This window comes from Stenella coeruleoalba (genome assembly GCF_951394435.1).
Source record: "Stenella coeruleoalba genome assembly, chromosome: 12".
Taxonomy (NCBI): domain Eukaryota; kingdom Metazoa; phylum Chordata; class Mammalia; order Artiodactyla; family Delphinidae; genus Stenella; species Stenella coeruleoalba.
In genome coordinates, this window is record NC_137158.1 from 79,361,535 (window position 1) to 79,433,623 (window position 72,089).

Here is a 72,089-nt window from a genome sequence, read left to right on the forward strand (position 1 = left end):
GTCACATCCCAGAACACAGGGCTCTCTGCCTGATGACCTCTCACTGTTCTGCCCAGCTCTATGTTTTATATGTAACTGGAGTACTATTTTGTTACTGCAGTGCCTCCTAAGATCAGGGAAAATTGCAACAAACTTTCACTGTAAATTTCTGGAGAAAACAATGCCCATCTGAAGATGCCACAGACCGCTGGGTCCACCTCTAGCCCTGAGCTCCTTCTTCCACTGGATCAGTGTCGTACGTAGAAAAATCACAACCCTGGAATTCAAATTTCCCAAATTTTCCCAGCAAGCTACACACGCTGAGCACTGTGGGGAGGTCTGAGAAGACAAACCAACCAAAAAGAAAAATCTCAAATATAATATGAAATACCATATGAGTTCATTTGTATCATTTTTTTAGATTCCACATATAAGTGATATCATATGATATTTGTCTTTGTCTGACTTACTTCACTTAATACTGTGATCTCTAGGTCCATCCATGTTGTTGCAGATGGCATTATTTCATTCTTTTTTATGGTTAAGTAATATTAATGAACTTATGTACAAAAGAGAAATAGACTCAGACGTAGAAAACAAATTTACGATTCCCAAAGGGGATACCAGGGGTAGGGTGGAGAGATAAATTAGGAGTTCAGGATTAACATAGACACACTACTATATATAAAATGGATAACCAACAAGGACCTACTGTATAGTACAGGGAACTCAATCCAATATCGTGTAATAACCTATAATGGAAAAGAATCTGAAAAAGAATATATAAATATATATATTTCTGTCTGTATAACTAAATCACTTTGCTGTACATCTGAAACTAACACAACATTGCAAATTAATTATACTTCAATAAACATTGTTATACAAAATAATAATAAAGGCAAGTACAATTCTTGGCAAAAAAAATAAAAATAAAAACCATATGAAATACCCTGATTCTTAAAGCTCCTCAGTTTCACTGCCATGTACCTTAACTCCTCTCTCTCCTCTCCAACCAGTTCTCATTTTACAATCTCCTCTGCCCTCTCAGGAGAAAAGAAATGAATTCTGCTTCCTGATTCAGAACAGTTAGGCAGTTTCTACCATCTGCCTCCAAACTGAGCTTCAGTGCTCCCTTTGCATAAAAAGAGTAGTCAAAAGGTTGAGTCATCAGTTGACATCACCCTCAGCATCACCAGGACAGGTGGAATTCTAAAGATGTCCTCCCCAAGATTCCTGTCCTTTGGTTTTCCAATCCAGCATGGATCAAGGTACTGCTTGGAAGAGATATTGCGGATAGTTGAAACTCTCAGTCAGTTGACCTTAAAATACAGAGATGGCCTGGGTGGGCCTGACCCAGTCAGGTGAGCCCTTTAAGAGCAGAGAGTTTTCTCTGGCGAGTAGCAGGAGAAGAAGTCAGAGAGATTCAAAGCACAGGGAGATTTAACACATTGTTGCTGGCGTGAAGATGAAGTCGCTCACTTGAGAAGGAATGTCAGTGGCCTTGAGCTCAGAGAGGCCTCCACCTGACAGCAGGCAAGCAAACAGAGGACCTCTCCCCTTCAACCACAGGGAACTAAATTTGACCAACAACCTGAATGAGCTTGAAAGCAGATTCTTCCCTAGATAATCCAGAAAAGAACTCAGCCCAGCTAATACCTTGATTTCAGCCTGGTGAAACCTTAAGCAGAGACCCCATCTGAGCCAAGCCAGATTTATGACCCACAGAGCTGTGAGCAATAAAAGTGTTTTGCTTTAAGCTGTTACCTTTGCGGTCAGCTGTTACTCAGCAATAGAAAACTAATACCATCCCCGTGATTTTCATCACTTCTTACGTTCCAGGCCTTTTGCTGAGCACTGCACATAATTATCTCACCTAATTCCGGCACCAACCACTGCTTGGACAACACAAATACCCTTCCTTTACAGGCTACAAAGGGCTTGAGAGGGGTGGGGTCTAGACATATGTATAATAAATGGCAGAACCATAATTCAAATCCAGGCAGCCAGGGCTCTTAACCGGCAGGGGTTTCTGCCTCAAATTACTACTTGTCAGGTTCCATGTAGTGACTTCTGCACAAAGCCCTTCCTCCTTCCCGGATCCTAACTGGAGGCATGGTGGGTATTCTTTCTTTTTTCCAATTGCCTAACTGGAGCACGACCTCTTTCAGATGAATTCTTGCCTAGTTGCTCCATCCCCAAGAACTGTGCCAACAACGAACTAGAAAAGAAGTAAAAACTTCTTGGTGAGGGCAACATCTCTTGAGAAGCGATGGACATTTCCATGCATCACTCAAAGGCCAGCTTTCATCTTCTGCTGTCTTGCAGGAGGACCTCATCACAGCAATTTGGACATCCTCGCACATTTCAGCGATAAGCAGATTGCGGGCTCAAATGCCTGAGGAGCCATTAGAAACTTGGCCTTCAAAGTACAGACTGGACCTCAGGATGACTTGCCCACATGATAACCCAGAATACTAGCTCTGGAGAACATGCGTGCATGCATGCATGTGTGTGTGTGTGTTTACACATGCACATGTGTGTTTTAGTAGGCAGATACTATTGCTTTCTAGAGGCTTTCTGCATCTTGGGTTTCACAAATCACACATGCCCTTCATGTTGGTCTTTGAAGTCTCAATCTGAAAGCTAACCAGAAAAGCCAAGTCCAGGGACTGCCCTGGTGGTCCAGTGGTAAAGAATCCGCTTTCCAATGCAGGGGACATGGATTCAATCCCTGGTGGGGACCTAAGATCCCACATTCTGCGGGGCAACTAAGCCCGCAGGCCACAGCTACCGAGCTCTCACGCCTCAACAAGAGAGCCTGCCTGCCACATACTACAGACCGCACATGCTCTGGAGCCTGTGCACCACAACTAAAGAGAGAAAACCCACACACCACAACTAGAGAGAAGCCTGCATGCCACAGTGAAGAGCCCGCGCACTGCAATGACCGATCCCACATGCCTCAACGAAGATCCCGTGTGCCACAACTAAGACCTGACTCAGCAAAAAAATAAACAAATAATTATTTTAAAAAAGACTTTGTGACCATTAAAAAAAAAATAGAAAAGCCAAGTCCAAAGGTGATTTAAAAGGTCCATGTTGCACGGTCCCATGAGAACTTAAGTCCCTCAGCTTTTAGAGTGAGAGACCCAGAGAGGAATGTATTCTATGGAAACTGTGTGAGATCTTAAGACTATAATAGTAGTTTTCACTGAGAAATTTTTAATAGTAAAAATAAAATAGCCTTGTGACTTTAGATGTTTCTCATTCTTCTTTGATTCAAGCAAAGTCAACAAATCACACTGCTTCTTGGAAGCAGGATGACCCTCCAACAGAGGTAGGGCAAATGCAAAAAGATTTGGGTTTGGCGATAATACGGTAAATGGAACTCTAGCCCACCCCTGCCATCATGCTCTCTACCAGGGTAGATCTGGGGTCAATTTCTTCCATAAGCAGTGCTTGTGAAAAGGAAAAAAGTATTTTCCTTTGAATCGTGGTAAAAATACAGCAGAATCTTATTACTTCAGGAACATTCCAGACTTCAGTGAACTTTCTCAACAGGCTCACTGCTCCAAATTTAGATCTGATCCTCAAATCTTATAAATCCTGTAGGTGGGGAGAAAAATGTTTTTCGGAGGGGAAGGAGGGGGCCCATTTCAGTTACACATGATAAAAACTATCCACCAGTGATGGAGACAGTGGTTGACACTGTCAAAGGGAGAGACTCTGGGAAGGGTGCTGGGTCAAGACCATGGAGTGAAAAAGTACAGCACGGAAAGGTCTGTGGCTGAAATCGAGGCACAGGAGACTCACGGAAGACTACGGGTCTCTCTAGCCTGGATTTCCAAACCCAAATTATAGTTGATTCTTTTATGAACTCGAAGGAGTATTGCAAATAGCTTGAATGGTAGATAATTCTTATTCCTCTCAGAACTGAGTACAAGTCACATGGAGGGAAGTACAGCATAATGTTAAAGTGGGACTGTGATATCAGAGTTGGATTCAAATTTTGGCTTCACCCAATAATGTAAATCAGCACCAGTTATTTTAACTTCTATGCATCTGCTTTTCTGTGTCATCAGAATGATAGTGATATGAAACTGAAATGAGGTCACGAATATAATATAATGCTTGGCACGGTGGTTGCACTTAGAAGATACTGAGTAAATGTTGGCTATTATCAAGTAAAAACAGAATGGTCTTTGACAGTAAGAAAGTATTTAGAGAATTAGCAAGTCTTGTATGGATCACACACACGTGGCACACTGAAAGTGAACAAAAAGAATGAAATGGTAACTAGGCTGTGATGAGATGAAGGACCTATGACAGACAGGAAGGGTCAGGGGAATGAGAAAAAGAAGAAAAGAGTCATCTTCAAGATCTTGAAAAAGATCTTCCATTGATGTCCACATTCTCCTTTTCTGATTCCCAAGGAATCAGGAACAGAACCGAAGGTTGCGTAGCCCTGTTTCTATTTACAACCTCCGCTAGTCAGAAGCAGCCATAACTGATGCAGAATAGTAGTAAGTGCTAGGCCGCTGCAGCTCAGTCCCTTTTGCAACCTGACTGCCTCTCCTAACCTCCTCCTATTTTTTTTCCAGGACTAGAACCAAGTAGGAGTCATAGGGAGAACATCCAGAGCCCCCAAGTGTATTTTGGAGACTGTGATGAAATTGGAGACAGGAATCTAGAACAATTTCCGCTCCAGGCAATACTGGTTAGAGAAATGATGGATTAAAACCAAAATGGGCAATAAGAACCAGAAAGATGCAAGCTGAAAGACTAGAAACATAGAAAGATAAAAACTTTTGGTAGACAAAGCTATGAAAAGGCAACTCAAATCACCAGAAGGCTAGGGTAACTTTGACAATCAAAAAGCAGAGATTAACAAAAACCAAAGGTGCAAAGCAAGATCATCTGGATACTCGCAATGTTTAGGAATTATTGTATTTATCTGAAAAAGTAAGTCTGTTTTATCCAGAATTCAAATTTAATTAGGTGTCCTGTATTTTACCGTCAACCCTATGCAGAGAACTTGTGAATTCACTAGCCATTAGGTAGCTTGTGGTGAAACTAGATCAGTATCAATGAAATGTGTGAAAGGGCAGTGGACTGAGAGGGAATTGCAAAGAGAAAGGGGCAGAGTAAGAGCAGTTATGGTTGGAAGCGCCTAGAGCAGGAAGGAGCAGATGTTGGTGTCAGAGCTGTGAACTGAGCAACAATCGAGTGCCAGTGAAGGAACAGAGACAACAGAAAATGCTTATCAGAAAGTGAGAAGCTGTGGTTCAGCCCAAAGCCAGCCAGAAGAGTCTTGCTGTCATGGAATTGTAAAGTTCCAGGGCTTCCTACCCCGATTCTTACTATTTCTCACTTTCCCTCTCCTGCTACCAGGAAATTGACACCTTAATTTCCAATAGAGAGCTCCCCCAACCAGTAAGCTTCTATACATCCCACAGGGCAAGCAGCCTCTCTCTTTTTTTTTTTTTTTTTTTTGCGGTACGCGGGCCTCCCACTCTTGTGGCGTCTCCCGTTGCGGAGCACAGGCTCCAGACGCGCAGGCTCAGCGGCCATGGCTCACGGGCCCAGTCGCTCCGCGGCATGTGGGATCCTCCTGGACCGGGCACGAACCCGTGTCCCCTGCATCGGCAGGCGGACTCTCAACCACTGCGCCACCAGGGAAGCCCGCAGCCTCTCGATGTGGATAGGCTAGGCCACCACTTCTGCATTCATTCAACAAATATTATTGAATGCCTACTACATGTCAGATGCTGTTCTGGGTGCCAGGTAGGTTTATCAAGTGTATTTTAGTCTCAGCCCAACTGAATTAAATTCTCCAGGGTTGCCTCTTAAAATGCAGGTTCTTGGGCCCCACACGAGCTATAAGCACCTCTAAGGGAATCTGGGAATCCGAACTTTCATAAACGCTTGAGGTGATTCCTAAATTTTTGAATCACTGATCTACCAACTGTTTAATACAAATGACTATGTTAATGCCTTTGACTCGTGAGAAATGTTTAGGAGAAAAGCAAAATGCGAATAATGCTATCTGGAAAATTAAATATGATTACTTGGTACTGGGTGAAGTTCAGGAACTTGCCCAAGCCACATGGGTGGGAAGCGTCTGAGGTGGGACTTACATGGAAGTTTTCTATTTCAAAGGGGAGCTCTTGCTTCTCTGTGACCTGCTATATTCTAGACCCTGAGTCTCAAAACAGGAGTTGATCTGTTACACTTTTAGACCGACGTGTCGATGCAGGATAACAATGGGTTGAGACAGGAGAAAGGGGTGGATATTCATCTTTTTGGTTTATTAAGGTCAATTAGTACTTATTCTTTATTCTCCATTTTAAGTTTGCTTCAATGCTGAAATGCACCTTTATTTTTAAGGCTCATGAGACTTGGTTGCCCAGAGAAGGTGCTCTTGATTCACAGAGAGAAGTCCTGCGCTGAAGAGTGAGTGTCAGAGCCTCTCTGTACACCTCTCTGCAATTCACAGAAACAAACCATGTTCCATTCACTAACACCTGCACCTGGGGACTCTCAAAGCTCTTAACAAGCAAGACTTGTTTATTCCCACCGTACCTTTCTGAAATAAAATGGGGGAAGAAGGTTGTATTCCCATTTTACAGGTTGAAAAATTGGAGTCGAGAAACCAATAATAAATTCCTTTCCTAGGCACTGGAGGTAAAAATTAGACAAATCCCCACCTATTGCTTCCTCCAACAGAATACATAGACTCCTTTCCTCATTTCCATCTGTCTCCTTCTGACGTGGAATTCATTGCACCCTCTTTCCTATCTTTCCCACCACAGCTCTCAAACCAAGGATGGCAGAAGAATAGACGCCTACCACGCTAAAAGATTCATAACGAAATTAGAATGAAGAATGTGCTAATATGTACTTAGAGCTCTTCAGCTTTCAATGACCAAGTAGAAACACAAACTATGATTCAACTAATCTCTGCAATTACCTTACAGAAATAGCTCAGAAATAGCTCTCTGGTCCCATCTTATAAAGAAAAATAGAGACTCAGAGGGGTTAGGGATGTGCTTGAGATCCAGTGAGTATAAGGGGCAGGGCCAAGAGGACAAAACCCCCTCTCTGATCCCAGGCCCAGAGCTCCTGCCAGTTCAATGAACTTTACAGGTGGGTCTGCTGACAGTTCAAATTTGCAGGTCTTTGTCTATTTCACTCTCTGTTATACGGATAGGATGCTTCTTTTATAAAAGAGCATCTGCCCCCCATGCCCCTGAAATCTTTGCAGGACCCCACTTTTTCTGTTTAAAATCCCAAATTCACCATATCTGACAGGTACAAAAAAGTAAAAGTACGAGGGTCATAGCTGAAAGGGAAAACGAAAAATAGCATACCAGATAAGCTTCAGATTATTATAAACTTAGACTATTATAGCTTCCTCAGGTTTTTTATAAGTAGAGTCTTTTATAACTCATAAAAATATTCATATATATATATATAGACACACCCTTATAATAAACACAGAAGCACACTGTTCCCAGAATCTTTGGCTTGGCTGAAATATGATGATATTCTTAGTTCTTAGTATGGGGGAAAAAGCCTCTGAACACTCCAGGCTTTTTATAGCTCTGGCTCTGGGGCAGCTTTTGCTGCAGTAGCAACCCTGGATAGCAAAGGAGCCAAATAATGCTAATGGGGCAAACAGAATGTAATTGCTTATGTGTGCTGGTTATATCCTGAAACAAATTGTTTCTTAATGCTGAGGTCAGACAGGGTTTAATTAGGAGAAATACAATTGGTGTAAAATTTTGCAGCAGGCTGCTTGTTTGGTGTCATGCCAAGTCAACATCTAGTCTCTCCAAATGGAAATTTTCATTAGAGGCCATTGGCAGCCCTAGTTAGGCTGAGTTTCAACTTTTCCAAGTCTCCTGGTAATGGAAACCTGAAACTCAGCATATCTCTTGCCTAATAAAGGGCTGTCCCCCTTGCAGTTACAAACACCTGAACACGTGTGCACTATCTTTCTCTGTCTTTCACATACCCAGCTGCCCCAGTTTCCCCACCGGCAAAACACATATTTCCCGTGGAAGCTGGATAAACTAAAGCAGTCTTCCTCTTGTCTTAACCATTTTTCTTCCTTCCATAATTCTCACCTTAAGAATCTTCGATCAGCATACTACTACTTGAAAAATATTTTCATATGCATCAACTTATCTAATCTGACCAATAAACCTGAGAGGTGAGCAGTTTTTATATGTATAGGAAGGAGATGAAAGGAAGGTCACATCCATGATTGGCTAAGAATAGATCTCAGACCTCCTGATTGTGGGTCCACAGAATTCTGCACACACACACAGAATAGAAGATACACTGACGAGTCCAAATTTGTTCATGGAAATGAGGCACGTGCAAAACCATCCCTTTGTTATTTTCTTTTTACTTCCTTTTATATAATATCTATGAAAAATAAGAGTGAAAGGTGTTATAATTCAATGCTGCACAAATTTCTCCAAGATTTTGCAAACACTCTTTATTGCATGTGACCCCTTCTTTTGTTGCCCCTAGTTTTTATACATAGCTTTTCATACACTCAAAGATCTCCATGGATGCCTGAGGCAATAATAACTGCTATTTACATTAATTTTAAGAGCCTAGATCTTCACACCTTCAAGGATAAGGTTGTATCAGTGTTTCTAATATAAATCCTGTGTCTCAAAAGTGCTTAATTTATTTGGAAAATTCTGCTTCTAGGCTGCTATTGTTTCTCTCTCTTCCTTTCTTTTTTCCTTCTAGCTAAAGGCAGTTTTCATTACAGTGACAAAGACCTCACTATGTTAAAGAAAATTGTACAGAAAGACCCCCCAAATCCATCTACCCAACAAAAATCTAAGTCATTTTCCCCTGCAGTATCATATCAGCAGTAACCGTCATGGGTTTAAAGACATATGGGACCAAGTTTTCATTTTTATACATGGTTCTTATTTGCTGAGACTCGGGCTCCTTGTGAGTTGAGCTACATTTCATTTAGGTGTTGGGCCTCTGGGCTTGATCTAATGTGCCTGGCTAGGGTCAAGGTAAAGTTCTGCACAGGTCAAGCAATTACTAAGCAATCCTTACCTTCAGCTCTGCTGGGGCCAGAAGGCCATGGGAGATCCCACTGGGAGGGAGGTTTCTGAGCTGCCCGGGACCCAATCCCAGAGCAGGTTAGAGACTGGGAGTTATTGAAACCCTTCCACCATGTGAGGTCTGGTGCAGATTTCCCAACAAATTTCTTTCCATAAACTGAAGTCCCATTTGACTTTAGACCACGAAGGCCCCTCTTCTGTATCAAGTCTACACCAGAGATGAAAAGCACTCTTACATTTATTTTCTACACAATTTAAAATTCTAGTATGTAAAATTTTTCCTGTGTTAGTATTAGTTCTTCCATAACACTTGTTCTGAAATTGTGTATTTGTTCCAGTGCAATTGATAAACAGATCTACTAGGGAACAATTTGAGCATAACATGAATTTTGTATTTGCTGATGCTTGATTTTGTCCCTGAGAAGCAGAGAACTGCGTCCAGCTGAACTGAGTTGCATGGGAATACACAGGACCACACCTCAAACTGTTACCAAATGCAAGTTCGTGTGCCCAACATACAATGAGGCCAGACAATACCAAAACGTCAGAGCTTGGAGCAGAGAAAGGTTTATTGCAGGGCCATGCAAGGAGACAGGTGGCTCATATGCAAAAAACCCTGAGCCCCCCTAAGGGTTGCAGCAAAGCATTTTTAAAGGCAAGGTGAGGGAGGGGCATGGTTTATTGTTGCAAACTTTTTCGTGTCTGAATCCTTTGTTTGTTCTGCAACTTTTTATCTCTATGTGAATGAAAAAGTGTTATATCCTTAAAGGTCAGAGCCCTGAGAATGGACTATCCTGTATATTTCAGGCTATAGGCAACTTTCTTAACTGGAAGCAAAAGCAACAGAACACAAAGGTTAAAGCAAAAGAAACAGATCCAACATGGAGTCAGATATGTTCTTCCCTATTACAAAACATGTACCAGCCACACTGGTTCACACAGTGTGTTATTCCACAAGGCAATGTTTTGTTACCCTTCTGTATTTTTGAACTTTTCTATTAACACAAAACAAGAGACAAAAACCAAACACACACACACACACACACACGCACACGTACACGAATACACACACATGCACACACAGTAATGAAACATCCCAAACTTGTCTATCTGTCCTGGTTTAAAATGCCAAGTAGTTCATGTAAGAAAATTAAAAAACAACAACAACAACAACAAAAAACTGTCTGTATTCAAAGACTTTCAGTGCAAATCACTAAATCCTGAAGAAGTGGCTCCTTTTGAGGTTAGTAGTGGCTAGTTTAGTGATTTCAAACATTGCTACAGTTTCAACTCCATAAGAGAGTTTCCAGGTTATACAGAAGTTAATTAAAGAAGGATATATACTGCATCAAATTTTCGGTTTTGATGAAACAGGCATCTGCTCTAAATGTACGCCTTGAAGGACCTTCATCTCAAAAAATATGCCCAGAATTTAAGGCTGGGAAAGATCACTTAACTGTGATGTTTAATGCCAATGCTGAACCAAGAACAATAAGCCACACCCATCTCCACTCTGGTACTTTCCATGGCATTTCAGATACTCCACCTTTCACTTCACAATAACTCACATGCTACAACCCTTCTAAAGCCCATTTTCCCAAGTGAACTAGTTTTTTCAGGGCAAAGTGCCGTTTTTTATCTTAGTGTTTATGTATTCCATAAGCATTTAACAGATGTGAAACTGTGCTGTTGTATTTTTTTTTGATGTGTCTCTGAAAATGTTTAATGTTATGCCCCCTCCTTATTTTTCCCCATAAGCCCTATAGTTTTTATTGTGCAATTTTGCATGGCATGATGATTATTTACAGACACATATGTCCATTACAGCAGAACAGACTATATTTGATTAGCATGGGCATGACAAGTGTCTTTAAACATTAGGAATATCACGGGTTAGGGATTTCAAATCTAACACACCCAGAACTAAACTTTGTTTAGGATTGTTTTATAAGGATTGTTGACAATAAGGAGAAACAATAAGGATTGTTTCTCCTTATTCTGTTTTACCCACAGTCACTCTCATCTGAATTAAGAGATGGCTCCGTCCTTTCATTGGCCCAGTCTAAAAACCCAAGGGTTATCCTTGAATCTTCTCTTCATCTTACCCCACATTCTGATGCCATGATCTTCAGAATGTATCACTTGTCAACATCCTCACTGCTTCCAAGTCACTGGGTGACTCTAATAGCCTCTAAATTTATCTCCTTTCTCCACTTTGCCTGACTCACAACCCTCACCCAAGTCTAGTCTAAACCCAAGAGCCAAAGTGCTCCTTTCACAGTCCGATCACATCACTTCTCCGTGACCTCCGGTGGCTTCCCATCTCCCTCTGAGTAGGAGCTAGAGGCACACAGAACCCTAGCTGCACCGCCCACCTGCCCTACTAGCGGAGTTCCCTCCCCAGCATCTTCTCCTACTGCTCTTCCTCCAGCTCATGCTGCCCCAGCTGTACTGCCAGGACAACAGCCATTCCTTCAGGACATGCCAGGTACACCTTCCTCACTGCGCACCCTGCCTGAAATGTGATTCACCCAGGTATGTGGGTGGCCAGCTCATCCATTCACCTATTTCAGTTCCGTGATCAAATGTCACCTTCTCAGCACATTGTTTAAACTGAACCCCGCTCCCTAATACTGCCTCTGCCCTCCCCGTTATTTTTCTCAATGGCATGATCAGATCTATCCACCTACGTAAGTTTCTTGTTTTGCTTCCCATCTCCTTCCACTGGAATATAAGTCCCCTGAACATGGGGACTGGGGTCTGCTTTATACACTGCTCTCTCCCGAGCTCCTAGAATGATGCCTGGCATACAGTGGATGCTCACTAAATCCCTGTTGAATAAATGAAATAAGGGATTGGTCTCTCCCTGTGCAGTAAATAGAGGAACATTATGGACCAGTGGGCGAAAGTTACAAGAAATCTCAATCTCAGAAATTGTATTTCAACGATCCAGTGTGTTTTCGAGACTAGAGAGCCCCCTGTCACCAGAAGTGTCTGTGGGGGCTCTGACGCTCCACAAATGTGCGATGCAACAAGAAGACTGGTGAACATGTGGCACCTGAGAATGAACAATACCTGCGGTCCCTTCCTGTGATGAGTGCCTATGATTCCTGCTATGCGTGTTGGATTTCTTACCATTTGCAGTCATTCCTCAGAAAGGGCTGGTACAAGATCCATTTTCTCATAACTATTTAGTAGTAGAGGATAGAAGCTACGTTATAATGAAAAATGCACTCCACCACATATAAGTTCCTAATAATCGGCTTGTCACCTTGCCTGTCCCACCTTCCTCAAAGGGCTACGGTAATCATCAAATATTTATGGAGGAACTCTGGAAAAATAACGCGTTCAGTAGACATGGCAACAAAAAGGCATCTATATAATGTGCTCAGAGTCTAACATCTTTTGAAATGTACAACTTCTGTACAATAATACCACAGAATGAGCTTTCCACCTTACAAGGTATTAAAGTACAATTATGAATGTTTTCCATACCAAAGCTATGCTGGGAAAGAGAAACTCATTATTTGTTGAAAGAGAAAGCTTGTTGTGTTCCCAGGAATGAGGAAAGTTTGCGATGGTAATCTGTGGCTCTTATCACAAACAATATCTTAGTAGACGTAATGGCCCTCAATATAAGATCAATACCAATAAAATATTAGTATCATTCTCGATAAACTTTATCAAGATTTATAAACTTAACTCCATCCCAAGGAAAAATACACATATTTTCCCCATAGAAATAAACTTTGTGGAGGCATAATAGATAAAATACTGAGAGGCACAGGCAACCAAATCAGGAAGGCGCTGCGCCCCGAGAAAGCCAGAAATTGATTAATTGCCTGCAAGGTAATTAAGGAGAAACCTGCTTTGCAACTTTACATTGTCTTTGCTGTTTTCATGGTCTTTCCTGTCCACTGCCAGCTCTCCCAGGGACTACACCTGGCCCAGGCAGAGGCACAGAAAAAAACCCCAAACCCTTTGGCTACTTCCAAGTGATTTCACAGCGGCGGGTTTCTATCAGGGAAGGGGCACAAAGAACGGAAGTAAATGAAATGGCTACTTGGGACTAGTGGGAATTTTCAACCTCACTTTCCTAAGATACAGACAACCCACCCTATGTTAGTCTGCAAGTTGCTCAATGGTCAGCACGTGGTGGGGGGAGGGGGGTGCTGGCAGCCACACGCACTCTCCTGGAAGAGAAAGTACACTTCCTTCTTAGAGATGGCACTGAGCTAATGAGCTAAGGTGTCATCATGATACTATTCATTATCGTCCAGAATGGACAAGCTAGCTGCCTCTGCACAGTTGAACCTGGAGAAAGGAGGGAGAGGCTTTCTCCTACAAGAAGCAGAAGATGGAGGCCTACAAACGCCCTGGGAGCAGGGCTCTGAGGACAGCTTGGTGGTCACCAGCGGACCAGTGTCTGAGGGATGAGTGCCCTTCAAAAGGCTTCCCCAAAGTGATGGTTTTCCAGGGCCGAGATGGTCCCCAGGAGCCTGAGGGAGCAGGGGGGAGCTCTGAGAGCCCTCCTATTTGCATGCAGTTCAGGGAAGTGAGCTGTTTAAAGGTAAAGATTTTAGCTGCACAGGGAGCTTTGGCCTTTTCAGTGAAGAGGCCCAAGAGACTGCCTGTCAAAACAGAAGTCTCTTGCTAAAACTACCTTAGCCGAGAAAGCACGGGTATTCAGGAGGGGCTGGAGGCAGCAGAGGGGGAGACGGAGGGAGGGTCAGCTCTCCACCACCAGAGTCTGGGTAATGTGCAGAAGGAAGGAAGGGGGCTTAGGGCGCACGGGGAAGGAATAAAAGAAGAGATGAGTGGCTGTGCGTGTCTCCAAATGTATTTCCCCCTGGGCAGCGAGTTGTGGCAATGAATGTTTTAAAAAATTCATTAATTCAGTTTCACAAATAAGAAAGTGGGTTTCTTTGCCTTTCCCCTGCTTACATCTTCCCTGTTCCCTGTTCTACCTGACTCTCTCCATCGTGATTCCCACTGAGAGACTGACATGGGGGCACAGAGCTGAGAAGCAGTACCGTATTCTGCTAGTTCTTTGCTCTCTTTCCTTTTTAAAAATCGTGTCAAAGCCCCTTTCTTCAGTAATCCTTGATATTCCCTCAGGAGCTGAGTTAAGATTTAATTGTGAAATTTGCATAGTAACTCAGCAAATAAATTCTGTCGTCTCTCATAGACCTTTCACTGCAGAGGGCCATTTTGGTTATAAATCACTTATTTCGAGATCTCAACTGCATCAGCATTTTATACCCCCAAGGAAAGTGATAAGGGGGGAAAAAATCCAGTGGCATGCAGAGTTAGTGTTTGGCTTTTATGTCTCTGTGTAGAGCAGGACGGAGGGAGAGGCTGCACTGGGAGTGACAACGAGTGCTCTTTTTACCTACTGCTTCTCCAAGGAAAAGCTTTGTGGCGATAGCCTGGCGCTCGGACCACTCCCAGGAAACCTCACACGCCTCTTCCCCTTTCAGCACATGTGTTAAGAAATCCCAGAAAGTAAGCAGAACCTGAATGTAGGTGTGACGATTCACACGGAAATTCCCAATAACCAGATGCTCATAGTAAAACATGTGGGGAAGGAATCTGGCAAACAATGGTGCAAGGAGAGTTGTATTCCTGTGGAAATATTAAGGACCCAAAAGATGATGTGTCCCCAGCCTAGTTCAAGTCCACCTAGAGGTTTTGGGCTCCATTTGGGACTCATCTCAGAAAAAAAGGTTTGTTTTGTTTTGTTTTCTTCCCTCTTTCCCCAGGCTGAAAACACTTAAATCTAGGCCATCCCAGAATGTTGTAAATATGGTTGTTTGGTTAAACCGAATAAAAACATTTTCACCAGAGCCCAGAGAACTAAGCTTTTTCTATAGTATCTTTACATGTTGTATTTAAGCATCACCACTATCTTCCCCTTTCTAGATTGGGTCCAATATGAGCATGATTTAGACCATAAAGGCAGTCAGCATGTGTTGCATGGCTATGACGACAGAAGAAAGAAAGAAGTATCATCATAGGATACCAAGGAAGAACACAAGAAAGGCTAAAGAAAGGGAGGGAAAAGTATATTTGATTATTTACCCTAGATATCCAATATCTCTGTATCCAATATCTCTGTCTGGAAATACCAAAATGTAAGGAGGCTGTGTTTGACCTACAGAACATCTCCGTCTCTTAAACTTTTCTGGTCTCCAGGAAGGAAACCTTAGTAACCCCTTGAAACAATTCATTTATGTGGCTAACCAGAGGTTAAACTGCTAATGAACCAAGGCTTGAGAATTCGTTTTAAAGAATATTGTCACTCTTTAAGAAAAAATGTACAAAGAACAAACAAGGAATTTTATGCAGATACCTTGCATTCAGCTAAAAATTTGAAGATGGATGATCAAACACAAGCCCTGTAGTCATATTTCTTTCAAACAACTGATTTCAGTTCCTTATTTATTCTGAAGCTGATCAAAACATGGTGCCCTAATTTTCAAGTTATGCTTTTCAGCCCCAGGAGATCAGTGAAAATTTGAATTCCACAGATGAATCAACAAGTCAGCATGTCTCTACCAGATGCTTATCTCCCCACTGATATATGCCAAGTGGTCCTTCAATACAAGAGTTTCCTTTTCTTCTCTTCTCCAAATCTTCCATTTGAGTCAATGTAAGTTTCTAGGATTCAACTTGAGCTGCTTTTTTTCTCCCGACTCTATAACTAAATCAATAGTAATTTTTCCTCAAGAAAATGTTTTCTCAAGAACTCATTATGAGTACAATATAGATACTAGCTAAAAAAACAATACTTGCTTGAAACCAACATTAGGCCTATAAGTGAAGCACTAGTAATAGTTAAATTTAAATCAGGAATAAGAAAATGTGTCTACTCTAATCTACTAGTCATTATTGTTTTGGAAATTCTGGCTAAATTAATGAAACAAACAAACAAAAATACCAAATATGTAGAAGCTAGAATAGTGGGGGATATAATTTATAAGTTATATAATTGTATGCCTAGAAACTCGAAAGATTTTGTCAAAGATCAATAAGGATTAATACCAAATGAGAAAGTGAGACTTTTTTTAAAAGCATTCCATTCACTTTAGTACTAAAAGTAAATTTCTAGGAAAATAAGAAGAAACAGAAGTAGGCTAGAGTAGCAGAGACAGCCTCCTTGCAAAAACCTGGAGAGTCTCAGCATTCCAAATCCCAGGAACAGAAGCTGGGAATCGGACATGATGGCTGAACACAGGAAGATGAGTTGAGAGTCAGAATACCCAACAATGAGTTTTCTTACCCTTCACTCCTATTCTGGCAAGTAGTATGCCTGGTAGCCAGGCATTGAAAGTCACCGCCCCTTTATAAAATTGTGACTCTTTATTAAATTAAGAAAAAAGGAAACACATGCGTGTTGGTTGCAAAGCACAATTCACTCATTTCGATGGTCTCAAAGGTTTATCGTCTCCTCCCTATTTCATGTAAAGCTGCCAGTCCATGTGCAGGACAAGACTTGCAGTAAACTCTGTAGCTGCTCAATATAATACATGAACAGGTAACTTAGGACAGAATGGAGTATTTAAGAGAAAGACAAGATAAGCCCCACAGAACGCAACAGGCAGGAATTTTAACGGAACAATAGCCTCTCATTAATATCCTCAAAGAAATTAAGAAGAACGGATTTTAAAAACAAGAACAGGGTGGCATTACAGAGAAAAAGATAATAGGAAAACAAGAATGATTTCTTGGCAAGAAAAATAGTTTGATCAAACAAAGAATCTCACAGAATATCTAGAAGATAAAACACTTCTCTCACAAAGAAAATTCAAAGAGAAATTAAAAATATATGAAATAAAAGTTAAGTGACAGAGTTGATTACTTCAGGAGGTAAAGTATCTGACTAGAGGAATTTCAGAGGCAGAACACAGAAAGCAGAAGGAAGGATAATAAAGAAATGATATAATAAAGATTTCTCAGAGCTGCAGAAAGTCAAGAGTTGAAAAGATCCGCAGAGGAATACCGAACATGATGAACGTCAGTACATTCGACACAGGGTCTCATTATAACACCAGGAATGAAGAGACCATTCCAAGAGCTTCCAGGGGAGAAAAGCAGGTGACAGACATGGGAATTAGATCAGTATCTGTTGTCCCATCCAGAACACTGTGTACAAGAATGTAATGAAGCTTAGCTGATAATGTGCTAAAAGGAATTATATTTAACATCAAATGCTATGCCCAGGCAGTCACCCCTTTACCCTGACAAAGGGCTGAAGAGATGCTCTTAGAAAAGGTCAAAGCAGAGTGTTCTCTAGACTCAGGGACTCCAGGCACCTCTTGGGCCAGGGTTAGGGGCCATCTCAGAAATGAGGTTTGATACATATATACAATGGAATACTACTCAGCCATTAAAAAGAATGAAATAATGCCATTTGCAGCAACATGGATGGACCTAGAGATGATCATACTAAGTGAAGTAAGTCAGACAGAGAAAGACAAATATCACATTATATCTCTTATATGTGGAATCTTAAAAAATGATACAGGGCTTCCCTGGTGGCGCAGTGGTTGAGAGTCCGCCTGCCGATGCAGGGCACACGGGTTCGTGCCCCGGTCCGGGAAGATCCCACATGCCGCGGAGCGGCTGGGCCCGTGAGCCATGGCCGCTGAGCCTGAGCGTCCAGAGCCTGTGCTCCACAATGGGAGAGGCCACAACAGTGAGAGGCCTGCATACCGCAAAAAAAAAAAAAAAAAAAAAAACAATACAAATGAACTTGTTTACAAAACAGAAACAGACCCACAGACTTCAAAAACAAACTTATAGTTACCAGAGGGGAAAGGTGGTGGGGGATAAATTAGGAGTTTGGGAGTAACATATACACACTACTATATATAAAGTAGATAATCAACAAGGACCGACTGTATAGCACAGGGAACTCTACTCAATATTCTGTAATTACCTATATGGGAAAAGAATCTGAAAAGGAATGGATATATGTTTATGTATAACTGAATCACTTTGGTATACACCTGAAACTAATACAACATTGTAAATCAAATATACTCCAATATAAAATAAAAACTAAATTAAAAAAAAGAGAAGTGGGGTTTGAGTGAGAACCCGCACATCAACGAGGTCCCAGCCCCTTCCCCAATGGCTCCAAGGATACTGACGAAGAAGCTTATATTTCATGGGCAGAAAAGTGGAGGATTCCTCTCCAAGGAACCTGATGAGCCCAGGGGAAGGGACAGAAACTAACATTTAAGGCACTCCTAACAGAAAGGCTGGTTCTCCACCTTGTCTCTGGACAGTGAAGGCCACTAGTTAGCAATCCCATATTTTCAGTGCTTTGTCTTTACATAAGAACGGACACACCAGGTTCACCAGATGTGTGAGGGAAGCTGCACCATGAGAGAAAGACAAAAAGATGAAAACAAGCAAGTTGGAAGGGGATTTTGCATCAGTAGACACTATGAATGCAGCCAGGAGTGGGAAAAATACTTCAAAAATATTCTCAGTGAGATAAGCAGAGACATTAATCCATAAAATAAGAACAGTAAGTTATAAAAATAATACTCAGTGAATAAGAAAGAGGCCTTAGAAATTAAAGTATGATAGTAGAAATTTAGAAAACATATTGATAGAAGGTATGAAAAACAAGCTTAGAAAATCTCCCAGAAAGTAGAATAAAAAGTCAAAGAGATGGCCAACATAAAATGATATAAAATTACAAGATCCATGTGGAGGGTCCAGTATCCAAACCTTAGGAATTTCAGAAAGGATAAAGAAAAAACAGGGGAGACATCATAAAATTTCTTGGATATTAGTTTCTATCTTGAGAAATACTATAAAGTGTCCAGCCCTTTAAATAAAAATATCCTTACCAATTCAAACCATTCTGACATTATTTAAAAGTATACACCACGAGGGCTTCCCTGGTGGCGCAGTGGTCGAGAGTCCACCTGCCGATGCAGGATCTTCCCGGTCCGGGAAGATCCCACATGCTGCAGAGCAGCTGGGCCCGTGAGCCATGGCCGCTGGGCCTGCGCGTCCGGAGCCTGTGCTCCGCAACAAGAGAGGCCAGAACAGTGAGAGGCCCGCGTACCGCAAAAAAAAAAAAAAAAAAAAAAAGTATACACCACGAAAAAGATACTAGAAATTTCCAGGAAACAAAAAGAAAAAGCAGTCCTCATACAAAGGGATCAGGAGTATGAATAGTAACTGACTTCTAAAAAGTAACAATGGAAGCTGGCAGACATTGAAGAAATTCCTTCGAAGTCCCATGGAAAATTATTTCTAACCTAGAATTATCATTGAGCCAAATTGATAATTGAGTGTGAGTACAGAATAATAATATTTTCAGGTGGTACAAATATATCCATAGGATCTCAGAAGGCTACTAGAAGCTGTGCTTCTTCGAACCTAGAAATAATCCAAAAGAGAAGAAGACACAGATTTCAGTGGACAGTGGGGGAAGCAGAAGGAATTTCTTGGATGAAGGTCCAAGGACACCTGAAGAGGCAGCTGCACATCAGGCCCAGCAAACCATCAGTCTGCACAGGGACCCGAAAACATTCTGAGATAAATAATTGAACAGAGAGATTCCCTGAGGTATTAAGAGCTTATCATTGTGTGATTAATTAATAAGAAACGTACAGAAAAATAAGTGGAACAAACGTAAAATTAGAGGGAATAAGTAAATCCAAGGGAAGCAGAAACTTACCAGAAATGTTGACTTCCTGCGAATGAATGGTGAATAGGTTTTATGTGAACTCCAATCTCTTCTAGGGTCCAGACCTAAGTTGTAAATATGTGAGAATTCTGTGAAAGATACGGATTTGGGGACAAAGGGAGTAGATTCCCAGGAACGGCACAGACTTCAAGTAAAGGAAGGTGACTTCAGCATTCAGGAGTGGGGGAGGCACCGAGGGGAGGGACCTGGTTGGTCCTTTGGTAGAAACGGAGAGGAGGACCACTTATGCTATTGGGGTGGTAGGAGCCGCTAAACATTTGTGGTTAATTTACAAGCTGAGTGACAATAAATCAAGAATGTTGAACAGGTAAATATTTGGAAAATGCTAAGGCTTTACTCAAAATTACCAATTTCTACTGTGAACGGGAGTCATTGAATAAATGATGTCAAAGGGCAAAAACGAAAAATTTAAGAACAAGAATTATTCATATCTTCTTATGTCAGATTTGTATGTTAAACATTATTTATTGAATTTATGAGGCCCCAGCTCTTTCCGTAAAGACCAAACTAAGAAAACAAACAAATGCATTTTGACAGAAAGCACCTTGGACTGACGTTGGGAAAAAGAAAATACCCAAAATAATACAATCTGCTCAGCTAACTAATGTGGTACCAGGCCTACTTGCAAAATATCTATATTTCTTGAGGAGGACAATTCCTTTTGAAGGAATTTTCACCCCAGACCCTGGAATAAATTAAGAGTAGAAAGGCTAGATCAGAATGCATGCAAATTCAGGGTGCACATTTGATTATGAAAGTAAGATTGGTTGACTTAAGCAATTCTGCTTTAATATTTCACTAATTAGGTAGGGGACAGCTCTGATTGTGATGAGATTGTCCCACTCTATCTCAGATTTCCTAGGAGACACATTAATTAAAGCAATTCTCCCTCCTCATGAACTGAAACTTTATGGAGGCCAAGTGAACCTCCCCCACCTTCATCCTGTCACACACCCAATCTGTACCTTCCCCTGGAGAAAAAAAGAGTGACAGCAAAAAAATAAGAGGCAGAAATAGCATCACAACCCTGGTAAGGTTGTCTGAACATTTTTAGAAAATTCCAAACAGTACAGACACAGTAAATCACCAATGGCTTAGAAAGACGTGACATGACAGATCTTGCTATAACCACAGGGAGAGAAATACCATCAAATAAAAACTTTCTAAATGTAAATGCTTAAAACCCTACACCAATGCATGAGCTAAAGTACCACATGACAGACAAGGAGAAGAATTAAAAGTAGATATACATCACTGCTTACACGTCTACTCAGACCATCGTTCATGAAGAAGCACCTTAACAGATATTAAAGATATCCCTGTTATGATTGATGGGGAGTGTAGTGTAGACAGGACACAGCACACTTAATGAGCTTCATGTCAACTCCCCTCCATCTCGGGCCACGTCATGGGAAAACCATGAAATCAGAGTATGGCAGGAAGAACTATTCCCTCTTCTCTTTCACCACTACCATCAACACGCTCACCGATGTTGCGATTTGACAAACAGAGAGCATGCAACAAAGTAGGAAGAGCTCAGACTCTGGGATGAGATCAATCTAGACTGAATTTCATTTCTGTGACCTCTAATACTGACCATGCTTCTTCATATTTAAAATGTAAATAATAACATAAACTTTGCCATTTTTGACCCAATGAAATAATGTAAAGTCCTTTACATTAATTTTATTGCCCTTAAGACAGTCCTCACTATAAGGTAGCTTTCCTACCATCAGCATAAACAAAAGAGCATACCTCCACTGGTCCACTTAGGACATTTTAGGCACGGGAAGGTGTAGAGAATAAGCAGGAAAGAGGAGATCAGAAAATTCCAAATATGCTTATTAAGCAATCTAAAATGAATGGTTTTTTTAATTAAGCTAAAAAACATTTATTGTCAACTATATGACAGAAATCATCTCTATTTTTCAAATTCCTAAGCGTACCGAACAAAAGTGTCATAAAAGAGGGGAGATACTTTACAGGATTAGTCATACTTGGAATTAATTTAATGTATTTATTAACTATATACACTGTATTGATGTCCATTTAGTTGCAGAGAGAGAGAAAGAGAGATCAAGCTTTTTATCTAGGGATCTTGAAGCCAAGGCAACAACAGTTACTAATCTCTGATATGTATCAGAGTCCCTAAGGACATATCTGATTATTAAAAATCACATGAAGAGCCCATGATATAATCATAAGGGAGTTATGAATTGTTAAGTCTCAAATAAGGACTTCTAAAAAAATCTTTTTATTGGAAGTTGTACACAAAAGAAGGGAAATAAAGTAGATACTAGCACCTTACCACCTACTTTCCAGAAATGAAATTTGTACAGATTTCACTAAAGGTCTCTGTCTTAGCTTATGCTGCTATTTTTAAAAAATACCACAGACTGGGTGGCTTAAATAACAAACATTTAGATCTCACAGTTCTGGAGGCTGGGAAGTCCAAGATCAAGGTACTGGCACATCTGGTGTCTCATGAGAGCCCACTTCCCAGTTTGCAGACAGCTGTGTTCTCATTGTATTTTCACATGGCAGAGGGAGAGAACTCTGGCCTCTTAACCCCCTTATAAGGGCACTAATCCCACTGATGAGGGCTCTGCCTCCATGACCTAATGACCTCTCATAGGCCCCACTTCCATCACATTGGGGATTTAGACTTCAACATATGAATTTTGGGGAGACACAAACCTTCAGTCCATAGCAATTTTCATTAGTCTTCAGTAACTTCTCTGAAACCTCAATACCATGTAACGGATTTTGGATCATTCTAGGTCTAGAACTGTCATGGAATAGGGCACACAGCAGAGAGCTTTTGAGGAACCCCAGGAGACCCATGTGACAGATGATGGACCTCAATTCAGAATCATGGTCCTACTCTTCACTACATTTCTGCAGTGATTTGTAGAATAAATCTCTCAATCTTCCTAAACCTGCTTTATTTTCTTAATAAAGTAAAATGAATGGTTCTCATGGTCTTGTCTCAGAGAAAGTCATGAGCACATACAGAGCAATTTTAGAGGGAGATTCTAATAGATCAGAGGAGTGAAGATGGATGGGGGAGGAGAGCACAGCTTTGGTCGTTCCTGCTGTGCCTTCTGCTAAGACCGGAGTACAGTGTGCTCAAGCCCCGCACAGCCCCTAAACCTGCAGGTTCTGAAAACCTGCCCCGAAACGTCAGCTTTCTAAAGCTCTGTAGTGAAACCAGGGTAAGAATTCAGGGCCACGGCACTCAGCTGACAAATAAGAAGAGAACTGGTTTTATAAGCGATGCTGTCAGGCTCCGTGGGTTGGAGAAAATGGGAATCCGGATGGGTGGGTTTTCTTGGCAGGCTCCTAAATAAGAGGTGTGGAAAGCTCCTGTTGTTCAATTCTTTCCAAAACTAGGGAGAAGCAGGATTCAAGGGAACACCTTGAGAGAATGTCTGAGGGGTTTCTTATTTCATCGCAACCAATGTTCCCATCCCTGAAGTTTACCAGGATCTGCAAGCCACACGTTTGTATCTGTCCCTGTGCTGATCTCTCACTGGAAATGTATTTTTGGCTCCAATTCAAATTCATTGGGTGCCTAGAAAGAGATATTACTTGTTATAAAGCCATGCCAAGATTGCTTCCAGCCTAAACGCATCTTTTTCTAAACCCAGGGACCCGTGTTTAGGATGTCTTCAGATAAAAAGTAACGAAGATTAAAGAAATACAGACCTGATGCTGCATAATTTAAAATTATATTGATACAATTTTTCAGAAACCCTTTTTTAAGATATCCAAAGTTTCTAAATCCAAGTTTCTAAATGCATTAGGCTGAGTTTATCTCTCAACATCTTTGGGGAAAGTGTGATGTCTGTTAATCCCCTCTTCTGCTTCCCTAGCTCAGCACTTAGAAATACGTAAACTACCCCCTTGGAAGCCCATTACAAGATAGGCCTTCCCTCTGCCTCACTTCTTCAGCGACTGGGGAGGAGCTAAGAATGTAGGGCTAATAACTATGATATACTAATGCACCTGCAAGAGGAAGTTTTCTATAATAAAGACATACTTATTTCTGTACAGGGGAGAGTGTTACTGTTTAGCTTAGAGAATGTTCTGAAAGGTCTTATTTTAAATGTAGATAAAGGAAAAATGAGTGCACAAAACAAATCCAGGCTTCCAAAGATTTTAGTGACTTTTTTTGGGGAAACCTGGTGAACACATAAAGCAAGATGTGAAATACCATCATGGGTTTTTAGAACTGGTTAAAGGACAGAAACTAAAGGACAGAAATCAATGGTAATTTCTCAGGCTCAGACAAAGTTAATAGCTGCTGCCTTAAGAATCTGATCATACTTAATCCTCTGGTGCTAATTTTCTTCAATATATTTATTAACAACCTGGAAGTGCAAAATGTGCTGATAAAAAATAATTACACAGCCTGTCAAGGCTAGCAGAAATTGTGGGGCAGGCAGAAATAAGTCACAAAGATGGCCAGGGAGAGAAATTCAGCTTAGATAAGGAAAAGTAATGCTACACTGGAAATCATTTTCAATAATCTTTCCAAAAATCCCTTAAAGTGAATATGAGATGTTAGAGGGATGCCATTACATGGAGCAAAAGCACAGGTCCCCCTTTATTCTAAGAACCAAGTTCAGTTTTAGCCAGATCAGTTTAAACAAGACACAGCAGAATTCAGGAAGAGCCTGAAAAGGATGACCCAAGTAATAACCAGAAAAAAAAAAGAAAGCCTGAACATGCTGTTCTGGGGAGAGATGTTAACACATAATAAGTTCAACATGGTCTGCCTTGACTCCAAGAACTGGAGTGAATAATTGGAAACAATTGCTATACCTTAGCTGTACCACGGATGATTCATGATTCATTGTAAAAATAGCTATTCTGAAATATTATCTCCCCAACCTGTGCCTTCAAAATGGGTCAATTAATTCAAAGCTCCTCAATTAGCAAACTTAAAAGACTTATCTATTAATAAGTACAAGTCATCAGCAGAAAGGGGAAAGGGTTCAAAGCTAAGCAATGGAAACTTTGCCCTGTGTTTTCATCTCGTTCTTCCTCCATTCCCACACTTCTGGGGACTTATGGGATCCGTCATAAAGGACAAGGATCAAGTGCTCTGCTTTCCTACCTGCCAAATATTATTTAACTTCTTTCAGATTTAGTTTTTGACCCTCTGACTTTCCAATTTAGAGGACTGGGCCATGGCTCTGTTTTTAGAACAGAGAGAGAAAACAGAGAAGCTATAGATGTGTGAGTAGAACTAAGCACTTTTGCACTTAAAAATCTGTCATGGGGAGGCAATTATAAGATGACAAAATAAAGATAACACTGCCTCTTTCTTTTCCTTTCTATAACCCAAAAACAAGGGTGTGTTGGGGGGACCAAAAGAAATACTGTGTTTTCCATGAAAATAGAACTTAGAACCCAAGCCAAAATATGTATTTTTTAAAAATACCTGCCAAGTGCAGGGAAAATTGCACTGGAGTGAAGGGGGACACCAAGAGAGGATGCCTGCTCCCATCCGTCTAAAAGGACTTCTCCAAAGTAGTCTGCAAAACAGCTGTGCAGAGCCTGCCAAGGTGGGAGCCCTGGTAAGTGGCCACGCACTTAAGGTTGGGGCCTGATGGGCTGTGGCTGGAGTGTGGAGGGACCATGGGAAGCCAGCTCTTGCATGGTCGCAAAATCACTGCGCAGCATGGGATGTCCCAACCTTTGAAATTTTTTGGAGTAACGTGACTGTATTCATTTTCTCGGGCTGCTATAACAAAGCACCACAGATTGGGTGGCATGAACAACAGAAACATATTGTCTCATGGTTCTGGAGGCTCAAAGTCCAAGATGAAGGTGTCATCAGAATGGGTTCTCTCTGAAAGTACCTGGGAAGGCTCTGTTCCCTGCCTCTCTCATACCTTCTGGTGGTTGCTGGTCATCCTTGGAGTTCCTTGGCTTGTACAGGCATCACTCCAGTCTCTGCCTCTGTCTTCACATGGTTTCTCCTCTACGTGTGTTTGTCTCTGTGTCTCTGATCTTCTCACAAGGACACTAGTCATATTGGATTAAGGGTCTACTCTACTCCAGTATGACCTCATCTTAACTCATTACATCTGCAATGAACTTACTTCCTAATAAGGTCCCATTCTGAGGTTCCAGGAAGTACATGAATTTGGGGGAACATTGTTCATCCTAATACCATGACCCAGGATAGCAGGTACCTTCAGGCCTCTGGCAGAAGCAACAGAAAAATGGACAAAAATGTTATCATCCCATGCCTTATATTATTACTCATACTGAATGGAGAACCTTCACCCAGTAACAATTGATACAGATCAAAATTATTGAGTTCCTAGGCTCAAATAAAAGAAAAAAAGAATCTTTCTTTAGTGTACTCAAGCTAAATAAATACATAAAATAATCAAGCACCCGTAAGTGTTAAAAAATAAGAATAAAAATTAGCTTCAGACCTCTCTACTGAAGCATTCAGAACAAGGCATACAAGTTCACAGGGAGAGAAAGCATGATTCAAGAATTTATGCCTCACGATAATATTACTTAAAAAGAAAAGCAACTTGCACAGAGTATAATACTAATAACACTTTGAAAAGAGTTAACAGAGGATTGGAATACAATTCAGCAAAAACGAGCAGAGTTTAAAATGTTCCTACTCTTCAACCCCTTTGAATCCACTCCTAAGCATATAAAGTTACACATGTAACAGTGAGCAGCTTAACAAATGTTCAAGGAAGCATTGTTTATCCAGACCCCATACTGGAAACAACCTAAATATTCGTCAACAGGAGATTGTGTTATATTTCTGGAGTTGGCAAACTGTGTTTATAAAGGGCCAGACAGTAAATATTTTCAGCTTTGTAGGTCATATTGGTCTCTACCTCCACTACTCAACTCTGCTGTTCTAAAAAGCAGCCAAAAACCATTCGTAAACAAACAGGCATGGCTATGTACCAATAAAACTTTATTTACAATATCAGCTGATAGGCTAGATTTTGGGAACCCCTCATACATAAGGATACAACATAAAATAAATTGAAGAACGCACAAAATACAAATTGGAAGGATGCACACTAAAACTGGAAGACACCTTTAAGGAAAAAAAAAAAGATGAATAAAGAAGTTGTAGTTAAAGGATGGTCAGAAAAAAATACTTAAGCCAGTGAATTTCTTTCAAATTCAGATGCAGGTATTCAGTACAAACAATTGGCTACTTGCAAAAGCACATACGGTCATGAATTTTCCTATAGATTGAACCCAAAGACAATACCCACATTATTGAGGAAAATGTCAAAACAATACTTAACGCCCTATACCCAGCAGAAAGATATTTTAATTTTCCAATATTCCACATTCTCCATAAAAAAACATTCTTTTTTTAAAAAAAAGAACAGTTTTTAACCTGAGAAAATAATTTTAAACTAAAATAATTTATTTTCTCAAAATATTTTAATAAATTTGAAAACAAATACTTAAGGGGACGGGAATTCTAGTTGCAACAAGTCAGAAATTTCCCTATTACATTAAAAAATAAGCTCCTCAATATTTTTTCTCCATAGCCCCACCACACAGTAAAACTCCTGTTAATTCTCTAACACAGGGGTCCCCAACCCCCGGGCCATGAACCATACCGGTCTGTGGCCTGTTAGGAACCAGGCCACATAGCTGGAGGTGAGCGGTGGGCGGGCGAGCGAAGCTTCATCTGCCGCTCCCCATCACTTCCCGTCACTCGCATTACCGCCTGAACCATCCCCCCGTGGAAAAATTGTCTTCAACAAAACGGGTCCCTGGTGCCAAAAAGGTTGGGGACCTCTGCTCTAACAGACCTTTCACTTGCTCCATTTCTGGACGCTGAAACCACCCACATGTGCAAAGGAGATGGGGAGGAATCCCATATTTATCAACTTCTGGAAAATTAGATTCAAAACTTGATGCATGAATAATTATCTACTGAGTAACTGTCTGGTTCTTTGCCCACTCATGGCTGAGGATGAGGAATATATAACTCTACAAATGGCAAACGAAGTATGTGGAGAAGTGTTTGGTGATCAGAAATGTAGAGGGAGGTGAAGGAATTACCAGAGGTAGTGGTATAAAAACAACAATAACAGGAACTGAGCCATGATAGGTGTACAAACTGATACTCAGAGGTGCCAAATAATTTGTCCATAGGTCACACCCAAAAATGTGGTAGATCCAGGATTCATATCCTAGTTGGCGAACCCCAAAATGAGTGTTTATACGTAAGTAGAGTTTGCCATATTGTAGAAGGCTAGAGCACGTTCTTTATGAGAATCCTGCTTTAGGACAAGGAAATATCATGACTGTGTATTTTCTGGACTGTGAAGGAAGGGGCTGATGATTCAAGAACAATCAACCATCACTTAATGATTATCCACTATGAGTGTAGCACTTTATCAAGTCCTGGACAGAAACAGAGCAAATCCAAGTGAAAAGAGCTGATAATCAAGAACATTGCACACGTAACAGATGTCATCACTAAATAGCTGTTGAATTAATGGATTGATGAATGAGTGAATGCCAAGGTCAATCTTGTGACCCTGGGTTGGACACTAAGTTTACTAGAATAGTCACGTACATACATGAAGGTATCACACCCGCCATTTGGAAGAAGAAAGCTCCAAAGTGTTTACTGAAGGCTCTCTCCTCTCTCTCTCTCTCTCTCTCTCTCTCTCTCTTTCTCTCTCTCTCTCACACACACACACACACCAGAGAGATGCTTCTTGACTCCCTTAGACACAAGTCCTGCCCTAGACTTGGCAAACTGCCTTTTCTGCCCACCCCACAGGATTGAGCATCTGAAGTGAAGTGGAAAATAAAGGCTGAAATGAAACCATATTTGGGCACAAACCTTGAGAGATGAAAAGAAGAGAGGCATGCAAGCCCAGTTAGAGAGTCTTAACTATAAAGTGTTATCATGCAGAGTGGAGAAGATGGGTGAGCTACAGCTCTGTGAACAAACTCCAGGTGTTCAGCGCTTCTCCCCCTTCCTCCTCCCTTTCTCCCTCGCTTAGACTAAGAAGAGGAGATACCTTACAAGTCTTTTCAGTGTGTTTGGGTGGTATTACTTCCTGTCACTGACAGACACACATTGTACTGATGCTCCCGCACGGACAGGAGGAAGATGGGGAATCCTAAGCTTCATTCTTCACCACTTTGGTGGCCGGGGCTGCAATCACATTTTCCTACAAAGTAACCTCAACTAAGAGATCAAGAGAATGATGCTTCCCATTCAGGTCAAGAAAGATGCTCTAGGAATAAGCTGGAAGTGTTCCTGTTTGTTGTACTCATCCTGGAAAGGCGTTCCGTTGTCAAATGTTGGCCAGGAAAGAGAGAAATAAAAAGAGATGGAAAGAGAGTTGAGGAAATGCAGACATTCATTATGGTGAAGGCTCTGGAAGACAACGTGAATGTGCCTTCCACTCACCAGAAGATTCAGGAGGAAAGGCTTCTTATAATTCCACAGCCCAGTGCTGACAGCGTATTTTCAGCATGAGGTACATTAGCAAATAAGGAAAAACATCCCCCGAGCCTCTAATAACATTTATTTCATGCATCATTTCCTCCGAGGAATAGGAGGCCATGTATTTTTTTATTCCTAGTGTGTCCTGTCTACGAAATAATGGCCAAACTCACCTGTTTCCTTCTGTGTATCTTACAACCCTCCTTGAGATTCGTTTGTCTTTCTCCAGCTTCTCTTCTTTCTCTGCACTCTACACCATGCAAGTCTAAATAAAAGGGATACAGATATTAACGACAAGCCAGATTTACTGAATCTGTATGTCTTGGGCAAGACATCTCAAATCTTTTATGGAAGAAGGCAGAGTGAGAATCCAGAATAAATAAATCAAATGGCCTATGCGGCCTAAACTGGAATTAGTACAAAGAAGCAACAACGTGAGTGATTCCCAAGCGTTACCAGTGCTATCAGTCCTAAGCACCCACCAGGTCCTCTAGGCTTTCTACTGACCAGAGTTAGTCTGGGTCTAAACATGCTCCTGGGCCCAGCCGCACAGAATACCCAGCGGAGAAAAGGTTCTTCTTGGCCCTAGGATGAGGATACTATACTACAAGGCCCATGCTGGGTGATTAACAGAGTAATTCCAAATTCTGACTTCCCTTTTCTTCACTTCATCACCAAACCCATGGGCCTTAATTCCTCCAACTCCTACCAGGGCCTATTCTGGAAAGAAAATGGCAAAGTTGATCTTTGCACACAATCTGAAAATTCCTCTTCCCCCAACCCTTAGCCTCATAATCCAATAAGCCACCACCAAACTCCCAGCCAGAACAGGCAGTGGAAGGGCCTGCCTAGTCCCAGAACAGACCTCACCCAGCTCTATGTGAACCTCCTCCAGGGAAACGACAAAGCTGGGTGCTACATATGCTCCAGGCTACAAAGCTTTGAACTGTAATAATGACATAGAAAAATGGTTGTGATAAAATGTTAAATGTAAAACAGAATATGGAACTGTGTCTACATTACAGTTATAACCACATAAAAATGTATTCATCTGGTAAGAGAACAGAGAACACAAAGACATGAAAATGGCCATTTACTGCAGTGGTGAATCACAGGCAAAGATTTTCTTTCATTTCAATTTTCATTAACATATTATGTTATTTGTGTGACAAGGAAAATAAATGAAATGTCTGATCATGTCAAGTTGCATGCTACAGTTAGCACTGTAAGCTGAACTTGCAGTTCAGTTTCCTCAAACCTACAAATACACTGGCGATACAATGAGCTCACCACAGTATCAGTCCTGCAAATATGGCTACAGAGATAACTGAACAAACCTTCTTACCTGGGTCATTCCTTCATACTGTCCCACCTGGCAGCTCTCAAGGAATTTGTAAGCTTTTGAGCAGTTGAGGAAAAAGATAACCATATTACCTTAGCCCTAAATTTATACCAGAACAAAGGTATTTGTCTTCTGCTGCCTTTTCAACCCACCAGAAAAATGTCAAGTCTTTCATGAGTGGGTGTAGGGGTATCATGCCATAACATCATCATTTATTAATTTTGCCCAGATTTAGTTAAAGGTATGTGAAGTTCTAAACTACTGACAACTTTAAATCAATTTAAGAAATTCTTGAATATTTTATTATCACGTGTTCAGAATGGCACCCAAAACTGCAAGGGACCTGAAAGAAATAAAAGGAAAAAGGTCCCTGTTCGTGGCAATATCAACCAGAGAGACTCAATTTGGGTGTGGGGACCGTAGTCACAGAAGATTCAAAGGAGGTGAACTGTGTTGTACAAGATCCATTGTTTCCCACATTATGCCTGTGTAAGGCTGGGTCACTTTTGTCCCTTAAGAACCCATTCTCAAAGAGAGGGGAAGATGGCGGAAGAGTAAAACGTGGAGATCACCTGCCTCCTCACAGATACACCAGAAATACATCTACACGTGGAACAACTCCTACAGAACACCTACTGAACGCTGGCAGAAGACCTCAGACCTCCCATAAGGCAAGAAACTCCCCACGTACCTGCACCAGTGGGAGGGAGCTGTGAAGGAGGAAAGGTCTCCACACACTAGGGAGCCCCTTCGCGGGCGGAGACTGCGGGTGGCGGAGGGGGGAAGCTTCGGAGCCACAGAGGAGAGCACAGCAACAGGGAGGGCAAAGTGGAGAGATTCCCGCACAGAGGATCAGGGCCGACCGGCACTCACCTGCTCGAGACGCTTGTCTGCTCACCCGACGGGCGGGCGGGGCCGGGAGCTGAGGCTCGGGCTTCGGTCGGAGCGCCGGGAAAGGACTGGGGTTGGTGGCGTAAACACAGCCTGCAGCGGGTTAGTGCACCGCGGCTAGCCGGGAGGGAGTCCGGGGAAAAGTCTGGAGCTGCCGAAGAGGCAAGAGACTTTTTCTTCCCTCTTTGTTTCCTGGTGCGCGAGGAGAAGGGATTCAGAGCACCGCTTAAAGGAGCTCCAGAGACAGGCGCGAGCCGCGGCTAAAAGCTCGGATCCCAGAGACGGGCGGGAGACGCTAAGGCTGCTGCTGCCGCCACCCAGAAGCCTGTGTGCGAGCACAGGTCACTCTCCACACCCCACTTCCGGGGAGCCTGTGCGGCCCGCCACTGCCAGGGTCCCGGGATCCAGTGACAACTCCGCCGGGAGAACGCACAGCGCGCCGCACGCTGGTGCAACGTCACGCCGGCCTCTGCCGCCGCAGGCCCGCCCCGCACTCCGTGCCCCGCCCTCCCCCCTGGCCTGAGTGAGCCAGAGCGCCCGAATCAGCGGCTCCTTTAACCCCTTCCTGTCTGAGTGAAGAACAGACGCCCTCCCGCGACCTACACGCAGAGGTGGGGCCAAATCCAAAGCTGAGCCCCTGGGAGCTGTGAGAACAAAGAAGAGAAAGGGAAATCTCTTCCAGCAGCCTCAGGAGCAGCGGATTAAAGCTCCACAATCAACTTGATGTACCCTGCATCTGTGGAATACATGAATAGACAACCAATCATCCCAAATTGAGGAGGTGGGCTTTGACAGCAAGATTTATGATTTTTTCCCCTTTTCCTCTTTTTGTGAGTGTGTATGTGGATGCTTCTGTGTGAGATTTTGTCTGTACGGCTTTGCTTCCACCATTTGTCCTAGGGTTCTATCTGTCCGTTTTTTTGTTTGTTTTTAATTTTTTTCTTAATAATTATTTTTTTATTTTAATAACTATTGTATTTTATCTTACTTTATTTTATTTTACTTTATCTACTTTCTTGCTTTCTTTTTTCCTTCCTTCCCTCCTTCCTTCCTTCCTCCCTCCCTCCTTTTTCTTTCTTTCTTTCTTTCTTTCTTTCTTTCTTTCTTTCTTTTTTTCTTCTTCTACTAATTCTTTCTTTCTACTTTTTCTCCCTTTTATTCTGAGCCATGTGGATGAAAGGCTGTTGGTGCTGCAGCCAGGAGTCAGTGCTGTGCCTCTGAGGTGGGAGAGCCAACTTCAGGACACTGGTCCACAAGAGACCTCCCAGCTCCACATAATATCAAACGGTGAAAATCTCCCAGAGATCTCTATCTCAACACCAGCACGCAGTTTCACTCAACGACCAGCAAGCTACAGTGCTGGACACCCTATGCCAAACAACTAGCAAGACAGGAACACAACCCCACCCATTAGCAGAGAGGCTGCCTAAAATCATAATAAGTCCACAGACACCCCAAAACACACCACCAGACGTGGACCTTCCCACCAGAAAGACAAGATCCAGCCTCATCCACCAGAACACAGGCACTAGTCCCCTCCACCAGGAAGCCTACACAACCCACTGAACCAAACTTAGCCATTGGGGACAGTCACCAAAAACAACGGGAACTACGAACCTGCAACCTGCAAAAAGGAGACCCCAAAAAAAGGAAGATAAGCAAAATGAGAAGACAGAAAAACACAGAGCAGTTGAAGGAGCAAGATAAAAACCCACCAGACCTAACAAATGAAGAGGAAATAGGCAGTCTACCTGAAAAAGAATTCAAAATAATGATAGTAAAGATGATCCAAAATTTTGGAAATAGAATAGACAAAATGCAAGAAACATTTAACAAGGACCTAGAAGAACTAAAGATGAAACAAACAACAATGAACAACACAATAAATGAAATTAAAAATACTCTAGATGGGATCAATACCAGAATAACTGAGGCAGAAGAACAGATAAGTGACCTGGAAGATAAAATAGTGGAAATAACTACTGCAGAGCAGAATAAACAAAAAAGAATGAAAAGAACTGAGGACAGTCTCAGAGACCTCTGGGACAACATTAAACACACCAACATTCGAATTATAGGGGTTCCAGAAGAAGAAGAGAAAAAGAAAGGGACTGAGAAAATATTTGAAGAGATTATAGTTGAAAACTTCTGTAATATGGGAAAGGAAATAGTTAATCAAGTCCAGGAAGCACAGAGAGTCCCATACAGGATAAATCCAAGGAGAAATATGCCAAGACACATATTAATCAAACTGTCAAAAATTAAATACAAAGAAAATATATTAAAAGCAGCAAGGGAAAAACAGCAAATAACACACAAGGGAATCCCCATAAGGTTAACAGCTGATCTTTCAGCAGAAACTCTGCAAGCCAGAAGGGACTGGCAGGACATATTTAAAGTGATGAAGGAGAAAAACCTGCAACCAAGATTACTCTACCCAGCAAGGATCTCATTCAGATTTGATGGAGAAATTAAAACCTTTAGACACAAGCAAAAGCTGAGAGAGTTCAGCACCACCAAACCAGCTTTACAACAAATGCTAAAGGAACTTCTCTAGGCAAGAAACACAAGAGAAGGAAAAGACCTACAATAACAAACACAAAACAATTAAGAAAATGGGAATAGGAACATACATATCGATAATTACCTTAAGTGTAAATGGACTAAATGCTCCCACCAAAAGACACAGATTGGCTGAATGGATACAAAAGCAAGACCCATATATGTGCTGTCTACAAGAGACCCACTTCAGACCTAGAGACACATACGGACTGAAAGTGAGGGGATGGAAAAAGATATTCCATGCAAATGGAAACCAAAAGAAAGCTGGAGTAGCAATTCTCATATCAGACAAAATAGACTTTAAAATAAAGACTATTAGAAGAGACAAAGAAGGACACTACATAATGATCAAGGGATCGATCCAAGAAGAAGATATAACAAATATAAATATTTATGCACCCAACATAGGAGCACCTCAATACATAAGGCAAATACTAACAGCCATAAAAGGGGAAATCGACAGTAACACATTCATAGTAGGGGACTTTAACACCCCACTTTCACCAATGGACAGATCATCCAAAATGAAAATAAATAAGGAAAGACAAGCTTTAAATGATACATAAAACAAGATGGACTTAATTGATATTTATAGGACATTCCATCAAAAAACAACAGAATACACATTTTTCTCAAGTGCTCATGGAACATTCTCCAGGATAGATCATATCTTGGGTCACAAATCAAGCCTTGGTAAATTTAAGAAAATTGAAATTGTATCAAGTATCTTTTCCGACCACAATGCTATGAGACTAGATATCAATTACAGGAAAAGATCTGTAAAAAATACAAACACATGGAGGCTAAACAATACACTACTTAATAACGAAGTGATCACTGAAGAAATCAAAAAGAAATAAAAAAATACCTAGAAACAAATGACAAAGGAGAAACGACGACCCAAAGCCTATGTGATGCAGCAAAAGCAGTTCTAAGAGGGAAGTTTATAGCAATACAATCCTACCTTAAGAAACAGGAAACATTTCGAATAGACAACCTAATCTTACACCTAAAGCAATTAGAGAAAGAAGAACAAAAAAACCCCAAAGTTAGCAGAAGGAAAGAAATCATAAATATCAGATCAGAAATAAATGAAAAAGAAATGAAGGAAACGATAGCAAAGATCAATAAAACTAAAAGCTGGTTCTTTGATAAGATAAACAAAATTGATAAATCATTAGCCAGACTCATCAAGAGAAAAAGGGAGAAGACTCAAATCAATGGAAGTAGAGATGAAAAAGGAGAAGTAACAACTGACACTGCAGAAATACAAAAGATCATGAGAGATTACTACAAGCAACTCTATGCTAATAAAATGGACAACCTGGAAGAAATGGACAAATTCTTAGAAATGCACAACCCGCCAAGACTGAATCAGGAAGAAATAGAAAATATGAACAGACCAATCACAAGCACTGAAATTGAAACTGTGATTAAAAATCTTCCAACAAACAAAAGCCCAGGACCAGATGGCTTCACAGGCGAATTCTATCAAACATTTAGAGAAGAGCTAACACCTATCCTTCTCAAACTCTTCCAAAAGATAGCAGAGGGAGGAACACTCCCAAACTCATTCTACGAGGCCACCATCACCCTGATACCAAAACCAGAGAAGGATGTCACAAAGAAAGAAAACTACAGGCCAATATAACTGATGAACATAGATGTAAAAATCCTCAACAAAATACTAGCAAACAGAATCCAACAGCACATTAAAAGGATCATACACCATGATCAAGTGGAGTTTATTCCAGGAATGCAAGGATTCTTCAATATTCGCAAATCAATCGATGTGATAAACCATATTAACAAATTGAAGGAGAAAAACCATATGATCATCTCAATAGATGCAGAGAAAGCTTTCTACAAAATTCAACACCCATTTATGATGAAAACCCTGCAGGAAATAGGCATAGAGGGAACTTTCCTCAACATAATAAAGGCCATATATGACAAACCCACAGCCAACATTGTCCTCAATGGTGAAAAACTGAAAGCATTTCCACTAAGATCAGGAACAAGACACTCTTATTCAACATGGTTTTGGAAGTTTTAGCCACAGCAATCAGAGAAGAAAAGGAAATAAAAGGAATCCAAATCAGAAAAGAAGAAGTAAAGCTGTTACTGTTTGCAGATGACATGATACTATACATAGAGAATCCTAAAGATGCTACCAGAAAACTACTAGAGCTAATCAATGAATTTGGTAAAGTAGCAGGATACAAAATTAATGCACAGAAATCTCTGGCATTCCTATACACTAATGATGAAAAATCTGAAAGTGAAATCAAGAAAACACTCCCATTTACGCTTGCAACAAAAAGAATAAAATATCTAGGAATAAACCTACCTAAGGAGACAAAAGACCTGTATGCAGAAAATTATAAGACACTGATGAAAGAAATTAAAGTTGATACAAATAGATGGAGAGATATACCATGTTCTTGGATTGGAAGAATCAATATTGTGAAAATGACTCTACTACCCAAAGCAATCTACAGATTCAAGGAAATCCCTATCAAACTACCACTGGCGTTTTTCACAGAACTAGAACAAAAAATTTCACAATTTGTATGGAAACACAAAAGACCCCGAATAGCCAAAGCAATCTTGAGAACGAAAAACGGAGCTGGAGGAATCAGGCTCCCTGACTTCAGACTATACTACAAAGCTACAGTAATCAAGACAGTATGGTACTGGCACAAAAACAGAAAGATAGATCAATGGAACAGGATAGAAAGCCCAGAGATCAACCCACGCACATATGGTCACCTTATCTTTGATAAAGGAGGCAGGAATGTACAGTGGAGAAAGGACAGCCTTTTCGATAAGTGATGCTGGGAAAACTGGACAGGTACATGTAAAAGTATGAGATTAGATCACTCCCTAACACCATACACAAAAATAAGCTCAAAATGGATTAAAGACCTAAATGTAAGGCCAGAAACTATCCAACTCTTAGAGGAAAACATAGGCAGAACACTCTATGACATAAATCACAGCAAGATCCTTTTTGACCCACCTCCTAGAGAAATGGAAATAAAAACAAAAATAAACAAATGGGACCTAATGAAACTTCAAAGCTTTTGCACAGCAAAGGAAACCATAAACATGACCAAAAGACAACCCTCAGAATGGGAGAAAATGTTTGCAAATGAAGCAACGGACAAAGGATTAATCTCCAAAATTTATAAGCAGCTCATGCATCTCAATAACAAAAAATCAAAGAACCCAGTCCAAAAATGGGCAGAAGACCTAAGTAGACATTTCTCCAAAGATGATATACAGACTGCCAACAGACACATGAAAGAATGCTCAACATCATTAATCATTAGAGAAATGCAAGTCAAAACTACAATGAGATATCATCTCACACCAGTCAGAATGGCCATCATCAAAAAATCTAGAAACAATAAATGCTGGAGAGGGTGTGGAGAAAGGGAACACTCTTGCACTGCTGGTGGGAATGTGAATTGGTACAGCCACTATGGAGAACAGTATGGAGGTTCCTTAAAAAACTACAAATAGAACTACCATATGACCCAGCAATCCCACTACTGGGCATATACTCTGAGAAAACCATAATTCAAAAAGAGTCATGTACCAAAATGTTCATTGCAGCTCTATTTACAATAGCCCGGAGATGGAAACAACCTAAGTGTCCATCATTGGATGAATGGATAAAGAAGATGTGGCACATATATACAATGGAATATTACTCAGCCATAAAAAGAAACGAAATTGAGCTATTTGTAATGAGGTGGATAGACCTAGAGTCTGTCATACAGAGTGAAGTAAGTCAGAAAGAGAAAGACAAATACCGTATGCTAACAAATATATATGGAATTTAAGAAAAAAAAAAGTCATAAAGAACCTAGAGGTAAGACAGGAATAAAGACACAGACCTACTAGAGAATGGACTTGAGGATATGGGGAGGGGGAAGGGTGAGCTGTGACAAAGCGAGAGAGAGGCATGGACATATATACACTACCAAACGTAAAATAGATAGCTAGTGGGAAGCAGCCGCATAGCACAGGGAGATCAGCTTGGTGCTTTGTGACCGCCTGGAGGGGTGGGATAGGGAGGGTGGGAGGGAGGGAGACGCAAGAGGGAAGAGATATGGGAACATATGTATATGTATAACTGATTCACTTTGTTATAAAGCAGAAACTAACACACCATTGTAAAGCAATTATACTCCAATAAAGATGTAAAAAAAAAAAAAAAGAAAAAAAAAGAACCCATTCTCTTTATGTCATCATTTTTAAGAAAGAACACAGAACAATGCTGTGAATCTGTTGCTGGGCACATAGCGCAAGGAAGGAAAGACAGGGAAGAAATAGATGGCAGAATAATCTTTATGAAGGGAGAAAAAATAAGTAAAATAGAAAGTGAGTAGTTAGGTTGAGGAAGAATTTGCTTAAAGACAGTCCAGGAAAGATTTACAGCAGTAATCCCCAATTTCTTTCACCACCAAGGGCCACCTTTCTTACTTTCCTCAGTAAGGTACACATTTTACAAATTTTTGTCTACAAACCACACAACCTTTATGGCTTGCTGATTAATTTACTTCATCATTTGTGTTCACTGACTACATGCAGAATTGCCATTGGAGCTTTTTAATCATCACATACTAGCTTATATGAGTACATCATACTCAGATTTACAATGATTCCCTCCCGCCTAAAATGGTGATTTTGTGGTTAGTCATCAGAGCCCTGCTGCAGAGAATCACTCACTTTTGATAGATTAAAAATAGCTCAAGAGTCCAATTATCTCAGAGTGCCAAGAGGTGCAGGAATCCCAGGGTCGAAACCATGGTGGTCAGGTCTGGAGCTCTCAAGAATACCGGCAAGAATGGAGAACACGCTCAGCCAGGAGGCAGCTGGGCTTGAAGGTGGTAAATGTGCTCAGGAGAAGATGCTCAAGGTTCCCCTGAAAAGCCCCACACTCACAGGGTGGGGGGCACCAGCCAGTGGCTGGGGGGCTGAAGAAGTCTTGGGAGAGGCAGATGGCCTTCCTACGTGTTCTTGATTTCCATTTTCCAATTTCTCCTCAAATCTCTCTTTCGTTACCTTTCCCCGCATTCTTTGAATAATCACCTTTTTAAGAATTGTTTGTGTTTTAAAGAAACAGTGACTTATCAGTATTTTTCTAGAGACCTAAGGTATATTAAGATTGCCATTATTACTTTCAAATTTGGACCTTCTGTGATCCTACTCTGAACTCAATTGTATCCTGTATGCTACAAAGGGCAAAAAAGAAAGAAGAAAATTTTGTATGCCTTTACCCACAAGGAGCTTTACAAATTGGATTCTAGTTGAAGTTCAGAGTTTGGCATGAAGAAGAAAGAAAACTACCCAGCAGGGGACTGTGCTGGGCCAGCAGTGTTTGTGGGTAGTGCCATTAGGAAAGGAGCTGCTCTAGCAGAAGAAGGGCAGCCCTTCTCTAGGCAAAGCCTGTGGGTACAGAAGCTTTCAGGACAGGAATTAGGGTTTAATCTATAATTAAATCACCACTCCAGCAGCCATTTTCCAAAGAGTACCCCATAACACGTTAAAAGAGAAAACCTCTAATAAAGGACTAGCATTCTTTCACTTTGTTTAACCCAGCGAGTCCCTAGGTAATTAAACTGTAGAAATCCTCTTCTGTGCAATATGTACTAAGACCCCTCACATCCTATTAACTCAATGAGAAGAGTGAGCAGAAGGTTTCGCATGTGGAAAAGCCTCACACTGGCTAAGTAGCAACTGGAAAGCTGAGAGCAGAGATTCTGATTTAGGAAGTCACAGGATTGACAGAGGAGATACAGAGACTCAAGAAGGGAATTTAAAAGGGAAGTTGGATGATATCAGGAGACCCTCCTTCATTTTCTCTTTCCAACTGAATGATCATAATCCATAACTAAATTATAATTCATGAATGTACCTATGCTTGTATATTAGGTTTTCATATAGCTTTTTTTTTTTTTTTTTTTTTTTTGCGGTACGCGGGCCTCTCACTGCTGTGGCCTCTCCCGTTGCGGAGCACAGGCTCCAGACGCACAGGCTGAGTGGCCATGGCTCACGGGCCCAGCCGCTCCGTGGCATGTGGGATTTTCCCGGACCGGGGCACGAACCCGTGTCCCCTGCATCGGCAGGCGGACTCTCAACCACTGCGCCACCAGGGAAGCCCTCATATAGCTTTTTTTAACAGTAAAAGAAAATGACACACTGGAGTTAGTTTTCTGCTTCTTTTTACTTGTGCATATTCCCTGAATAAGATTTTCCCAATGCCTACTGTCCTCAATAGGTAAGAACGTTTTTCATGTCCTATAATTTGTGCTCTGTTTTGCTCAGTCTTCAATTGCCCTACCTTACTCCTTTTTTCCTTCTTCCATCCTGTTCTCTGTTCTCCCACCAGACCTGGCCCTCTTCACCCATCTCCTAATAAGGAACCCGAATTTCCAGCCAATCACCTACATACAGTTGAGAAAGAAGAGTCATGGAAATAGCAGAAAGGAGAGAACATGCAAGAATAAGAAAGATACTATTATATTTTTGATGGAAGGACTAAAATCAGTGAGAAGCAGGAAGGCACCAATCACAGATATACATGCATAATCAAGTATGTAGAAACATGACAGAATTAGCAAAACATAATAATGATGATAATCAAAATAATATGTTTACAGGCCTTCTCAAGAACTCACGTTTTTGTTTTCTACAGCATGGCTAGAGTATTTATTCTTAGAGAAAATAAGTACCCAGTGATGTCAGGTGCCCAGTTTATCTCATCTCAGAAATACCTTATGATATCTTGGTGGTTAAGGGCTTTGGAAGCCCCAATCTTTTGGAATAGAGAAAAGGAGAGTTTATAGGAACATTTAAAGGTGTGTGTCTTTATATGTTTATATCAGCTTTATTTGTAACAGCCCAAACTGGAAACAACCTAAATGTCCATCAACTGGTGGACGGATGAACAAATTGTGGTGCATCCGTGGACTCCAACACTACTCGTTAATATAGAGGAATGAACCACGGATACACAGACAACGCGGTTAGATCACAAAACACTAAGCCTGTCTCAAAAGCATGCATTCTGTGTAATTTCACTTACAGAATGGATAGGAGAAAATAATGGAATCCATGCTGACAGAAAGTATATCAGTGGTTGCCTGTGGCCAGGAGGTTTGGGGACATTGACTAGGAAAAGCACAGGAAACTTTCTAAGAGTAATGAAATTATTCTATATCTTGATGCAGTCACGGTTACATGCATGTATGTTTGTCAAAGCACATTAAGTACAATTAAAACGAGTGCACTTTATTATGTGGCAATTATTATATCTCAATAAAATTGATTTTAAAAGTGTGCACTCTGGGAATTCCCCGATGGTCCAGTGTTTAGGACTCGGTGCTTTCACTGCGGGGGCCCAGGTTTGATCCCTTGTCAGGGAACTGAGATCCTGCAAGCCGCGTGGCATAGCCAAAAAAAAAAAGTCTGTGTGTTCCATCTTTGGGTACTAATATTCCTTAGAAAAATATTGATGGTGTTTTCTCTGCTTTGAAAAAGTTGAGGAAGGTTGACTATCCTGATTCTAACTGGGTTAAGGGGGCAAATACTCCAGTCCCAGGGACCTGGGGAAAGAAGTGCAGTCCCCATACCTCACCTTCTGGACAGGAAGAGCTTTGCTGACTGAGGGGCTGATGCATCCAAAAACAACCCACAAAAAGGCAATAGATAGAGGCAAGGATTTAAAACATCTACGAAATACAGAAAGAAAGAATCTGCAAATTACTTTTTTCACAGAAAGAACAATGATCATTAATGGCACAAAAACAATTTTATTGAGCAGTCCCATCTGAAACCCTTGTGCCAATCTTCTGTGCCAACATTGTGGTGATCTATATGACTTTTTAAAAAACCTGTTGCTACAAAGCATGTAGCAATAATGAATTCAACATAAAAACATTCCTTTAATGCAAAGTTGAATTTACAAAACAATAAGGAAATTTCCCAAGGGAAAATAAGAAGTGGAAAATGAGTGGTTATTAGTCTTGGTGTGACAGGAGTTTTATTGATTAAGCCAGGGGAGAAGATGAGGACTTGTGGCTGCATGATGTGGGTAGCGTTACCAGAGACACCTGTATTAATCCAAGACCCCAAATGAACGCATGGTCATGGAAGAGGGCTGGCTTGTTGCCACTGGTTGCTCTCCCTGGGAATCAGACTACAAGACAGAGCTTAGCATGCAGGGTGGTTTACTAGGGATCGATGCCCCTGGGAGGAGAGACAGAATCAGGATTGGACAGAAAGAGAAGCTGAACTGCCATGTACTCACAACAAGGCTTTAGGTAGCCCCACAGAGGGTTCAGAAGTTATATGGCTCTTCAAACTTGTCTTTAGTTGGAATAACGGAGACCCAGATTTTGTACCTCAATGGATCCAGGCTGACCCTGGGAAAGGAGCATGACCTTTAGCTGATAACAATTCCCTGGCCTCAGTTGTCAGCAGATAGAACTCCCAGCTGGGGAAACAAGTCCTTCCACCCAAAAGGGGTGGTATAAGTAGAGAAATCTGATAAATTCTGGTTTGTATTAATGCCAATAGCCTGGGAATGTAGACCACATCACAGCATACATTATACTGTTTTAGTCTATCTCTCTTAGCCCGAGTAGACCAAAAAATTTTTTTCTAGAATTAATAAAATGTCTGCCCTCACATGGGTTTCAGGTTTGAATTCATGCTACTTGATTGGTCTGGGAAATCCCAAGCAAAAGAATCAATCTAGAAGCAGTCCCAGACTAGTAATGCCCTGGGTACCTGGCTTAAAGAAACAGAAAATCTTTCTGGAAGGATACATCTTCAACCCAGGCAGCAAAAGATTCCCATGGGTAAAGACCCCCAAAAGCATGAGCTCAAATGCAAAATAACAAAGAAATGAAAAAGTAATCCCCCATAAGCAAAAATAACAAGTAGAAGAATTAGATGCTTAAGAAATTCAGGTAAAATATTTATTAAAAACAAATATTAAAAGAAAGATATTTACCTTAAGAATTTACAAAATTAAAAATATGAGAAAGCAACAAAAACTATATCAGTTTTGAAAAATAAATTTTAAATATAATTAAAGGATTAAACACTAATTTGGACACAGAGAAAGAGAAAATTGGTAAACTAGGAAAATATAACCAAAGAAATAACCCAGAATAAAGAGATGAAAAATGTGAAGAGGGATTAAAAGACCTGGGAAATTGAATGAGGAAGCTCAAACTTTGTCAATTAGAGGAGAATAAAAGAAATGGGGAAAAGCAAAATTGGAAGAGTTAATGACAGGATTTTCCAAAAAGGATGAAATGTATGAATCCTGTGATTCATAGAATTAAAAGATTCCAAGCAGAAAAAGTGTGTCTGGAGACCACCAAAGCAAAAATAAGATCTTAAAAGCGGCCAGGTGAGGGGGGGCGTGGAGAATCAACTTAAAGCAGAAAAGTAATTAAAAGAAAAGTGACAATGAAGTCAGAACACAGCAACGAATTTAAACTTTACAAACAGCTAAACTATATTTTTAAAAAATTGAGGGTGAATATGACCCTGCAGTTGCACTTGTGGGCATTTATTTGTCCCAGAGAAATTTTTGTCCATGTGGAAACATACACGAATGTCCAGAGCAATTCACAATAGCCCCAAACCGGAAACTACACAAATGCTTTTCAATGTATGAATGGTTAAACAGACTGGCATACTTATGCCACAGAACACTACTCAGCAACATAAAGAAATGTACTATTGATACACACAACCTGGATGAATCTCCAGAGAATCATGCTGAATAAAGAAAAGCCAATCCCCAAAAGTTACATAGTACATGATTCCATTTATATAACATTGTTGAAAAGCAAAATTATAGAGATGGAGAACAGATCAATGGCTGCTAGGGGTTACAAATGGAGGGAGTAAGGGGTGAGCGTGTCTGTAAAGGGTATTTAGAGGGAAACTGTGGTAATGGTTCACTGCATATCTTGACTATTGTGTCCTTACACAAAGATATACACTTGATAAAAACTGAGAGAGAGTGAGAAATGAGTGCATGCAGAAGTGGAGAAATCTGAATAAGCTCTGTGGTTTGTATCACTAGCCAATTCCCTGGTATGGATACTATATTACAGCTCTGCAAGACATTCTCTTTACAGAGGTGGGGGGAGGTAAAGAGAGGGCACAGCACACTTCCTGTAAATCTATAATTATTTCAAAACACAAACAGCATAACAAATCAAAAGTGGAATAAAAGAATGTTTAGAAAAAAAAATTCATTTACCCCTAACACACCCTCACTGAAGGACCCTCTACTGGATATGTTTCAAGAAAGAGAAAAATTGTCTCATAGGGGAAAAAAAGGAATTGTTAACAAGGAAACTTCACAATTCAAATTCAACAAAAATTGACCATTTAAAAAGATAACAATAATGTTACCCATTTTTGAGTGGTATAATAACAAAGTAGAAATAAACCACTATAATAACATGTAAGATGGAAAAAAGGTTTACCCAAGATAAAATGCTTAAGGTCCATATGTCACTCAGGAGGAAGATAGAGATATTAATTGATTTTAGACTTTCTATCATACATGTTAATATTTTAGAGGTAACTACTGGGAAAAAAATGAGCAAATCAAAAGAAGATAGGAAAGCAGGGAGAAAGGAGTAGTAAAAAGAACAAAGTAAGTTGGTAGAAATAAACCCCTAAATTCACAACGACTGTAAATGGAATAAATTTTCCAGTTAATGATTAGAGATCATTAGATCAGATTATTGTAAAAATAAGACAATAAACTCCAGCTATGTTCTCTTTATAGAAATTTCAACTGAAACATAAGGACATAGAAAAATTGAAAGAAAAGGAAAATATTAACCAAAATAAAGCTGGTGCAGCCATATTAAATTAAGAAATGGAGATTTCAAGACAAATCTTAAAACAATCAGTATTGTTTTTATCCCTGAAAATCATGAAACAATCTAAATGTTCATCAATAAGACAAATCATGGTAGAGTTATTTAATGGAATACTATATAATCACTAAAGTCAGTGAACTGGAGCAACATAAGCAAAGGTATGGAAGAAAAAAATCAAATTGCATTAAAATAAGTAAATTATGACACTTTTAATATAAAGGTTAAAAACAAGTAATAATAATTTTTTCAGTTTGGTACATTCCTGGTGATATTTGGCTTCCCTGGCAGCTTCCTGCTCATGGAAACTGCAAAACCAAGACTCATCCCCTTATTTAGATCTCTACCAGAATGGATGGCAAAAGTCTTCGACTAGCCCAAGCCTGGGTCCATTGCACTAAATGAAGAGTTAAGGGCTGTGAACCCCAAATGGTCAGGGCAGAGGGGGCTGAAACATCAAAGGACTGAACAAAACGCCTACGTTTTAAGAGGACAGTGAATGTTGGAAATAAGGGTTCCCTTGGAGCAATTTCAGCAAGGATTTGTGCCTGAAGAGAAACAGGATAAAAGTAATTCTTTGGGGGAAAACATGGTGTCTAAAAAGTAAGGTCAGAAACAGCAAACTCAGCAAATAATAGAAAATTCATGTTGGAGTTTTCAGTGAACTATTTCACCAGCACTGAACCACCCACTTCCACCTCCACAGATAAAATCACTATATAGCTTATCAAGTAGTCTATGAATTTAAAAATTAGACGTCATATAAAATATAGATGTAAAATTTTTTTTTTTTTTTAATTAGGGAAAAGCATAAAACCCTGGCTGAGAGGGGTGCACGCTAGAGCATCTTCTAAATGCTAAAGCATCTTCCTTGCAACCCACTGGTCTGGCGCACTGTGGCATTTCCTCAGCTTTGCTGAATCAACACCCTCGTGTCCAAAACAGTCATTCACAGTTCACTGAGAAGTGCTGGGAACAGTGGCCACACAGACATACGGCCAGTTTAAAGCAAATGGGAAAGCAAGACCGTAAATCTCCTGACTATTACAAAAAGAAACAGAATCTTGGTTCCTAGGATCTGGAGAAATAGCTTTTCTCTATTCAGGACCCGTGCACGGCAGCCAGGAGCTCCTCATTTGAGTACACGTGCCAGGAGACCTTCTTGCCATCAGAGGTGATCTTGCCCTCGCCTGAGAGACTGACGGCTGCATTTGATCAACTGCACAGGGGACCTCAGATCTTCCAGGATGATTCATATTTTGGGGGCTTATTATTTGCTGTGGGTAATTCCAGCCTGTTTCACATTTGAATATGACAACTCCATTCCATAATTAGAAGGAGAGATTAGAGTGAACCAAGTAGCTATGATTAATAATAACTTTATTGTGGCTATTAGGTCAGTATTTTCTTTGGCTGTTATTAAAACACATTTAAGTGGAGAACAATCTGGCTGCAATTTTGTCCGCTTCCCCCGCAACCCTACCCTTCCCTCTACACATTCTCTATCCTGCTTTAAATATTACTATGGAAATGAAATGCTACACAAGAGTCTTTTTTAAACTGTAGGTTAAACAAGGAATCTCTCCTAATTCCTGTCTTTCAGGGAATATTAAGTAATTGCTTTATGTAACCAGTAGCCCGCTGGACAGAGGATCCTGGGAATCAACAAGTGCTAGACAGATTCATTTATTTCCACCCTCCTCCTTCTGTGCTCCTGCTTTCCGTTAAAGCCTCTACCACCCACTCAGTCTCTCAGATCCAGAGTCTGGCTGTCGCCTGGACCATTCTCTCTCCCTCCTACCCCATCACCAGTCAAGCTCCAAGTGCCAAATATCTCTTCCACTTGCATCTTCTGCCCCATCCCTCTTCCCCAGCCCTCCTTCGTTGCCTCATCTCACTTCTGAACTATTACAAAAGGCTGCTCAGCATTTTCTCCCTTCTAGAGTTCTCTTAAATCCTAATTCTAAATGACTAAGAGTAAACCATCTGTGATGAAAGTCTTCCCATGCCACTTCCCTTGTAAAATCCTTCAGTGGCTTCTCCTGCCCACACTTTAGAGTATAAACGTTTTAGATGGACAGGGATAGGCCTTCATAAACGGCCTTGCCAATTTCTCCAGATCCTTCCTCCAGACCTTTCATTTTCTACTTTATCGAAACCAAATCTTTCCAAATATTACCAATATAACTGGGACTTTGCTCCCTCTGGGGCTCTCTCCCTGGAACTCCCACCTCACACTGGTAGTTCTTCAGAATTTCTCTCATCTTTCAAGATAAGTCGAAGGTCTCCTGTCCTCCAAGAATGCTCCGATGACCATCTAAGCTGGTTAAAGCATCCACCTCCCGTCCCCATAGCAGGTAGGAGAATGTACGTATAGCACTGGCATGATTCTCCCTCAGCAAAGTGATATTACTAAGTCCAAGTTCATACTGCTACCCACACGATAGGCCAATAAGTCAAGAGACAAGTTGCTGGGACAAGGAATAGTGACTTTATTCAGAAAGCCAGCAGACAGAGAAGATAGTGGACTAGTGTCTCAAAGAACCATCTTACCTGAGTTAGAATTACAGCTTCTTTTTTACTAAAAGGGGAGGGGGTGTGGTTGGTTGTTGCAGACTTCTTGGTGTCAGAGTCCTTTGTTTGCAGCTGTCCACTTAGGTCAGGTCATGATGTTCCTGTAAACCTCCAAGGAGACAAATGTTATTCTCTGTTGTGCAACTTTTTATCTCTGTATGAATGAGAAAATGTTATACCTTTAAAGATCAGAGCCTTGAGAATGGGCTATCCTGTATATTTCTGGCTAGAGGCAACATTCCTAACTGGTAGCAAAAGCAATAAAACACAAAGGTTGAAGTAAAAGAAAGATCCAATATGGAGTCAGATTCATTCTTCCCTATTACATTACATGGAAACGATCAGTCTATTGAAATGATTTCCTGTGGTGTAAGTTCCTCATCTTGTTCAACCCAGTGACTAGCATAATTAGGGAGAATGACAGGTTGTGAATAAATATATGCCCAGCACTCTTCTAGGCCTTTTCATGTATGATTTCTTATTTGCTTAAAAGGCTAATTACCTGCTGATGCGGTTCTCCCATTCCATGCGTGGGAAGCACTTACAGGAATAGGGTATTTCCCATGGAAGGCGACGTGGGTCCTCAGCCTCCCCAGTGCCTCTCACATTCCAGTATCTCAAAGCGGGTTGAGGTGGAGAAGGGAAGAAAACAGCCGAAATGAAAATGGTTAAGTTAATTAATTGCGAGCTTGCTTGTAGGACCAGCACGTTTATTTAATCAGTTGCCTAGTAACACTGCCTGCCTATGATGTGAATCTGATCAGCCTGCCTCAGAGCAAGTGATGGGCCATTCTGTCTACCAGCCACCAGTGCCCCTCTCCGGCTTTCCCGTGCGTGGGTTGGAAACGCCAAATCCCCCTCCTGCCCAAGAGCAGGGAGCTTGTGAGGTAGAAACAATATTTCTCCTCTTCTCCTCTGTGTTCTGCCTCCACAGACTCCACAGCTGAGGGAGGAAGGCCGTGGCGTGAACGTGACCTTTCAGCTGGTGAATCCGAGGACAAGAAAAATGGTTCGCATCTGCCTTCCTTCTGGAGTGATCTACACACTAGGCGCTCAGAAGTGCTGCCCAGCTCTCGGAACTGTTACCTATTCTGTTCCCACATCGATAAACAAGTAACGTTTCCATACAACACCGCAGGTTAGGGCCTCTGCCCGGAGCAGAGCAGAGAGGCCCAGACAAAGCGGGGGCTTTGGGCTGTTGGTTTTGTGTATGTGAGCTTTCTTAAGTGACCTTAAATGGGAAGAGAGAATAGATGCTGAACTTAATCACATAAGACCGACTCAGGACAAACTGCAGTTTTGTTTCCTGACTGGGAAAAAAAAAAAAGCAACTCACATACTGACAGGCAAGCGAGTTCCAAGGACTCCTTTGATACTAGATTTATTGGAGGATTTGACGACAAGAATTTGCTCGTAGTTTTTCACCTCCCTTATGCTATTCTCTTAGCTGGTTGTTTTGAATGCCCCTCCCCATCTTTATCCCAAACCATTCTCCTTCTTCAGCTTTGACACACCATGACCACATTTTTATACTATTATGAGGTGGGGTTTATTTTCTTCTAAGTGTCAGTCTCTGTAGATAAGAGACTCCATCTTCCATAAAGAATTCCCACCAGAAATCTTTATAAACCTTCCATTGGAGAGACACTCTGCCATCGTGCTGTGCAAAAGCTAATCTAATTAAGACAGGATCTGCTACATTTAATAGCCTCCTATGAATTTCTACAGACATCTGGTAGCTGGAAGTTGGAGCAGCTCTAACATATAAAATTCACATTGTCCGGATGACCAATATCAGGGTCAAATATTTCCCTACTTTGGGGAACTCGTACTGTTTTGGTAGGGATGCTGTTTTCAAACCACGATATCCTACAGGCAAATGCACTGGAAAGGGCATTGAGGACTCGGACTTCTAAATCTCGGCTTTCCATGTGCAGAATGAGGGCAGTGACATTTCCATCCTGTGGTTCTTTCTTATATAAATTTGAAATGTATACACAGGGCCAGCTTCATGGGCACCCAACATAGCACCTCATATTAGCAGACCCCTGGCTTGGTGTAATGCTCTCCTGTCCTCTCTTGAAATGCTTCATTTTTTATTGTATGCTGAGCCCCACAAATTATGTAGTTGACCCCATGTGTATAAAATTCTCTGTATGACGCCTATTACATAAGGACCACAAAATACTTATTTCAAGCCTCTCCTCTCCATACTCTCCTCCTGACCAAATTATGAAATTCAAGCTAGTAGGTTCTCTCCTGCTTTCAAGCAGGACAACTTCTTGACCAGCGGTCCTGTCTAAGAACCCCTACCACCACCTCCCCCAACAAGGTCTGTATCTATTTGTAGGAAATGAAAACATTCTAATATATAAAGATTAAATTTCATATATGCCTACATGCTTGTATGTGCAAAAGTTACCAATTACACAAAACTCATAACTGGTAACGGCGATTTTCTCTGAGCTAGAAAACTGATATCAGGGATTGGTTTCTAGAGGGTAACCTAATTTCCACTTCATTTTGTCCTTCTTGATTTTGTTTTGTTTTGTTTTACCATGTGTGTGTTTTGCCCTAAAAAAACTAAAACCTACTTTTGTTTTACTTAGATCACAATAACCCTATCTATACACATATATGAATACACATTCACTCCTAACGTTTTGTTTGTTGTCTGAAAAGATAGAGCTGGGTAAGGCTAGCTTGCTCAAAATCCCACCAATTGCCCAGAATTCTAGAAGCATGTGTTCCATTCCAGACCCAAAGCCAGTAATTGATAACTAATGGGGTTGATGGGTGTTTCCTCTACTTCCCTTGCATTCCATAGCCCACTCCCAGGGGGAAAGGAGGAAGGAGCCCTGTTCTTTCACTGGAGACTCCACCCACAGAGCCTCCTGGGCCCCAGAAGGCATGTGCACTCACAAGCAACTCTCTGTACTGCTGGAAAACAAGGAGAAGTATAGCAACCCATTAAAAACGTATGTTCTGACAATATTTTGCTCCGGGGCTACTGAGAAACATAGTATCTAATAGGCTTTGAAGTGAGAGGTGGAATCTCTATGAAATGAGATTTTTCCAAAGTACACGAATGAAGCAGTTGTGTGGCCACACTCCACCCCACCCCTGCACCAGAGCGCAGGATGAATGACCCTGGGCAATGACCAACAATATACCACACACACAGTCAGCCTGGTTAATCACCATGTGAATAATTAAACAGGTACTCAGCATTTTTGTTGAATACCATGGATTACCCAGGGGGGCTTGTGGGCAAAGGTCAAGCTGACTAGCCAGTTCTCAAAATACTAGTGAAAGACGTTCCCTACCTCTTTTTGCCCAGAGTTATAGTCTCGCATGATAAAACCAAGATATCCTAAATGGAGGAAGAAAACTCCTCCAGAAACATTGTACTCCATTCCTCTGGGACAACTAGCTTTTAAAGCAAACAAATCAGGAGAAAATAAACAAGAGAAAGTCTGCTCACCCTGTTGTATAAGTGTCATGAATTACCTGCCTTTTCTGACAAAAATGCTACATCCAATATTGAACACTTTTCCTACTCTGGCCTCTTGGTACTTTTCTGCTCTGGTCTGTGGGGGACCAACACACAAAGTGTGTGCCCTAGAAAACAGCTGCACGAGGGTGGTGAAGTACCTTGAACAATGGTGCACCACTGACAGTCAATGGATATTAGAAAATGAAGGTGGAGATCATCTCCTGCTTTTCCCAATCCCTCCTGGCTATAGTCCAGGACTTTTGCAATTCCCGTGTCCCCAAAAATCCTGTCCAGGGCATAAAATATATCTGTTGTTCTAACTGGCAGTTCCTGGAATTAAGCTGAGCTCTCATAAAACTTGATTGTTTGTGTGTCTGAGGTGACACCTGGCATCTGTAACTGTTTTGTGCTTCACGTGGCTTCATGTTTGCTTTCCTTTCCAGCAGTGCTTGGAACATAGAAAGGGCAGAATAGGTAGTTGTTAAGTGAATAAATCAAGAGGAACAGTGGTATTGCTCCCTTGTGTTCTAAGAGGCGCAAGGCACTTTGAACTCCATGCCCCATCTGTTTCAGCCTGTCCCTTACTGCTGCTTGTCAGAAAACAGATAACTACTTTCTTAGATTCTTCCTAAAGAGACACATGTTGGCTGGTTTAGGTCATGGAGGCGGCGGCATAGTGTAACAGTGAAAAGCACGGACACTGAGCCAGATTCCCTGGAGTGGAATCTACACACACCACTTACTAACCATACGACCTTTCATAAGTTACTTAACCTTTCTGTGCCTCATTTTCCTCATTTGTAAAGTGGAGATGATACAAGTTCCAACATCATATGATTGTAATAGGACAAGATAGTTAATATTTTAAAGTGCTTAGAATGATGCTAGCACATAAGTGCCATATAAATGTTTACTAAATTAAGAAAGTAAAATGTTATTTCTAAGAAAGGATAATACTAATTCATGGATGGCAAATAAACTTCAGCATAAGAGAGAACTTTTATTTATTGGTAAGAGATATCTGAAATCATGTTAGGAAGGAGTTCAAGGCCACATTTGGGCTCAGATGAAAAGTAGAACCCCTGGTGCTTGATCATACCCACATGGGCTCTGATATGGGAAGTGGCAAGATGTGCCCCATTTCTGCCATCCCAATATGCATGTGGTTTTTGCTACCTAACCTTTTCCAAGAACCCAAGGAAATGAATCACAAGGATAGAAAGCTTGAATAAATATTTTTTGAGAATCATTTCTGTGTATATATTATGCTGGATGTTAAAACACAAAGATGAGTAAGACAACCATCACTTTCAAGCTATTTAGAGACCAGAAGGAGAGCTGGGCTCATGACTTATAAGTCAAAACACAGTGTGCAATGGTAGAGTGTAAACACAGAGCTTTGAGAGCACGAAGAGATGGGAACTAACATACCCCAACGTGGGAGGGAGACACAAGAATCTTCAGGGGGATCCACGTCCTGTGAAAGATCACATACCACTTGACCTCTTGTCATAAACAACTATACTAATGGATGAAATATGTGAAACCACAGTCTTCAGACAATAGACAACAATCAGAACTGGATTGTGACCCCAGGGAGAAGGAAAACAAGGTGACCCTTATGACAGCTCTAGCCTACTGACTGGAAGCAGATTCAGGTCAAAGCACTGGGTGGACCAACCCAAACAGAGCTCGGCAGTATGACTGGTATGGCCGCGTGGAGGAGATAAAGATGGAGACCAGGAAGGCCAAGGAAGCTAGAATTGTGTGATGGAGTACCAGAAAGCAGGCAGCCTCACAGAGAGAAAGCTGCAGAAATCTGTCAAGGGCAATCTTGAGTCTTTGGCTCAGTATCACTCTGCTCACAAATTGTAAAATATGTTCAAAGATGGAAAAGAAAACATGAACATGAGGAGGTGAAAAATGGACACTACATTTTAAAAATACAAAAAAAATTGAAATTCTAGAAATAATATAAAATACCTGAACTAAAATTACTCAAGATCAATTTACAACAAACATCTTTAACTTATTAAAGTTTACCTTCAAATTACATTACCACCTTTCACATATAGTGTGAGAATCTTACAACAATATACTTTTATCCCCTGTGTTTCCGCATTGTTATTATATGTTTTACCTCTGAATAGTTTATAAGTCCCATAATAAATACAGTTATTGTTTTTTTCTTTTGACAATAAATTGTCTTTTAAAGAAATTTAAAAATAAGGAAAGAAATGCCTTTCATATTTACACACAGGTTTACCATTTGGAGCTCTGGTCATTCTTTTTTTCTAGGTCCATATAACCGTCGGACATAATTTCCCTCTTGCTTGGATAAGCTCTTTTACACTCTTTTTAATGAATGTCTTCAGTGATGAATTCTGTTAGCTTTTGTTGATCCTAAAGTCTTTATTTTGCCTGAATTTTAAAAGGTACTTTTTCTGGATATAAAATTCTGGGTTGACAGATTTTTTTCCCCAACACTTCAAATATGTCATTCCATTGTCTAATGGCTGTCATGGCTCCTGGTGAAAAATATGTTGCCATTCTTTTCTTTGTTTCTCCGTGCAAAATGTGTCTTTTATCTCTGGCTGCTTTAAAGTTGGCTCTTTATCACGTTTTTTAAGAAAATTTGCTTATAATGTGTCTTTTTGTGGTTTTTTTTCTTATGGTTCTTCTGCTTAGGAGCCACTGAACTTCCTGGACCTGCGGGTTTTTAGTTTTCATCAGTTGGAAACTATTTCAGGCATTATGATTTCAAATGCTTTTTCTTTGCCCCTGCATTTCTCCCACGTTTTTTGGTATTTTTTTCTCTGTGTATTCATTTTTAATAGTTTCTGTTGCTATGCCTTCAAAGTCTCTGATCTTTTTTTCTTCAGTATTTAATTTGCTTAGTAATTGATAGAACAATTAAACAAAAAACTAATAAAGGTATAAAATACTCGATGTTTAAAAAGATTTCTAATTGACATTTGCATGATATTCCACCCAACAACAGCAGAAAACACATTCTTTTCAACTGCATATGAAACACTCACCAAGATAGACCACATTCTGAACCATAAAAGAAAACTCAATGAAGTTTAAAGGATTGAAACATAACCATATTGAAAGTAAACTAGAAATCAATAAAAAAGACATATTTCTGAAAAATTACCAAATCTAAGAAAATATTTTTAAATACCTAAAGATAATTAAAGCACTATTTTTAAACTAAATGAAAATGAAAACATGACATATCAAAATATGTGGGAAGTAGGTAAAGAAGTGTTTAGAGTGAAAATTTATTTTCTTAATATTTTCTACTAGAAACTTAAAAATCTGTGAACTCAATTATATAAGCTTATATATAAAAAATTAGAAAAAAGGGGGCAAATGAAACCCAAAATAAGTGGAAGAAAAGAAATAATAAAGATAAGGGTGGAAGGTAATCAGATAGAAAACAGAAAAACTACAGGGAAAATTATCAATAAAATTAAAAAAATTTTTTTTGAAAGATCAATAAAATTGATAAACTTCCAAGTGATTAAGAAAAAAGGACAAAAATTATTAAAATGAAATAAAAGAAAGAATAATGCTACAGTTTCTGTATGCTCTGAAAGCATAATTAGGGAATATCATGAACAATTTAACACCAATGAATTTGACAACTTGGATGAAACAGACAAATTCCTGAAAGACACAAACTACAAAAGTTCATTAAAAAAGAAATACATAAACTGAATAACACTTTACCTATTGAAGAAATTGCATTTGTGGTTAAAATTCCCATAAAGAATATTCCAGGTCCAGATGACTTCATTGGTGAATTCTACCAAACATTTAAAGAAGCAAAAAAGCAATCCTACACACCTCTTCTGGAAAATAGAAGAGGCAAAAGAAACCTTCCAGCCCATTTTATGAAGTCAGCACAGCCTTGGTATCAGAACTAGATGAAGATATTATAAGAAAAGAAAACTATAGACCAAATTTTAAACACAGTGGTAAAAACATTTAACAAATTTCTAGAAAATTGGATTCAGCAATTAATGAAAAATTGGGGTTTATTTGAGGACTCAACAGTTGGAATAACATTATAAAAAAATCATCTTTATTAGCCATATTTACAAGAGAAGAAATATATGAACATTTCAATAGAATGAGCAAAAGAATCTGATAAAATTTAATATCTATTCAGAATTTTTTAGAAAACTCTCAGCAAACTTGAAACAGAAGGGAATTTCCTCATAAAAAATTTATGACAATTCTACACTTAACATCATACTTGATATTGAAAGGCTAAATGAGTTCCCCTTACGGTTAGGAGCAAGGTAAGACTGCTTTTCCCATTTGTATTTAACACTGTATTAGAGAACCTAGTCAGTGAAATAAGGCAAGAAACAGAAAAGGCATACAAATTGGAAAGGAAGAAGTAAAATTGTCTTTACTCACAGACACTATGATTGAATTTGTACAAAATCTTAAAGAATCTAAGGGAAAAAAATAATCTACAAAGAAGCTAGAAGAACTAAGAAGTGAATTTACTAAGGTTATAAGATAAGATGTCAATATAAAAATTTATATTTCCATATAGTGGCAACACAGAATTGGAAATTGAAATGAAAAAATGTCTACAATAGTGCCAAAAACATAAAATACCAAGGTGTAAAGAAAGTATGAGCAAAGATCTTGACTTGTAAATTACAAAGCATTGCTATGAGACATAATAAAATGTCTAAACAAATGTAGAAATGTATTATGTTTATAGATCAAAAGTCTCAGTAATGTTTACATGTGTGTTCTTCCCAAATTGATCTATAGGTTCAACAAAATCTCAATCAAAATCCCAATAGGCTTTTTCATTGTTGAAATTTACAAGCTGATTCTAAAATGTATATGGAAATTCAAAGGACCCAAACTAATCTGCAAAATGAGAACAAAGTTGTAGGCCTTACATTACCTTATTTCATAAATTTCTTTAAGACAGCATGGGGTTGGCACAATTTAGACATATAAATTCACGTTACGGAATAGAAAGTCCAGTAATAAACCACACATATATGGTTAATTAATTTTTATTAGAGTGACAGTGTAATTCAATGGGAGAAACCTAGTTTTCTTCACCAAATGGTGTTAGAACAATTAAATATCCATGGGTAAGCCAGCCTCCAAGATGACCCCAATAATCTTTGTCCCTTAGTCCCTTTTAATAGTACCTTCCCATTGGATCAGATCTGGCTAATATGACCAATAGAATATAGCAGAAGTGAGAGAATGACTATGACTTCCAGGCAGGAGTGATGTTCACAGTATGGAAATCAGATCATTTTTCTCTCACTCAGAATAAAATCCAAAGTCCTTACCTGACTACTTGCATAAAATAACCCAGCCATCACAACCCTGAGCGCTCTATCTCTTACTCTGCTTATCTTTGTAGCGTGAATCACCAAGTGACATACTTGATATTTGCATCTTTGCTTGCTTATTGCCTGCTCCCTCCTCCTTCCTCTCTCCCCCATACACATTGGAATGTAAGCTCCATGAAAGTAGGGACTTAGTTCTATTCAATACTGAATGTGGTAGGTGTTCATTAAATATGTTGAATGAAAAAATAAACCTCTGTACTTCAACAGACTGGGAAAATAGTGGACCACAAGCAGTTAAAATTAGGCAGAAATTCAAAAGAGAAGAAATAACAGAACAACGGGGGCAAAAACATGGGTGTTTTTCACAAGATCATACCACCTCCAAAGAGGGTTCAAAAGCTCATAGTCTGGGTCAGCTAAGGGGTGAGAAATAAAGAAATATTCCAGGAGTTAAGCCAAATTGGTAAGTTTGGAGTCATCCAAGCCCAGCTTGCAGGTGTGTAGCCCTGTTGACAAGACCCCAAAAGAGAACAAATAGTAGACAGCTTTGGTACTACTTTCTAGAACAATAATTACTCTGAAACTGAGCAATTTCTGGGTTATTATGAAATAGGTGAGTAACGTGAAAGAGAAAGTTATCTTGGCTGAAAAGGGAAATTGGAGGCAGATTATGTTCAGATCCTGACAAACATAAAAAACAGAACTTTAAAATCCAGGATTTTAGGAACTACTTTGAGCTATGCTTTCTTCATCACCCTTTTTCCTGAAGCTCCAGCTATTCCCATCCTGATTTTCCCGTGAGTGTGGAGGGTAGAGGCACCCTGGTTGAGGCAGAGACAATTGTTTCCCAATATCCATTTTCCCTTCCACTAGAGAAGCCCCTGGGTTTCACCTTGGCACCTGGCCACTCAGCCATAGGCTAATACCCAACATGCATTGGTGCTACGGATTTTCAGGCTGGGGGGATTCCAGTGGAACTGACATGTGCAAATCCTCAGGGATCTTCTTAGGCACACTTGCCATGGACTTGCTCCTTCCAAGTGGCTGGAGTAAGGCAAAGCCACGTGGCCAGCCTGGGACCCCAGATGACTTGAGGTCTTTTTTTTTTTTTTTTTTAATGAGAGACATGAACTTCCTCCTTACATCTCTTTGTTACAACTACAAAGCCAGGATCCTAAATACTGTGATAATGTGATGGTGCCACACGCAGTGGAAAAGCTATAGAATCTGGAATCAGAAAAACCCAAGTTCAGAGCCCACACTTACCACCCACCACGCATGCATTCCTGAATGTTCTTTCCTCAAAGTAAAACAGTGATAATAAAACCCTTGCAAAGGGTTACATGGTTACAACTTTAAAAGTATGTGTAGTGTCTGATCCTTGGTATTTACTACTTATTATTAACTTTATTGGCCATACACAAATGCCTACCAGAAGCTCTAGCACTTGGGCCCTCATCTTTCTTCCCTAGTTCTCGGGAAGAACCATCACGAATTTCATGCCAAAAGCTGAGGAGAGTCCTCACAGTCAGGGTGGGAAGTCTTCATGGGTCCAGCTTTCTTAATCTTACTTAAGTAATGGCATTTCCCATCCTTCAATCCATTACTTCACAGAAACCTCGGTGACAATACATTCTGTCCTGCTCTCAAATCATGTGCTTTCCCTGAGCTCAAAAAGCTAAAAACTGAAGACAAAGCAATACCTTCATGATCCCCCAAATAGAATTTCTGTGGTTTATAACCCTCGATGAAGAGATGCCTGAAAATAACTTCTCAGCTGGATGAAGACCAGCGCTGTGCAAGTCCTCCAGAAACCCCTGGGGATGGCCCCCCTCTCCAGACACTCCCCGCGAAAGAAATCTGTGCTCTGGATATGCAAATTTCACGTCCACGGCGGAAATCTCAGACAAACACTCGGCAAAAACATCTTTCCAGATATGACGTACTGTAATGTTTACCATTTTAAAGGAGTCGCTTCTTAGTCTGCTACACAATAAATAACCCATTTGTTTCACTCAAATCACTTCACATAATAAAGGACTTGTGTAAATTCAACAGGGGTTCTGTCATCCTGAGGTGACGAGTTGGCGTTGGAGAATTTATCTCTACCATCCACCATATGAAAAGCTGGGGCTGCGCTTTTTCACACGGCAAAAACAGTGAGAAGGTTTCGGTTCTGGCTTGTGAATTCATCAAGAGCTGACTTCATGAAATCTTAATGAACAGATTCAAGCCAGGGCTGGGAATAACTCATTCAGGCAAACAAAAATGCATTAATGCAACATTAAGGCCAAGAAAATATAAACCTATAGGACCTGAAAATTTAGTCACTGCAGGTAAAATAAATAGTATCCTTTTGGGCATGTATATTTATACGCACGTATATGTGTGTGTGTATAAATATAAGCATATATACACATATATACATACATATGTGTGTATAAGGAGACAGACAGAGACAGAGAGACAACATATCTATTAAATAACCATAATTCAGGATACTACGATCTAAAACTATGTACACTAGGTAATGAAACTTTCAGTAATGATGGATTAACAACCTTAGGTCAAAAGCTGCCCTTAGACTTGCCCTGAAAATTGCTGCCAGCAAGGGAAAATTTAACCTGGCATTTTAGAGAGAATCCCTGAAAACATAATTTACTCTAATATATAGAAGTATAGATGCGTAAGAGGTTGGAGGTGCCCAATTTGTGTTTTTGTTCGTGGACAAAGATGCTTTGTCTCTGCTAGTAAACCAAACTCTTCCTCCTTCCTCTGGTGGTGTCTCTGAGCTGGGCTCTGTAGACACTCAGGTCTTCAAGGTCCCCAGGTTGCCCCCCACTTATTTGAAATATGCAGCCAGGATAGGCTGAGATCTGGATGAGGTTTCCAGCAAAAAATGGGGTGGGGAGAAGGGGAAGCATTATGAGGAGGCCATTTATCCTGAATGCCAATAACAGTGAAATTACAGCAGACTCTGAGGTTCAACACATATTCCTGGGATGCTTTCTTACATGGCAGTCACACCCTAACCGCAACAGAGTTGGGGGAGGGGGCAGTTTCACACTCTCCTTAGAGGTGAGGTTTTGCTCCTACTTGTCTAGTTAGATGGTGAGCCAGGACATACACATACATTTTCAACTTCTGGATCTCCTGCTTTTTCACTAGTGCGTTATGCCTCATGGGCTTCTGGTCCAACCTTTGTCAAGGACATGTGGTTCCTTCCTCTCCATATCACCTGCAAAGTGGCAAAGGTCAGAGCGGAGAGGGAAATGGAAAGGCACTGTCCCCAAGGAATTCATCTGAACTACAAGCGAGATTGGACTAGGGCAGGTTTCTTTCCTGCATCCGGCTGGCACGGCTCCTTTCTTAATGCTGCTCACATACCAAACCAAAATCAGTCGAAGCAGCTAGCTAGCACCACCTTCTTCTTAAACAAAAGTGCTTTACACCCAGAACATCTCAGAAGAGTAGAAAAGAGATACAGAACCACAGAGATACCAGCTGGATTATTTGAGCTAGTGGTATTTTATCTCCCTATAAACATTTCATTATTAATTCTTTTTTTTAAATGTTGAGCCTTCTTTTAATTTATTTATTTTTATTTTTGGCTGTGGTGGGTCTTCGTTTCTGTGCGAGGGCTTTCTCTAGTTGCGACAAGCGGGGGCCACTCTTCATCACGGTGTGCAGGCCTCTCACTGTCGTGGCCTCTCTTGTTGAGGAGCACAGGCTCCAGACGCGCAGGCTCAGTAGTTGTGGCTCACGGGCCTAGTTGCTCCGTGGCATGTGGGATCCTCCCAGACCAGGGCTCGAACCCGTGTCCCCTGCATTATCAGGCAGATTCTCAACCACTGCGCCACCAGGGAAGCCCTCATTATTAATTCTTTAAGTGGTTAACATGAAACTCTTTACAATACTCTCATTTGGGAGGGCTTGGTAAAATCATCCACTTGTCAGTTATAGAACTGGAAGAATTTGTAAGACAAATAGAAGGGATCATATTTTGGTCACATGTGGTTAATTTTTCTTAGATAAAACACTGAGGAACCCAATATGGAAATGTCACAATTGCCTCAGAGTGAAAAACTCAATTTGAATATTTATGTCCATGAAGCAATCCAAAAAAATGTTTAATAAAGACAAAAGGATTGAGCTGTTGGTGAATTTTAATTTACAAAACAAAGAACATCCCATAAATGTGATTTAGTTATACTATTACACACTTTAATTTCTTATCCATGCATCTTATTTTCTATAACCCAAACAACAAGACATGTGTTGCAAAATGTCAGCAACATCACAATTCATATCCTTTACAGTAAAACTTTGGTTATCTTGGGCACAGTCAAGCTGGGAGTCCATCAGTAATGAGGGTGTGTGTATATTCATGTACATGTGTGTGAAAGAGAGAGGATATTTTTATCAGTCGAGGTAAAAATAAATGAAATGGATTACACTGTAGAAAACATTGAACTTTCCCAGCACGGTGCCACTACCCACTATTTTCTTGTTTAATGTACTTCTTTATTATCTCTACCCCTAACTAGAATGTACACTCTGTGAAAATAAAAGCCTTGTGTCTCTCATTCACTGTTTCCCATCACCTAGATCAGTACCTACTTCTTCACAGGTGCTGAGTCAACCAGAAGCATGAAAGAATGGGTGAGCCATTTCTGCAACTCAATGTGTACAGACACTTGGGAGAACATCACATCGCAAGACTTCAGGTCCCAAGTGGCCCATACAGACACATTTGTGGGTTTTTTAGTTAAGTAATCACTTACTTACTTAATTAATTAAGCTTAATTATGGCAAAATTCACATAAGATTTACTACTATGGCCATTTTTAAGTGTATACTTCAGGACCATTAAGTACATTCACATTGTTGTATAACCGTCGCTACCATCCATCTCCAGAACTTTTTCATGTTGCAAAACTGAGACTCTGTACCCATTAAACCACTCCCTATTCCTCCTCCCCCAATCCCCATTCTACTTTCTGTCTCTGTGAGTTTGACTCTTCTAGGTGCCTCGTATAAGTGCAATCGTACAGTATTGTCTTTTTTAACTGGCTTTTTTCACTTACCATGACATTCTCAGGGTTCATCAATACCGTAGCATGTGTCAGAATGTCCTCCCTTTGTAAGGCTGCATAATATTCCATTTTTGTGCCAATAATATATCTTGTTTATCCATTCATCTGTCAATGGACACTTGGGTTATATTTGGTTCTGATGGGCTGTTCTGTCTGTTTTATCTGGTTTGTTTAGGATTTTGTTGGTTTGTTTTGTTTTGAATGTATTTAGATAGGGCAATTCTTCTCCAAGTCTTCACTCTCACCCGTCTCTTCTCTTGATTCCTATACCCAGTGTTACCATTTACTCCATCTGCCTTTCAATGAAAGCTAAACTATGTTGATTATATTCCAGTTGCTAAAAGGGGGACAGGAATCATCCATATTATACATCAGTAACTAAACCAGAGAAGAAATTTCTAACTAACCTCTTGTTAATTTTGGTAAGAAGGTAAGAAATATGTCCACTCCTTAAGCTGTCCAAGTTTTAATAGATAGTTTGAGGGGCCTTCCTCTCTGATTGTTAAATCCTGAATTAATCCATACAGTTCTGATAACTGACATACCTATACACAGGGGATTCTCTGGCAGGACTTAGGTAGGCCTTTCCTTCATTCATTCAGTACATATTTATTGAGTGCCTATCATTTGTGAGACTTTGTACTAGCTTTGTAGATACAAGCATTAGCAAAACCAATAAAGATTTGGCCCTTGTGATGCTCACAATCTCTAGAGAAGCCAATGTTAAGCAAATAGTACTCAAAGTACTGTAATATTTCAGCACGAAAAAGTGCCAGGTGAAATCAAAATGGTGAAAGGAGGGTGATGCTACAATAGCAAAGAGCAGGGTAATCTGACATAGTCCTATATGTGGGTGTGTGTTGAGGGGACAAACAAGAGAGTGAGTACTCTTCTCAAACAAAGACAATTAGAATGAAGTGTCTGACAATGAACATGAAGTTTCACGGCAGGGGACTTTTGTTCATCCATCCATTCATTCCATTTATTCAGACACTCGGTCAGGATCTGTCACTCAGAACTTTACTGAGCACCTAGTATGTGTCTGCACAGTGCCAGCACTAGGGCTAGAATGATGAACAAGACAAGCATCTTACCTGTAGGGTTTGCATCTTATTGGGGAAACATACAAAAACACAAATAATGAAACATACACAATAATGATAAATGCTGTTGGCGCTATGAAGGAAACCAAACAAGGGTAAAATAGAGAATGATGTTGTGGGGGAACCACTTCAAATAAGGTAGTCAGATAAGGCTTCTTTGAGATGGTAACGTTTCAGTGGAGTCTGAAAATATGAGAAAGAGTGGGTTGTACAATGAAATGAAGCGAAGAACATTGTGGCCAAAAGGAACAGCATAAGTAAAACCAGCCTTCTAGGCAATAAGCTTAGGAATTTCTTTCTTTCTTTCTTCCTTCCTTTTCCTTTCTTCCTTTTTTTTTTTTTTTTTTTTGACATAATCAGAGAAGTGACAAGATCTGATTTCTGTCTTAGGAAGATGCTCTTGTTGCTGTGTGAAGTATGGATTAGGGATGCCATTTAGAAGCAGCCCAAGTAAGAATGGCTGTGTCCTGGACTCTGCATTTTCATTGTTTTCTTTGGATGTCCTCTTCCACTAGAATGTAAGCTCCACAAGGGAAGTACTTCTTTTTTTGTTCACTGCTGCACCCCCAGTGCCTGACAATGCCTGCAACAATTGGTACTCTAAAAAAAGTGTGTTGTTATTGTTAAGTAAGATAATCAACCTTCTGAATAATGCTCTTGAAATACTTACTTTAACACAGCAAGGTAATGACCAGGGTAGATTTACGGAAACAGTATCTATGGTGGGAATACTTAGCCATTTTCGCCTGCCCTAAGAATTCTCAGTGAACATGCCAACAGCGTCACTCTACTTTCAAGCAAAGATTTAATATCTAGAAGCAGCAGTAAGATTGCAGATCACTAAGGCTTCATTACCTTTATAAAACAGACTACAGGGCATTTACTTGTGTGCTCTGAAATATTATCATAAAACTAAACCTCACTTGTCAAAACAAACAAGCAAAGTAAATTCTGTGAGACATTATAGCCTCAATAGCAATTGCATTACTTTTACAAGCTAATTCATAAAACCAGATAACTCATAATGGCACACCCCTTCATAGATGTGAACGCGTGAGTCTCTATAGCATTAATACATCAATGCAGATGTGTAAATAGCTAGACTGATCCCTCAATAAAAGTGTTTTATTCTCATCGTTATTGAATAAATACGCCATCTGAATAACTTACTTCTTCTTTCCTCTCCTGAAATAATATTTCTAAAGGTGAAAATTTAGATTCTGAAAATTAAGAAAAACTACATTCAATTACAGTCTGCCAGATATGAATTGTAGCTAATAATCCTAATAGTAATAAGAATAAAGCACTTGGTATGGAAGATTCACTACTTCAAATACTTCAGCCAATTAGTCACCCAAACATTTCCGATTATTCAAGTATTTTGGCATTGTGCAAGTAAACCATATGAATAAATTGACTGCATTTTTCTTTTCTCATTCAAATGTTTTTACTCAAAGTTATTGCAACTTTTAGAGCAGAGACATGGCTTTTAAAGGCTACTTAAGCACAACGTGCTTTGATGTGATTTATTGTCACAGTAAAAAAAAACCATTATCAGTCATTTAACTAATCTCTCTCCTACCCTATATGTGCATAGGATAAGTAAATCCCACAGATACTAACATAAAATAACACTTAATATGCAAATGATCATTTCTGTTCCAAATCTCTTTCATATTCCAACTTGAGTAAATATAGAAAGAGCCAAGCTGGTTTGAGATCCAGCTGGAGTCTTCTAGAGAATCATACTTTTTATTCATATATATATCTGAGTATATATATATATACGTATATAGTGTGGAAAAGTAAACTCATTATAAAATGTAAAAATATACATCTTGATCATTATTAAGGGCCCACTGGATCATATTTCCAGTTTCAGTTGATCAGAAGTCCTTACCTGAGATCATGCACTGGAAATAAAAGAGCTTCTAAAATTAGAGTTTCTACTTTATACTAATAGCAGCTTCGTTTCCAAGATTTAATCACAACTGTAGGTCTGTATCCAGTAGGTGTAATGGACCTTACTTCTTGATCCCTGGGCAACATCTGCATCATTTGGAATGTAAATTGGTATTTGCATTTGAAATGATCATCTGCTTCTAAAGAGCTAGTATTTAGTAGGAAATATCTGACTAGCCTAAAATACGGGGTAATGTGTACTGAGGTGTGGGGTGGGAGGAGTGCTTGAAAAGGTGACAGATTATTGAACTGTGAAGAGAAGAAACAGGATTTAAAATAAATGAAATTGGAAAGAAATGAACAATATCTGCAAGCACTCTTGAAATAAGTAAGACTGTATAATATCATACGAATTTGCTCTTGGAAATACCTTGACTTGAAAGCTTTTGAAATTCTTTGATGGAAATTGCTACATGAGTACAAAGCATTAACGTTATTAGTAATTATTGTTATAAAACATTAGTCGAAAATAGCAACACAGAAATATGAAGCAAGTTTCACAAGTGTAAATATCACATATCCTGCTAATGTTTTGGCAAAAAAAAGTGAATGAACATATATACCAATTATTATTTTTACCTTCTGCACCTGGAAAACAAACATTACAACCAGATGAGTAAAACTATCAAATGTATCAAGTGGCATTCGACTGCCTAGAAATAGGATTCTTAAAAAAATGAATGGTGTTATTGCCTAATGTGATTTCATTTAATCCATCTCATGTGTTCAACGATCTCTTTTGGAGCACGACTATCTTCCAGGCATCACGCAAGAACACTGGTCCACAGAGGACCTGAAAGAGTGGCTGTCTTCAAGGAGCTAAGAGCTCAGTGGAATATTGACACAAGTTTAACTGGCTTTACTATTAATTGTTGTAGGAGGAACAGTATCGTTACTATCGTTTGATTGAGTCTCAGCTCAAAGAGTAACAACATGAAATGTTTAATTTCTGTGCTTCTTGATATGCAATGCAGCCAAAGAAACCTCTGGAGCCCTTTGGATGGTCAGGCAGGCGATGAGCATGATTCTCCACCTTCTTTTCAAATGCATCGGTTTATCATTAAGTGTTGATGCAACAGGCTATTTCAAAGGGCCTCTTACCTTTAGCCATCTCTACTCTAGACCAAAATCTGGCCTCAGTGCATTTTTTTAAGTGAGCCCCAAACCCCAGGAGAAGTAAATACAGTAAACAGTCAATTAAGATTCAGCACTTAAGGCCCAAGACAGAGTGGAAATCCACAGGAGAGGTTCCTAACCCAACCCCAGGGACTTAGGAGAGGCTGAGGGTCTGAACCACCCCACAGGATCATGTATCCGCGATGAAAAATAGTATTTAGCTTAACATTCCTCAGGTCTATCACATGTATTGTTCAAATCAGGGAATTTCCCTCTAATCTGAATCGTTATCCTGGGCCTCTCTCAAATTTTACTTCCCACTTCCGTCATGTCGGAGTTTTAAAGGAGTGAAGGATAATTTATCTTATTTCTGCCAGGGGAATCAATTATCCTACGGACAGAGGAAGAGCTCTCATTTCTGAACTTTCTTTACAAACGCGATATAGGAATAGCTGGTGGAATCAAATGCCGTTGTGTGTGGGAGGAAAAAAAAAAACCAAACAACCAAAAGCACAAAGTGAGGAAAATGTCATAATGTATAAACCAGGGCAGAGACTATAAGAACCACAAGTTAATCTTGCAAGTCCCCTAATTAGATGCTGGAGCTTTGCACTAAAACGAGGTGTGAAAAACTGGGGAAGGGCCCATCGGAAGGGAATGCAAACCTGTACTGGAAAGTCTAGAAGAACTGGAAATATTTACTCTGCCAGAAGGAAGCTAAGAGGCAGTTTGAAGTCCATGTGTCAGCATATAAAGAGGAGCGAAAGCAGGGACAACTGGATAAGTTGAAAGGGTCAGACGGCAGCAGGGGGATTAAGGTTATGTGGGTTCCAGGAATAATCACTTGTTCACATGCTTGAAGGAGGCCAGCAACCAGATATCGGTGATTTGATTACTTCCCCGGGCAGAGGAGGTCGAGACCCCTGAAACTGGAGAGAGCTGCCCCACCCCCTTGGGAGCCACTTGTCAACGAGTCACAGTCCCACAAGACAAGAACCTCATTCCGGCTCCTCTACCTCTCCCACCCAACTCCAAACTTTGCCCGGTCACCCACATCGATAGCAATGATCCAGAGCTCAGAAGGAAGCAGCAGCCGGACTTCCAGTAAATGATGGGCACACAGCGGGTGATATTCAGGAGTTTCTATTTTTTCTTTCTTTCTTTTTTGCTTTTCTCCTTAGGAATAGTTTAAAGGTTCTGATTCTTTGTATTTTTAAAGTAATTTAAAAAAAACACAAAAATACAATCATAAAAAATTCAAAACAAGGCAGAAGTACATAAAATACAGAACTGCACTATGCAGTATGGTGGCCGGTAGCCACATGAAATGTGGCCGCTCCAAATGGAGACGTGCTGTTTGTCAGCCTGAAATGCACCTGGATTTCAAAGACTTTGGATAAAAACAAGATGGTAAAACATGACATTAATAATAATTTTATACTGATTATATGTTGAAGTGATAATATTTTGGATATATCAGATTAAAAATATATACTATTAAAATTAATGCCATCTGTTTCTTTTTTACTTCTTAAAATGTGACGACTAGAAATTTTAAATTTAATTATGTGGTTCACTTACATGCCTCTCATTATATTTCTGCCGAGCCGTGCCAAAATGGAAGATGAAATGAAAGTTCCCCATCACTCTCAGCGTTCTTCTCCACAGAAAAATCACTGGTAACATTTTATGTATTTTTAAAGGCTTTTTTGATACACAGGCAGTTAAAAATGAAATGAAACCATTTTATATGTATTTTCCTGAAACTATCATTGTTTTTCACCCAACAGTATGCCTAAGAGATTGTTCAGTGTTGGTACGAATGCGTCTCCCTCGTTCTTTGTTTTCGCTATGTGCGTGCTGTGTGAATGTTCCCCAAATTCATCTGCTGTTCTCTTCTTTATAGAAGTTCAGTTTTTTCACATTCTACTTTTGCAATAACATTGCTGCTATATGTATACTTGGACTTACTGGGTTAAAGGGTATAATAAGTTTTTATTTTGATGGGGGCTCTCAAACTGCCTTCCAAAAAGCATCCACCAAATTATATTACCACCTAGTACAAAAATATCAATTTTCCCCACACCCTTGCTAAACGTTTAAAATTTTGTCCAATTTGGTGGATGGATATATATATATATATATGTATGTTATATATATATATAATTTTACTTTAGTTTTCCTTGGTTACCGCCGAATTTGAGTATTTTTCCACTTGTTTATACACAGTACATTGACTAAGCAAAAAACAACTTTATTCATTCTCACAACTTCCTATTCAAAACCAGGACTCAGATTTTTTCACTTTTTCTTCCTCTTCCTCACTTTTTGTATGAAATCTCAGACAAATCCCTTTGTGCTTCCAATGACTAACAGAAAGTAAAAGTCTTTCTATCTCTTTCAATCACAGGAGCAATCTTTTTTTTTTTTTTTTTTTTTTTTTTTTTTTGCGGTATGCGGGCCTCTCACTGTTGTGGCCTCTCCCGTTGCGGAGTACAGGCTCCGGACGCGCAGTGTCAGCGGCCATGGCTCACGGGCCCAGCGGCATGTGGGATCCTCCTGGACCGGGGCACAAACCCGCGTCCCCTGCATCGGCAGGCGGACTCTCAACCACTGCGCCACCAGGGAAGCCCCCACAGGAGCAATCTTGTCTCAGGAACTGAAATGTCCAGTCCAGCCTCATAAGCACATAATTCTTCATCGAGCTTAAAGCTGCTCTGTCCTCCAGCTCGTCCTCTGCGGGCTGGGACACGCCCCTCCCTCCAGCACCTCCAGGGAGGTAGGGGCACGTGCATTGCAGTTCTCACTCTGTCCTCACCGCCCTCCCCTCCAATACTCACTGTAACTCATCAATTGTGTGTGTGTTTTCTTGATGTTTGTAGAAGCTCTCTGCATATTCTGGGTATTGATTCTTCGTCTGGTATATATGCTGCAACTATTTTCTCCCAGCCTGTCACTTCTTTTTTTTTTTTAAACTTTACCGTATCTTTTGCCAAATATAGATTTTGAATGTTGATTTATCAATCTGTTCTTTTAACTTCTGCAGTTTGTGTGCTTAGCAAAGCCTTATATACTTCAAGATTACAGAAATACTCTTATTTTTGTAAAAAATCATTGAGATATAATTCACATACACTACAACTAGCCCATTAAAGTGTACAATTCAGTGGTTTTTATTATATTTGCAGAGTTGCACAATTGTCAACACAATCGATTTTAGAACTTTCATCACCTTAAAAAGAAGCCCCGTATGCTATAGCTGTCATCCCCCAATCCTCCTATCCCCACCAGCCCAAGACAACCACTGATCTACTTTTTGTCTCTATGGATTTGTCTATCGTGGGCATTTCATACACACGGAATTATACAACATGTGGTCTTTTGTAACTGGCTTCTTTCACTCAGCATAATGTTTTTAAAGTTCATCCATGTTGTAGCATGTATAAATTCTTTATATCCTTTTATGGCTGAATAATATTCCATTGTATGGATAGACCACAGTTACTTGGGCATTCATCAGTTGATGGACATTAGGGTTGTTCCTATCTTTTGTTATTATCAATAATGCTGCTATGAACATTCATGTATAAGTTTTTGCATGGACGTATTTTTAAAATATTTTTGGGTCTTTACCTAGGAATGGAATTTTTGAGTCAAATGATAACTCTATGTTTAACTTTTGGAGAAACTGCCAGGCTGTTTTCCAAAGTGGCTTCTCCACTTTGTGTCCCCACCAGAAGTTTACGAGAGTTCCAGTTTCTCCACATCCTCTCCAATACTTGCTATTATCTGACTTTTTGATCCTAGTGGGTGTGAAGTAGTATCTCATTGTAGTTTTGATTTGCATTTCCACAATGACTAATCATGTTAAGCATTTTTTTCACGTGATTGTTGGTCATTTAGGTATCTTCTTTGAAGAACTATCTATTGAATCCTTTGCCCATTTTTAAACTGGGTTATTTGGTTTTTTATTATTGAGTTGTGAGAGTTCTTTACATATTCTAGATATAAGTCCCTTATCAGACATATGATTCGCAAATATTTTCTGCTATTCACTGGGTTGTCTTTTTACTTTCTTGATAGTGATATTTGATGCACAAAAGTTTTTAATTTTCATGAAAAACAAGTTATCTATTTTTTTTTCCTGTTTGCTTGTGCTTTTAGCATCATGTCTAAGACTCCATCACTAGGTCCAAGATTACAAACATTTACTCCTATGTTTTCCTTTAAGAGTTCTATAGTTTTAGCTCTTACATTTAGGTCTTTGACCCATTTTAAGTTAATTTTTGCACACGCTTTGAAATAAGTGTCCACATTCATTCTTTTGCATGTGCATATCCAGTTGTCCCAGCAGCATTTGCTGAAAAGATTATATTTTCCCCACAGAATAGTCTTCATACCATTGTTGAAGTCAGTTGATGGTAAATGTGAGGCAAAACTCCTATAATTTTATTCTCTTGCTTTTATAGATTTTTTAAAGTTTTTAATTTAAATATTTATTTCATCTGCAACTTATTTTGAGGTTGGGTGTGGGATAGAGGTCTGGCTATTATTTTCTAAATCAACGGGTAATCATGACAATATCGTGTTCAAATAACAGATTTTCTTTCCTTACTAACGTGAAAATTCACTTTAACTTGTGCCATATTTTCCCATGTACATAGGCGTGTTTAAGAACTTTCCATTGTGAAAGCTCCATGTTCAGATGTTTGTCTTTGTAACATTATCCTTCTTAGCCCTCGATAGGACATTTCAGTCTAAGAACTTGCTTCTTTTTTCAGCAATACCATGTTCTTATCTTGCTTTGTGTGTAATTTTTCTCCCACATTATCTCTATTCCCTTTTTCTAGAAGAAATGGATATTTTGGATCCATCCTTTATGCTTTAACTTTTGTTTCATGTTTTCTAAGTCTTTGTGCATTTCCAATATTTTCTGGAAAAATGCTTCAATTTAATCATTACACTAATTTACTCTTCATTTACTTGTGTGTGTGTGTGTGTGTGTGTGTTATTCCTTTATTTCCAAATTCTCTACTTGATTTTTTTTTTTACTAGTGAATGCAATTTCTTCTTACATCTTTCTGAGGATATTAATTTATTGTAAAAGTCATCTATATCCCTCTGTAGTAGGCTCTGTCTTGGTACCCAGGTATATCTCCTCATTCTTAACATAGACATGCACACAAGCCAATTGCCAACACTGTATTTCTTTGCCTAATGGTTTTCTCTTGCCTCTGAAGCCCACACTGTTGCCAAAATTGTAGGCTGAAGGAATTGAGGAATTAACTCTGTGAGCAGGTTTCAACCAATCACTGGTGAGAGTTGGTCAGCTGGTGTGCAATTACCCCGAGTTCCCTCACCCTCAAGTTGGGTCACTGTGACTCATGTGTTTGAAACTGGATCCAGTTTCCACAGTGGAACTAAGTTCCAGTTACCACAGTGCTTGATGGCTTGATGTCATTCCCTTTATTGACCATCTTCCTGTGCCTGTTTCACTTCTCTCTCCTCTCGCTCTTTCCTTCATCTCACAGTGAATTACTTGCATTTGAATCCTTGTCTCTGGCTCTGCTTCTGGGGGAATCCAAGCTAAGACACACTCTCGCTATTCACTCTATTTCTGTAGGCTTTAGTTCTTCTAGACTTTGTTTTATGCCCCTACTTTTGGTGGTTGGTGGTTCTTGTTTATTTGATTGTCTTTGAATTTGAGATTCCCTGTTACTTTATCTGTTTAGGCTGGGAAGCTTGCCTTAGAGGAAAAGAGGTATTGTAAGCATTTCTTTCCTAAACTCATCTCTTCTGCCCTCACACCCCAGGTTCCTAGCCTCAGTTTCTGACACATCCTCGGTCAGAAGTGGGGTAGGTGGGGACAGAGAGTAAATATAAGAAACTAAAGCAATATTATTTGATCAGCACAAATGTAATCCAGTGGTGGTGACTTGAATGGTGAGCTTGTAACACACGGGACACATTGCTGGGCTCCTCTGAGCGTTCCCAAGGGAAACCTCCAGCAGCAATTCCTTTGATGCAGAGTGATAGCTGAAAACTCCAACCCCCAGACCTGGGGCATCCACACAAGCTTTCTTTACTGGGGAACATTGCTTGCTCTTAATGCAGTCACGTCTTCCCACTCTTGCCATAGCCTTTTTAAATATTTTAATTTCATAGACATAAATCAAACACCAGTCCCTTGTTCCCATCAAATTCAATAGGAAACACATCAGATTATCCAAGTGGTCCCCTTAGCTCTCCCCGACCAAAGATACCCCATTTGACTTAGAGTGAGAAGGAAGCATCCCTGATAGGGGTCATAAAGCAGTGAACTGATACCTCTCTCCAAGGACAGCCTCTCTTCCTGTGTCCCACCTC

At 40.1% G+C, this 72,089-nt stretch overlaps 1 long non-coding RNA gene across 1 annotated transcript; it reads right to left on the reverse strand.

Annotated features, from left to right (window-relative positions):
- Nucleotides 1–19,352: 19,352 nt before the first annotated feature.
- Nucleotides 19,353–32,260, reverse strand: LOC307195210. The gene is made up of 3 exons (XR_013830756.1): nucleotides 31,518–32,260; nucleotides 29,476–29,567; nucleotides 19,353–19,862 (listed from the first exon to the last, which is right to left on the reverse strand). It is a non-coding gene; the product is annotated as an uncharacterized lncRNA (long non-coding RNA).
- Between the last annotated feature and the right edge of the window lie 39,829 nt (nucleotides 32,261–72,089).